The 58,960-nt window shown below is 40.8% G+C and overlaps 2 protein-coding genes and 2 long non-coding RNA genes across 12 annotated transcripts; 2 read left to right on the top strand and 2 right to left on the bottom strand.

Annotated features, from left to right (window-relative positions):
- Positions 1 to 6,536: 6,536 nt before the first annotated feature.
- topaz1 (testis and ovary specific PAZ domain containing 1) lies at positions 6,537 to 23,136 on the bottom strand. 7 transcript variants are annotated; one of them, XM_037795611.1, is made up of 21 exons: positions 22,242 to 22,372; positions 20,692 to 20,832; positions 18,254 to 20,330; positions 18,108 to 18,163; positions 16,833 to 16,942; positions 16,337 to 16,383; positions 16,185 to 16,252; positions 15,972 to 16,027; positions 14,510 to 14,602; positions 13,794 to 13,851; positions 13,436 to 13,587; positions 13,155 to 13,247; positions 12,953 to 13,068; positions 12,756 to 12,819; positions 12,473 to 12,644; positions 12,272 to 12,372; positions 10,754 to 10,919; positions 10,226 to 10,378; positions 8,893 to 9,096; positions 8,554 to 8,740; positions 6,537 to 7,364 (listed from the first exon to the last, which is right to left on the bottom strand). In XM_037795611.1, the coding sequence occupies exons 2-21, from the start codon at positions 20,711 to 20,713 to the stop codon at positions 7,166 to 7,168; spliced, it is 4,194 nt and encodes a 1,397-aa protein (XP_037651539.1). In that variant the 5' UTR covers positions 20,714 to 20,832; positions 22,242 to 22,372; the 3' UTR covers positions 6,537 to 7,165. The 7 variants fall into 7 exon arrangements, with proteins under 7 accessions (XP_037651539.1, XP_037651536.1, XP_037651532.1 ...); XM_037795608.1 differs by lacking the exons at positions 20,692 to 20,832; positions 22,242 to 22,372 and adding an exon at positions 22,671 to 23,136; XM_037795604.1 differs by having other exon boundaries at positions 18,254 to 20,954; positions 22,242 to 22,542.
- A 1,213-nt stretch (positions 23,137 to 24,349) lies between these two features.
- On the top strand, positions 24,350 to 24,644 carry LOC119503950. The gene is made up of 2 exons (XR_005210451.1): positions 24,350 to 24,403; positions 24,538 to 24,644. It is a non-coding gene; the product is annotated as an uncharacterized LOC119503950 (long non-coding RNA).
- Positions 24,645 to 25,220: 576 nt separating this feature from the next.
- Positions 25,221 to 51,596, bottom strand: LOC119503948. 2 transcript variants are annotated; one of them, XR_005210449.1, is made up of 6 exons: positions 51,431 to 51,596; positions 48,886 to 48,949; positions 36,444 to 36,791; positions 33,606 to 33,734; positions 30,223 to 30,294; positions 25,221 to 25,702 (listed from the first exon to the last, which is right to left on the bottom strand). It is a non-coding gene; the product is annotated as an uncharacterized LOC119503948 (long non-coding RNA). The 2 variants fall into 2 exon arrangements; XR_005210450.1 differs by having other exon boundaries at positions 48,904 to 48,949.
- A 1,271-nt stretch (positions 51,597 to 52,867) lies between these two features.
- On the top strand, positions 52,868 to 57,526 carry LOC119502669 (1-acylglycerol-3-phosphate O-acyltransferase ABHD5-like). Of its 2 annotated transcripts, XM_037793738.1 has the most exons (7): positions 52,868 to 53,008; positions 53,748 to 53,830; positions 53,996 to 54,392; positions 54,515 to 54,666; positions 55,321 to 55,432; positions 56,895 to 57,075; positions 57,192 to 57,526. In XM_037793738.1, exons 1-7 carry the CDS (start codon positions 52,965 to 52,967, stop codon positions 57,309 to 57,311), a joined length of 1,089 nt encoding a protein of 362 aa, XP_037649666.1. In that variant the 5' UTR covers positions 52,868 to 52,964; the 3' UTR covers positions 57,312 to 57,526. The 2 variants fall into 2 exon arrangements, with proteins under 2 accessions (XP_037649666.1, XP_037649667.1); XM_037793739.1 differs by lacking the exon at positions 53,748 to 53,830 and having other exon boundaries at positions 52,897 to 53,008.
- The last annotated feature ends 1,434 nt before the right edge of the window (positions 57,527 to 58,960 follow it).

Here is a 58,960-nt window from a genome sequence, read left to right as displayed (position 1 = left end):
TAAGAGCCGGTTCTTTTAAGTGAACCGTAAGAGCCGGTTCTTTTAAGTGAACCGTAAGAGCCGGCTCCCGTCCAAGAGCCGTTTTTTGTTTTTTTTTCTTTTTTCTTGAATTAATTCAAGGCAGAATGATAGGACGATCTTCTCCGCGCCACGGGCACTTCAAATCAAATCAAATCAAATCAATTTATTTTTGTATAGCGTCAAATCACAACAGAAGTTATCTCAAGACGCTTTATATATAGAGCAGGTCTATGACCGTACACCATAGTTTAGAGACCCAACAGGATCCACCAAGCGCACTGTGGCCAGGAAAAACTCCCCGATTACTGGGAAGAAACCTGGAGCAGAACCGGGCGCAGGGCGGGGCGGCCATCTGCCGAGACCGGCTGGGGGGATAGATAGATAGAGAGAGAGTGAGAGGGAGAGAGAGAGAGAGAGATAGAGAGAGAGAGAGAGAGAAGCAGCCACAATAGTAGCCTAGCAGCTGTAATAGCTAATACAAGTAGGACTGATAACACAAAACCAATAGTGGTGGATGGAAAGAGTGATAATACAACTATCGGAATTGATGTCATTGGGTCGTCCTCAGACGGGCTTTCAAGTGGAGCTTCCAGCTGTCTCAGTCCACCATACATCTTGCTAGCTCGCCAGCACTGTCCAGCATCTCTCCTCAGTACGTCCACTTCATGCACTGACTGTGACTGAATGTTGGGTCAATGACATCCGTGCGACCAATCAGGTGATGACAGACAAGGATCATAATGGGCGGCTGTGGCTCAGAGGGTAGAGCAGGTTGTCCACCAATCGGAAGGTCGGTGGTTTCGATGCTCCGGGTCACATGTCGATGTGTCCTTGAGCAAGACACTTAACCCCAAATTGCTCCGATTGCTTAGATTAGACTCTAATGGGCAAAGTTGGCACCTTAGCAGCCTCTGCCATCAGTGTGTGAATGTGTGTGTGAATGGGTGAATACTGACATGTAGTGTAAAGCGCTTTGAGTGGTCGGAAGACTAGAAAAGCGCTATATAAATGCAAGTCCATTTACCATTTACCATTAATGACGTCCGTGCGACCAGTCAGGTGATGACAGACAAGGATCATACCATCAAGCAGGGAGGGGCGGGGGTGCGCAGCGCGCTGACGTTCTACAGGTACAGAGCAGGAGGTGTTTACTCTCGGGGTGCGATGCGTGAATAGCAGACAAGATGAGTGACAGTCAGAAACAAAACAGCATGTAAAATTATGGTATTCTGGAAATTATAAGGTTTAGTATAATTATATTGAATAGTTTAAGTGATATGTGCGCACACCTGCTAATCATAGGTCAAAACAGGTGCTAAATTTGGCTGAATTATAAAAGGCAGAAGTGGTAAAATGAAGAGCCGAAAGAGCCGGCTCCTCTTGGTGAGCTGAGCCAAGTTATCTGGCTCACTAAAAAGAGCCGGAATTCCCATCACTACTCCGCCCTAGGGAGAGAGAGAGAGAGAGAGAGAGAGAGAGAGAGAGAGAGAGAGAGAGAGGTGTGCGTCAAATGCTCGCTCCCAATAGCGAGCAGGGAGCGTGGTAATGTGCGTGTGCGTGGTCTCAGCAGCGCTCACTGGCGTCAGTAGGGTGAGCATGAGAGCTATTAGTGTGCTCTCGCCCGCAGCTAAAACGGATGTAACTAACATTAGAATAGAGGGATAACCTCTGTAACCAGCAGGCCGCAGGGTATTTACTCCATTTGGAAGTTGTGGTCTTAAGTGAAGGATGTAAAGAAACATTATCATACAAACATTTCCTTGTTATCGGTTCTCAAGTAAATGCATCTAAAAAATATTATTTTATTATATATTAATTTAATTACATTTTAAATTTAATTAATATATATATATATATATTATTTTGGCAATCCTATGGAACATCTACAACTTTATATCAGAATCATATTATAAAATTATTATATACATAGAAATATACAATGCATTAACATTGATGGACATGTAAACACACATATACGTGTATATGTGTGTGAGTGAGTGTGAGTGTGTGTGTGTATATATATATATTGTATATACACATATATATACACACGCATATATATACACACATATATACACACACATACATACACATATACAGTATATATGTATACATATATACATACATATTTACACATATAAACACATATATACACAGATATTTATACATATATACACACACACAAACACACATATACTGTATGTATATATATATATATACAACACAATAAGATAAGTAAACTAATCAATTAGCACAAACAACATATTGGTGAAGTTATACAAGTAATAGTATTATGTTCAGTATTATTGTTGTCATGATTATTATTACTGTTCTTCATTTATCATTACTATTATTTTATTATAAGACATTTATTTAGTATTTTCCCATTTTATGTATGTATTTATTTTTGAAGAGTGTTCTTATTGTGTCTTTTGACATTATGTTTGTTTATGTGTTGACATGGAAAAGAAGCATGGCGATACTTTGTTTTGTTATGTTGGAAAAATTATGCCTCACAATAGAAACATTTGAAACAACGATGATTAGCACAAACAACAATTTTCAACATTTAAAAACCTGTTTAATAGATTAGTAAATTGTGTATGCATACTGTTTGACTAATGAAGTAATTCATCCTCTTGTTTTATGTATACATCTGATTTCCTGAACTCTGAATGAGAACATAGCTCATTTTGGGGCCTAATAAAAAAAATAAACTGGCTCCAGTTACCTGTAGGAAATACATATAGCCTAATGGAAATATATACCTGACCTGCTCAGACAACATGCAGTATGGGGAAGCACAGAGGAAGCTAGTTAGAGTACTGGGATATGGAAGACTATTGATCTGCTGTCTTTTTTTCTCTTTCAGACAAACCGGTGGGAGCAGAAACACAAACAGAGGACTGTAAAACTGGGATGACTCATGAATTCAGAAGTCATGTAAAATGAGCATTTGAGTGAGTGAAGATGTTATCAACATATCATTCTTCCATGTCACTCTAGGACTCATCCTTCTCCACATTCATCTTCCAACCACCTCACATTTTAGAAGCAGCATTTGATTTGGCCATACCATAAGCATGTGTCAAGCATTGTGTTATTTACATCCTGGGGAGGAAAATGGTGACACATATGGTGGAGAAAGTGAAAACTGTGGGGTTAGGAGGTCAAAGAACGTATATTGCCAAGAAGTAAAAGTCACTTGTTTGTTCCATTGCAACATCAGCGCCCAGCAGAAAAGCTACACTTCCGCCATTTTGGACTGAAAGCGACTACCGGATGCCAGTAAAACATCCGCCTAAAAAGTGCCGTACAAATGTAAAACGAAATTATTTCTCTTCTATTGCCATATTCTACCAAAATGGCGTGTTGAACAATAAAATATTATAAATATAATAAGCGTTTTCAATCCCAAATGGCGGCAGCAGCTATTGGTAAGGTTATTATCTAACTGAGACACTTTAAGGGACAGTGTGTAGGATTTAGTGGCATCTAGTGGTGTGGTTGCAGATTGCAACCAACTGAACACCCCTCCGCTTACTCTTCCCTTTCCAAAACCGTGGTAACGCCTTTCGCCTCGCTCAGAGGCCGTCCTTACCATAGTAACACTACTTTAGGAGTAACGGAAGTCAAACGGCGGCCGACGGTACCACGGTTTTGTACTCTGCGGCTCACGCTACCGCAGTTTCACAAGCGTGTCGGAGAACTACGGTGGCCTTCAGGTAACGTACAAATGTGAAATGCTCTCAGATATAAACGGCTCACTCTAAGCTAACAAAAACACAACGATTCTTAGTTTCAGCTGGTTATACACTATTGAAAACATAGTTATGAATATTATATTCCATTTCTGTTAACAGATCCCCCAAAATGTTACCCACTGGACCTCTGACTAATTTAAATTGACATAGGTCACAAATGTTATCTCGGGGTTAAAGGAAAGGAAAAACAGTGACTCAGACAAAAAAGGGGGAGATGGTGAGTTGATTTACATCAAGCACGGGCAGATAAAAGGATGAATCATTTGAAAACATGCCAGAGGTTATGTTGATACATCAAAGTGAGAAAACATTCCTCCCGGAGGAATAATCCATAACACAGCGTGTTTCACACAGTCCCTTCACAAAGACACTGCAGGCCACTGATGACGCTGGCTGCAGAACCAGACGGTTAGGCCTAAAGTTTAAAGAAGAATTCCTTCATTCATATGACAGATGGAGTGTCGACCCTCGGAGGAAACAGGCTGAAGGTCTGGAGGGCAGTCGAGGTTAAGTTGAGGCGGGGGTGAACATGATTAAGACAGCACCGCTGTGAGCAACAACCAAAAATATCACACACAAACAGTCCCGTGTTAGGGTTCCCTGGATGACACACACACATATCCATTATTTACACCACATCATCTGACTGGATGGTGTGGGGGTGACACTTTACTTTAAGTCCCCCTATCCAGCATTTACAAGCTCTATATAAAAATTTCACAATTTAGATTATAGCACACTATAAATGTAGCTGTTGCCAATTGTAACTTCAGTTATCTATGCAGCAGAGGTCTATTTTCTTCTAATTTCACCAGTCACCTCTTTCAATCACCTGCACATCTTTAGGTCATCATGTTTCACATTACTATTCACCTCACCACAGCCCGGTTCTTCCCCCTGGTGGGTCAGTTGCTCAGTAACACCTTTACATTGTAAATAAATGCACAGAAACAGAGGAGCGGCAGCTGATGCACATGCAGTTCTTTGACTTCAATATGTGACCATGTGAAATGAGAAAATGCATGAACTAATAACACATTGATTTGTTTGTTTTTTTATATGAAAACGGCTGTGTTGTGATGGCTTTGAATGTAGCTGCTACAAACATTATCTCACTTCTTCTAAAGGCACCGAAGAGCATGTAGGTCTGAATAATATAGATAGACCATAAACCAGATTAAACTGGTTTATGGTCACGCATGCACATATACATATGCTTTGAGGTGACCTGACATGTGAAGGAGGATGCATATGTGTGCCCATGTAAATAACATTACTATATATTTGCGCTTCCCTCCTCCCCCCTTTATTTTCTATTAACTTATTTGTTTATTTAATTTATTATTACTCTTATTTTTGTATTAGTTTTTTTTTGTGTAATTCTATTCTTTCTTTTTATTATTATTATTATTATTATTTCTTTTCTTAATTTTTATTTCAATTTTGAATGTTGAAGTTGTTTTCTCTAGTGTACTTAATGAGTTTGTCTACTGTATAAGCTCAACCACTTAAAAAATTGGTTTATAAACTATTTTAATTACGAACTGTAAATTGCATATATGAAAAAAAACTAAAAAATAAAGTATAAAAAAAACAGATTAAACTGACATCTGCTTGACCAGTCTAGCTATCTGTTGGCTGTGTCATGGCAGCCTTGCAGCCAAGCGGTTACCTGTGCACTGAATGCTGTGTGCATCTTGTCAGTAACTAAAAAAATCGTTTAGGTTATATCTCAATTTGTTATTATTCTATGATGCAGAAAAAAAGGCTCAATGTAAATACAGCTACCATCATTTGTAAGAGGCCCTTTTCACAGCAGCCTTTTTGACATGTCATAGGGCAAGGGCTGCAACTAACAATTATTTTCATTGTTGATTAATCTGATTATTTTCTGGATTAATCTATTTGTTTTTTGGTCTATAAAATGTCAGAAAATGGTGAAAAATTAGTCGATGAGTGTTTCTTAAAGCCCAAGATGACGTCCTCAAATGTCTTGTTTTGTCCACAACTCAAAGATATTCAGTTTACCGTCATAGAGGAGTAAAGAAACCAGAAAATATTCACATTTAATAACATGGAATCAGAGAATTTAGACCTTTTTTTCTTAAGAAATTAAACCTCAAAGCGATTAATGGATCAAAAAAGCTGGCAATTAACTTAATAGTTGACAACTGATCGATTAATTGTTGCAGCTCTAGTCATGGCAAGGTAAACACAAGTGTAATTGATCAAATTAATTATAGTCCCATTCCATTTAGCGTCACAGCATGCACAATACCAGCGCCCTGGCCCATCTAAATCTAACGGGACACATAATTAATGTTTTTAATTACACCCGTGTTTACCCTGCAATGACATGTCAAATTGGCTGCTGTGAAAAGGTCCTATAAAGACTGGAGAGGCTAATTATGTGTCAGCTGGATGTCAAAGCAAAATGTTTTCGTCTTTAATTTTAGAGCACCAGCATTAGTCCAACTAACTGTGACAGCAAGGAGGACATTATACACAGTAATGATGTCTGAACTACCCTTCCCAGTCAGTGAGGACTATTAGGAAACTGGGCTCCATCAGAAAGCTGCTGTGAGTGAAGAGAGCCGCAATATTAAGATGGAATTCATACCCTCCATACAAACAAAAACAATAATTTGTGATTTAAACTACCTACCTACCAACCTTTCAACTCCTATTCCAGAAAATATCTGTTTTAGGATTTATTTTTTTTGTGTGTGAAAAGACACTACAGAGTCAAACTTTTTGGAGCAGAACATTTTTTTTTATAAAAACGTCACACAAAGAAAAAGTAAATCACAGCTCTTGAACAAGCAACAATTGAGGTTTTGACAATCAGTAAGATAATACAGCAACATAATACTGTCAAAGACTTAACACCATTATAAATATATACCTATATACACTCAGATGTTATTTACATTGTTGTTAGAAACTAAATCTATCACTTGTAAACAACAACCCTACAAAATTATGCTGGTCTCTGTTCCCCAACGGACTTATTTTTTTACCAAATAGTAAATCACACAAACACTGAGTGGCATGAATCAAATTATGACAAACTAGCTAAAAGAACTCCTCAGGAAACAACAATTAACAAAAAAAACAACATATTTTAAAACAAATTTGAACAAAAACAAGTTCTTATTATTTGTAATAAACAAACATTGAAAAGTTCTGGCGTCAGTCTTTGATTGTGATTTTCTGCTTCTTAGTTAAAGGTTAAATTGAAATATGACAGACGCATGACATGCGTTTGTTTTCCCGATTTCATTGTTTTTTCCCAGAGTCAACTGATGTCGCTGGAACGTGCGCAGTTTCAAGGGAAATCAAAGTGAAGTACTTCCGGGGACTTGCAGGGGAATGATGGTTCAATGCGTCCACACCTCATTGGCCCACAAATGGTTGTGGCGGAGCCAGCATCGAGCAGAGGGAACGTCGAGAGTGAATACTTGATCCTGTGAAGAGTTCACTGCTGTGTAGTGTATGATGAGTTTGGGCTGAGGGATACAAGCGGCAGAGAGGATGCGGCTACCGGCGGAGAGGTACTCGCTCTCACAGCTTTGAGTCCTGGAAGAGGAGGAAAAAGAACGTCATGTAGGGATGACAGCATACCAGACATTTAGATGTCGATACCAATACCAGTGATTGATACCCAATTTGATGGTTTTTGTGAATTTATTATTAGTACCTTGATCTGCCTAAAATTCCTGCCAAGAACTAAATTTTACAAGATTACATTTGAAGACATCACGACAACATTATAATTGACCTTCATCCAATACTCATTTTTTTCTAAGTAGAGCTTGAATGCATCATAATGTAACTCAATGGAACCTCCGTACGCCAGCTGTTAGCTTCGTTATCTAGCCAAGCAGGACTGTGCTTTCCACCGGCTGCTAACAGCTAACGTCAACTAGCTCTCCTCCTGCCGATTTCAACACAGATTTGTTGTTCACAGTGTAGCGTTATCAGGCCTTATCAGGACCCTAACAGTCACCGTTAGTGGCCGTTCACATGCCGCGTCTAAAACGCATGGAAAACACCAGCCGTGCTGCTTCATCCTTTTATCCAAGGTGCTGTCGTGCTTGCCGTTACTAAGCAACCAAAACCTGCGCGCTGCAATGATGATGATGAAGTTGTGGTAATTTAGCAGTAAAAGCCTCACTGACTAAACTAAACAAAGTTAAAACAAAGTTAAATGGATTTCAAGCACCGTAAATCCCTCACAATAACACTACTGCTCGATTTCTCCGTGTCAAGTTTGCTCACCTTTCAACCGGATGTTGTGACGGAAAGGGTGAAGCCAGTAAAATAGTCCGTGGGACAGATCATAAAGCTCTGGGTAGTCCTGCACTAAAAGGATTAACTTCTCCTCCAAATATTTACGATAGACTGATATTTATGTAAGAAAGAAAAGATATCTGCTGGCTGTGATTGGTTGTTCCTGGTCACGTGACGTGCGGTGCGTGCTGCAGCGTTCCAAAAGTTGAACTGGTTTGATCTCGGAGTGCAGCCTGCTGTGCATCTTATAATGACAACAATGGATTTGAGCACGCAAATAACGCATCATGTGAACGGCCTCTAAGTCTGCCCTGATCCCCGATATCTGCAGTATTGTCGAAAAACGAGTACCATCACGTTTCAGAATTTTGGCATCGACTTGGTACCGAAGTCGGTTGTCGTGACATCCCTATCATCATGTACATACAGATCACATAATGCAACCAGTTTTCTCACACACAAACACAAACGTTACCTTTTGAGAGTGATGCGGAGGCAGGACTTGGTGGTCTCTGAAAGGTGGAAAATGTCCGTTGCGTTGACCGAGATGAACATCTCCAAGGTGAGAGCCAGCTCCACCTCCCCCAGTTGACAGGGGACGATCAGCTCCATGAAACCAGGAGGAGCCGACACACCTGGGTAGTACCCCGTACTCAGAGAGTCTGATGAATATACACATTGGTGTAACCACTGACTCAAACGTTTCACTGTCAAAGTTCATTTGTCTACTCTCTCTGCTTTTTCTGTTCAGTTCTGTTTATGATCCGTATTTCTATGAGTGGAGCAGTCAATAAAACCAGAGGGTTATACTTACGTCTGAAGACTTCCCGTGCCCGGAGCCAGAGGTTTTGCTTGCCCAGTTTGTTCAAAAGCATCTGCAGCAAAGCCTGGTCAACTGACAGCTTTTTTGAGAGCATGAAGTAGACTGTGTCTGAAGCTACAGGAATTATCTGTCTTTCCACGCATACTCGCAGGTGACAGTTAAACAGAGGACCATACCTGGAGACATCCACCAAGTCTGAGGAAAACAAAACATACAATTACAATCGCACACTCGGAGGTTTCCGCCACACGTTTTTTCTGAACAAAATTGTTTCCCGATGAGTGCTGTTTTTTATGCCCTGTGTTGACGACGCACAAGCGCCTTTGTATTTGCTCAACATTTCCTCTCCTCATCCATCTGTGTGTGCGAGTGTAGACGTACCTCAGAGTCACGTTTGCGGGCCCTCTCCCCCTAAACGGCAACGTTTTGAGGCTACTGTCTCCACGTACGCAATGCAGCCTGCAAAAGCTTCCTCACAGCCCCTTCGGCCCGAGCACCGCATTGGTTGCGCTCCGACATAATTAACAGCGACAAGGGCTCTGGCTCAGCATAGCGCTTTAACATGTGTCTTTAGGTTTAATTAAAAGGCATACATTTTTAAGGATCCTATTATTCTACAGTATTTATTATTGAATAAGTTGCATTTTCCAAAAAGTTTGGTGTGTTTTATGCATGTTTGTAATCCTGAGTGGATAAAAAAAAAAGTCTAAATCCCAAAATTGAAAACGGAATACCTACCCAAAGAACGAAAGACCACATAGTCGAATAATCGGGTCCAGCCCGACTTTTAAGTCAGCACAACATATTAAAATGCTGTAGATTTTACATACATACCACTGGGTTTTACCTCAAAATAACTACATCTATTTTTGCCTGTTTTTTCCTAAAGTAGGAAAATCAGGAGAAATTTGAGCTTAGAGACAAACTTGCTGCTCAGATGCCACTTGTATTTCAATTTTTGGTAACAATGTTTGATGCTCCTTACTTTTGCTAATCAAATTTGCTTACAGGCAAGCAACTCTATGGCAATTACTACCAAGGATTATAGTAAAAAGATAGTTAAATTCCCTGAAATATGAGTCATTCAGGGGTTTATGAAGTGTTTGGAAAGTGTAGTGAGCTCATAGGTTTGACTTTTGTCATTCACCACTGAGTCAAACAAGTGACAGGTCTGGACCCCGACCAAATTAAGTTAGAGCTTTTCTGGGTCTTGACGTTTTTTCTCTGCCTCAACATTCAGGTATATCATGACATATTTGATTTAAAGTGATAAAACTTTGATTGTTCACATTGCAGGCAATGAAAAAGCTGTTTTCTCTCTCACCGTTTGGCTCTTTGAGTCCAGGGAGGTTACAGAGGACCTCCAGCGTGTCTCTGTGAGAGGTTTTCTCCGCCAGACGCATCAACACACGAGTCCTACTCTCCAGATCAGCAGGCTCACACGGCCACGAGCACGAACTCAGGAACCACTTGTTTTCTGAATTGACAGATGCATAAACAAAGGTTCAACACATAATAATTTGCAGAGGAGCCATTTTTTTTAACAGATTTCTAAAGCATCATGTACAAGACGCCCTATCCTAGAGAAAAATAAAAACTGTTTACAGTAAGGGTATAGTATAGGGCTGTTATATCAAGGTCCAACTCCATTTCAGAATCAAAAGCCTGTTCAAAGAGGTCAGTATTTTTACAAAATTCTACATATCACCATCATGGAGTTGTGAAACTGTGCCTCCTTCAAAAAACTGGCTGCATGAGACACTGAGTAGAAACACAGGTTACATTTTGAATCATTCTGTGGTAAGGTAAACCGATCATGGCTACCTATTAACTCCAGGGTCAGAAGCGTTACCTCGCAGTGTGTTAAGAGCTCCCTCCAAGCTGCAACTCAGGAGGAAGAGCTCAGTCGCCACGGTTACCAGGTGGCAGCGTGATGATCCATCTTCATTGCCAAACAAACCCTTCAGTGTCGAGTAGTTGACTTTTGAACTGGACAGCACCTCCACCACCCTCCGACCCTACATGCGCGCGCACACAGTACAAGGCACTTGCTAACATTACTGCATTTTTAATTATACATCTTTTAAAATTGTGATTACAAAGATAATCTTTGTGTATCTGCAGTATTTCTGATTACCATCACACCAAAAAGGTTCTGCGTGTCTAATCATAACATTAAAAAAAAGAACATCGAGCTGATTTGATTAATTCAAATTTTAGTTTTTGCATAATATGGAAATCAAGTTGTTAAAATGCAACATAACAGGCTATTTTCATTTAAACACAGATTATACACTGCCGTCCAAAAGTTTGGAAACGCTGATTGATGGATCTATATTTCTGAATAGTGTTTTGACTTTGTTTAGTTTAGTCAGTGAGGCTTTTACAGCTAAATTACAACTTCAACTTCATCATCACAGTGTGCAGGTTTTAGTTGTAGAAAGTCCTCTATACAAATCGATGTTATTTTGTATGAAGGGTTTGCAAAAAAGTAATGTTTTGTACATGAAGAACAAAAGGTTGCACAATGGTTCAACCAGACAGACAAATGAAAGGGCAGAAAGAAACAAAGATCCCTCTGAGCAGCACTTCAATAGGAATAGAAGAAATCACCAGTCGTTGTTAAAAGAAACTGAAAGCTAAATGTGTGCAGCTTAAATAGGAACAGGTTCCTGTTTCAGCGTCAAGCGTCAAGCTGGAATTAACAGGCGTGTAGCACAAATGGAACTGGATCAGGGAATATCAGCTGAACATACTATGGACTGACAAATCACAGTTTAAACCTCTTCAGTCTAACCACTGAGTAGATGATAGAGGGCTCAAAGAAAAAACTAAATATTTAGAAGGCAATTGCACCATTGTGGTTCAATAATGATCGAGGGTCACTAGCGCTTTCCTAGACTGGACTGAACCAATTCAAAATGAGAGAAGAGGGTCGCTCGCACTGTAAAGGACAGAGGGTGTCGTATCCTGTACAGATTGTAAAGCCCCCTGAGGCAACGTTATGATCTGTGATTTTGGGCTATACAAATAAAATTGACTTGACTTGAAAGTCTAAGGGTATTTGGGAGAAAAATGATTCTCCCGTCGTGCAACACTGTGGGGACTAAATGGAAGTTTTAGGCTCTGATCAGAATGACTGAGTTTCAGCAGCCTGGGGTGGCTTTTTGTAATTGTTTGAAATGAGAGTTAAGTGTTTTGCGCGCTGCTTTTGCGTCGCTGAGTGCCTCGCATTTCTCCGTTCTGTGCGCCTCACGTTTTTAGGAGGAGCGCTCTGAACGCCACGAGTTGGCTGGCGGTCCATGACAGAAATCAGATGTAAAGGAGAGGAGAGGTAGGCGTGTGAAACATACCAAGATGGTTTATTTACCTTGCCCCACTGATGCGTTTTGTGGTATCTCAACATGAGAGAGACTCCAATTCTGCCTAAAAAACTCCTGATCAGGCTTTCCTCACCGTCATTCTGACACACTAAAAATCAGAATAAAACAATGGGAAATTAGTAATTACACAGAGGCATGTTTTAGAAACAAATGCATTTTTTTTTAAAATCTAAAGTAGCAGGTTGTACCCGTCTCAGCGAAGGCAGCAAAGGGCAGTGACAGCTTGTCTTTGCTCTCAGACAGGAGCGCTATGGCGATGCGACCGCTGATTCGCTCCACTTGGTTGGGATGTTGGCTAGATTGGCAGATGGACCTGAAAACCTCCCCCATCCGCCTCCAGTCTTCTTGCTTGGTACAAAGCTGACAGACAGAAAACATAAAAGGCAGGCCTGAATACAATGACAGTGAACACAAAACCATTTCATCCCCGGACAAGTTGACAAAAGTAATCTTCAGAAGAGAACAACTAACCTCTATTTCCACGATGCAATGGGCCAAATTCAGGTACTCTGGAAAGGGTGCACTGGTGGATAACCTTTTATTAAGAAATATAAAGTTAGTAAGCCACAAATAAATAAATAAATAAATAAATAAATAAATCACAAAACATTTCAGAAATAAGAGTCATAAATACGTTTGGATGATAACTGAGTTGAAGTTCCACTTACTTGTGGTTACCAGACACTGAAACAAGTGAGTTTGGATTGACGGTCTCCTGGAACTCAGGAGTGTTTTTTACACAGTCGAGGCAATCCAAACTCAGCACAAGGCCCGCTCTGGCCATCTGTCAACATAGATGCACAATGAATTATTTCACATACACATATAAAAAAATACAGATCCTGTAGGAGTGTGTAGGAGTCGAGATACCTTGAATGTGAGCTGCATGAGTTCAGGTACAACACCCATGAGACCCTTTTCTCTCACAATGTTAAAGAGCGCCAGCAGGAATTCGTGGCCAGGCTGGCAAGAGAGGAAGATAGGAATAAGTTTGACATCTATTTTTATGCCCATAGTGGTGATGGGTAATTTGAAATCGAGTGCTTCTCTCCCCATACAAAATAGAGCATGCCCTGCCCTCTACTGGACTACACTGTGTACTGCAGCATGACATTATTGTTAAAAAGATGGATGAAAACCAGCACACTGACCACGATCTTGTGGGCCAAGCTGACGCTGAGGACTGAGAAGACATCGGACACCATGCCGGCTTTGTGCAGAGCCCAGAGGAGACACAGAAGCACCGGCATGGAGAAGTACGCTCCTGGTGGGTTGTTTTGGTAGTAGCCTGTAAACACAGCTCCTGGAGACAAATGGGAGGTTCACTCATGTAAAGACAGCCATGGAGAGTCAGACAGATGATGCAGCAAAATAAAAATAAAAGGTAAAGGAGGACAGTGAGTTTAGGAGAGGTAAGAACATTCAAACAGAGGCACTTGCTTAGGAGTAACAAGCTATGATAAACTGTGCCCAGTCGGGGTGAAATTACTGGATAAATTGTAAACTCACCTGCTTTTTGAAGGCACATTGGATTTTTGGTGAACCGTGTCACAGTTTCAACGCACAACTGAAAGAAGAAACATGCAAAGTGACTCCACAATTGTGAAATTAAGTGTGGAATTACAGGTATAGCACAGCAGAGGGGGATGTTGCCTCCGTGATCAACACCCATCTGAGAGCTTTAACATGAAGAATTACTCCACTTATGGCTTTACACATCAGATCTACAACTGACTTATAAATCATTCACTGTCTACTTAAAGGAATACTTCACGCACAAAATGTATTGATTTGTATATCAATAAATCACCCTGTGTTACCTTGAGTTCTTGAAGAACAGTTGTATTTTCTCACATGCTTCCACGGTGAACGAAGTCTTCAAGAATTGAAGTAAATGGAGGCTGCGTTTAACAACAGCAAAACTACATGTATATCAAAACATACATTTACAAACTCTCACACAACCCGTGCAGTATAACGACGGATGAGTCTGTAGTGTTTTAAATATTAAGGTTTTAGCGAAGATGCAAGATGCGGCCCCCATTTACTTCATTTCATCAAGACTGTTCTCCGTTTCTGGATTTCTCATTTGCCGCGGAGGCATGTGAGAAAAAAGTTTTCTTCAAGAATAAAAGGTAACACGGGGTGAGTAATTCCTATACAAATGGTCATTTTGTGAGAGAAGTATTCCTTCGATCTACTTTACTTGATGAAGGGAAAGGTACCTTCTCGTCCCCCTCCACAGGAACATGCTGGAAGCGACACATCTTGAACCCGCAGGACAGCGACTCACTGAAGTACTGCCTGCAGTATTGAGGCTTTAGAGGAAGAGAGAAGCTGCTACGTTACTCAAATCAAATTAAAAACATCATCATGTATGTGGCAGGAGACAACAAGCCTTGATTAAATATCATTAACAAGCTGAGCGTCATTGTAATTCATCTTCAAGCACTAATTTTCTATGCACATTGTTTAAATTAAACTAGATGACTGTTAAACAAGGTGATCAATTTAATTTATACCCAATGCTGTGTAATTTATTCAAAAGCAGACCTGAATTCTTACTTGTCCTGTACTTATGGTGCTTTTTTACATTGGAAAAATTCTCAAAGTCTCACATTACAAAATGATTTCTAATTTTATATCAGAAAGAACACAGATGATACCAGACATATGAACTATACTCAGCCGTACTGCATCTTTTATGTACTTTAAAATTAGATGTGGTGCTCAAACCTTTTCTATGCTATTCTTTCTTCTATGCTATTCTTTCTAGAATTAACACACCACAGCAAATGAAGCACAAGATTATTTTTTTTAATTTGCCTTTTACCGCTAGCGTTAAGTTACAGAGATCCCAGAGCAAGCTTGCTTTCCTTTCACATTAGTTTCTATTAACGCAATTTTCAGTCTTAGATATGGACTCACACTTGAAAATTAGCACACAGGGTTAATGGGTCATACCTATGATGCCATTTTAGGGTCATTGTAGATAAATGAAAATAACTATTGTTGCTTGGGGAGGGGGGTGATATTCAAGAGAAAAAAAACAGAATTTACGAGAAAGAAACTCAGAAATTCTCTGAGATTAAAGTCACCAATTTAGGAGAAAGAAAACTGAAAATCGTCTTTTTTTTGTCAAGGAACGAACTACATCGCTTCAATTTGTAAGGTTGGATCAACCTCATCACACCGCAGATGCCACCATTAAACACTGCGGTAACGCAATTAATTATATTAGTATATAATTATGTTCATAAAAGAACATGAAAGAATACACGTTTATGTATCTTTCAGGACCTTCGCCTCGCTCAGAGGCCATCCTTACCATAAGAACACTGCTTTACTGTAGGTGCAACGAATTCAGGTGGCAGCTACAATTTTTTGCACAATTTCTGAGTTTTTTTCTCGTAAATGCTGAGATTTTTCTCTGAATATTACCCCCCTGCTTCGGCTGATTTTTTTTTATTTTTTTTTTACATACAATGGCCCCAATACGCTGTCGTATTTACCACACCACCTACATTAAGGAAGAACGTTCTGTCATGTCTAGCACTGATTCATTTTGGCCAGGTTCTTTGGAATAAATAGGAAATACAATCCATGCTTAAGCCAATAAACATGTTTATAAATGAGGCCCCTTTTGGGGGGAAACAGTGACAGTTCTTCATTTAATGAAACACTTACATTAGACTTCTGACGCCTGAAATCTGTCATGTTTGCTGGGTTTGTGACCAATGGTCCTGTGTAGAGAGCAGAGGAGCAAAAGAACATCATACACAGCAGCTCAAGTTTTTTCCTCTTCATAAGGAACTGACTGAACATTTGCGTTGGCAATTAAAAGACAAAATGAGGAGTTATCAATATCAGTATTGGTATGCTGTTTCCATTTTCCCTCACCATTTCTTATGCTCCTAAGTGGAGAGATGTGCTTATGCAGGGAGTTCACTGTCTGGATGTGCTGGCTCCTATTACAGGACATAAACACAGGGATTATAAAAACAATCAAAGATTAAGAAAGGTTTCATCATGTGACGTGTGCAAACAGCTACCTCTCCAGGACTCCGTTTACATGATTGTTGTTGGCATCAGGCTGACCCTGTTCAAAAACACAAGACAGATTTACCATGATGAAGTTTACTTCTTATTGTAGTTATTAGGTCCATTTGTTCAAGATTATGTGTTTAACACTCCTGGCTTCCATTACTTCATCCACGGCGTCTAATATTAATGCAGCAGACTCAGTGTTACCGTAGTAGTATGCATGTTGTTGATGACATTATAACTTCCTGTAAAATCCTAAGAAAGACTTATTTTGAAAGGTACCCGACACTCTTTACTTTTTGTAATGTTAGTGTGCGTTATGTTCTCTTTTCAACCTGGACTTTTACTTGGGGAGGCACAGAGAGCATTTATGCAGGAGAGACTCTGTTAATGCTTTGTTTGCTGTTGCGATATCTGGTGCTTTGCAGTACAGTGCTGAAAGACAGTCCCGGGAAGTGTGGTACTTGTCCACTATATGACACAACATTGGACCCACTGCATTACCATGTTTTTGGTTTGTTTCTCTGTAGCAGGCCATGAGTTGCTTTGCATTTTGGATGGGGTGCTGCTGCTGCTTCTACAGTGAGGTCTCCATGACCTGCTGTCGCTCTCCTCTGTAAAATGCACACAAAAAAAATACACAATCTCAGGATGAAAAAGAACACATTCAAAACAAAAATGTGTTGTTTTGAATAGGCATCAGTTGTGAAAGCGATCCATGAGTCTGCAAGCAGAATTTAGCCTCAGAAATATACACAAATATGTCTTCTTCTGTTGTAGATGTTTATAACTTTTTGCATGTTGTGTTGTGGCTTAAATTGACTCGTCTGGGGCTGCCCCCTCTAAAGCTAAGTTCACACTACACAACTTGCTGTCTTGTAATCAGGAGTCTTTAAGTCATTGTGTTTTTCACATTACATGACTGACTGGAGACAGGGGGTCACACACTACAAGATATTTCACCACGAGGAGTCCAAGACAAGGTCTCCAAACTACGTTTTGTCACGAAAACACGTAAGAAATACACGGTAAATGACATGATACCATATACGAGACACATTGCTGATGTTGTTTGCACATGTTTACAAAATAGCCTGTTTCCACCAGTTTCCACACTCTTTTTTACTATTTATTCCTCTGGGTGCAACAACAACTTTCCCCCCGGTTGCAATGCAACACATACAGTAAAGTTCCTATTGTTACAGGCCCTCCCCTAGGTTTCCCCAGTTGTCTTGCACTCTCATTGGCTGTAGCTCGTGTCTGGAGTCCCCGACGGGTCCAGATATTTGCATGCTAGATATCTGGAATGTGTCTGCGAGGCATCGGCAATGTTGGCAAGCCTCTCGGCTCAAGTCTTTGAACAGTTCACACATGACGCTCGAGCACCAATGTGCGAACGGCGAGCCAACGCTGATTTGATCTGATCAGGATTTTTTGTGAAGGAGCTCCAAAAACTGTCGGTGAGCGGAAAATCAGGGCTAAAGTCGTGTAGTGTGAACTAGGCATTAGGCGAGTAGTCGACTAATCTGTTATTTTGGTCTTAGTCAACTAAGATATTTAAGTCAATGTCATCTTTTGACTTGACTTTTTTTCCAAGAAACTTAGGAGCACATCTCTTGTAAACACTTTGTAGAGAGACAAATCTGTTGATTAATTCAACTAATCGATTAGTCAACAAAATCATATGAGCGTTACTCGACTAAGAATTTCGTTGGTCGACGACAGCACTACTCTCATCATTGCTCTGTTTGTATTCTCTGACTGGTGCACTGGCCATACCTTTGATATCAGCATCAGGACTGTCCCAGGGAAAACCAATATTAACTGAGGTCAATCTGAAACACAAATCACAGTCATTTCATTTGTAATGGACAACACAACCCATCAGTGATTGTAAGGAGATTATATCAAATATGAGACCTTACCTTTGTTTAAACTCCAGTGATGCTCCATCTGTCCTTGGCGACAGCGTTTTCACCTCTCTAATAGGTCTGATTTTAGGGGCCTCGGTTACCCTGGTGTGACCCAGTTTCAGCAAACTTCCCTGGGGCAGGTTTTCAAACAGCTCTGGGTCTTCCTGGATCACATCAACAAGCAGGATATCCTTCTCATAAGCTGTGAACTCATCCAAAATGCTGCGCTGAGCATCACCAGCTGCCTCTGCATCAGTTTCATCCCTTTCACTAGTAGAACATGGCTGTCCCTCATCACTGAAGGCTCCAGCATCATCTTCGTCACTGCTGGGAGAAGAGCAGGGTTCTGTCAGAGCATCTGAGGTTAGGGTCGCCTTTATTTTAGGGTCGGAGGGAACTTCAGATGTTTTGTTACCCTGTTCCACATCATCTGAATAATCAGTTTCATCCTGGCTTTCCTTTTCAGTGCCATCATCTTCATTAGTAGTTTTAACGACTTTCAATTCTTCACCACCATGTTCAAGATAATCCTTGGCGTTTTCATTATCGTCATTAACAATTTGTGGCATGTGACATCCAGGTGACATCTTGCGTTTTCTGGTGTATATTTCCTCCTTCTCCTCTTCATCTGGGCTTTGGGGCGGGAGGCTTATCTGTGAGCGCCCTTGCGGCGAAGCGACAGGAGAGAGCATTGGTGGAAGAATAAACTCATTCAAGTCCATTTCTACACACTTTTCTGTGAGGATGTCGCGCAGTTTTACAACTACATGGTTAAAGGGGCTTGTATTATAATATGGCTCTGGTTTCGGTGGGGTTCTGCCTGCGAAAAGTCCTTCATCGCTCTCTTGCTCGCCTTGAGGGAGGAGGAGGGAGGATACGCATGAATCAAAGGAGTCAGAGTTGTGTGGAGGAGCAGAGGATGAAGTCCAAGGAGTCATTCGGGTTTCTTCACAGCAGAACAATGTTTTTTCTACAGCTTTGACCACACATTTGGGCGAAGAGGACGTTAGCGATGCGCTTGCAGAATCAGCCACCTCAGCACCTTCGACTTTCTTCAGTAGGAACGACAAAGGTGGGAGAGAGGATGGCATGGCTGAGAGGCTGCTCAAACCACCACGTGTGAATGGAGATGCCATGGGAGACAAAGCATTGGAAGTTTCCCAGTCGCTCCGGCCAAGTGCTGAGGGGGAAGGGGTAGATGTGGAGTTGTCAGATTCAGGTCTGTTAACTGGCGAAGACGAGGCGGAGACTGTGTCAGTGCCAGGCTCTCCTCCATGTTGACTTGGGTTGGAAAGGGTCGCCGTATCCAAGGAAAGACTGGCTAACGACTCTTCTGCCTCCATAAAGTTAGGTGCAAACTCCATAGACACATTACCGTGTGTTTTCCCATTTATGTCTACTAAAACGCTTTCTTCTTTCTCTTCTCGCTTCGCTTTATTTTGATGAGAAACCTGGTGGGTTGTGCCTGAAGTGTGTGTATCTGGGAGCATGTCATTGGTTGAGCCTGGCTGATTGTGATCTAATGGCGGGTTATCTCTAGCTGATGGATCAATGGGCTCTGCTGGACAGCCTGTGGTGCCAGCATGTGTGGTAAGCTTCCAGGCACTGTTAGAAAAGGGCCAGGACATGTATGTGCGGGCACAAGAAAACTTTATTTTCCTGAAGTAGGCCCTCACTCTCTGGCAGGTGAATGACTCTAGTTCATCCGTGTCCACCTCGTTCCTCTCACAGTTCAGATCTGATGACATTTGTGCTGCGTCAGTTTTTGTGGGATTGTCTATCTCCTTGTGAACACAGTTTTCTTTCACATCTAAGTCAAAAGAGCTGCTGCCCGCAACTGCATGCTCTAAACAGAACTGACTGTCATCAGACGTCCGTTTCTCTTTGTTACAAGAGTCAGTTTTTGCTGGGTCTTTGCAACTGATGCTTTCAAAATCTGGCGTGGATGGCAAAATCCCATCTTTAACGCCATCCCCAAGCTTTATCCTTTTGTCTCTGTGAATCTCCACACTAGATACTGGCCCAGGATCCTCCTCAACATCCCTGTCCAACATGCCAGTCCTGCACTCCCCCGTTTTTGTACGTTCACCTAGTAAGACAGAAGCAGAACAGGTTGCAGAGCCTTCACTTGTCCAACTGTTGAGGAAACGACATGTGGCATGACTGGAAAACGTCTGTACATCTGTGCGTTCTTTCAGGTGTCTTTGGCGTTCAGTCAGACTCTGAGACGGCTCAGACTTAACTCTGGGACAAATCTCTCTATTTTCAGCCAGAGCACTCTCCTCACTTTCTCGTTGGCCATGGTCAAAACAACCCGGCCTATACTGAAATCCAGCTCTCATCTCCTGTTTGAAGCAATGCACAACCTTGCTTTTGAGAACATCCGGTAACACATAGCCACAATCGTGACGAAGAGCATCACATCTTTGAGCTATGTCACAAAGCGTCACTTGCGGTAACTGGTTTATCCATATGATAATCTTCTTAGAGGTCTCAGTGACTGCGTTTTCTTTCTTGATCCTAACCTCAACCGTAGGCTGCTCTGGCCCTGGGCTACTGCTTTTTTGCCCCTGCTCACGCAGTCTCTTCTGCTGGAGGGAAATGTATTTACACTCACCACAGAGACCACAGCCGGAGGCTCTTACAGCTCTTCTCAAAGACCCGTCTGAACCAGCAAGTCCAGTGGGGCTTGGGTGCGTATTTCTATCAATGTCTGCAAGTGGAAACAAAAGCTTGTCAAATAGTGCATAAGTGAATGCATTAGTCACCATCAGGAATTATTAAGCACTAAGGGAACCCACTCTATCACCATGGTAAGGTGTTTTTTTTTTGGTTAAGGCAAGACACCCCAGTCAAAAACATCATTTTTCATGCACTGGTCAATTTTGAGATTTTGACTATTTTGCTTCCACAGCATGTCTTCTTTCAGACTAGTGGAAAAAGAAAACATTCAAAATAGAGAGGTGAAGTCCCTCCCATTCCGGTTGACCCCATAGGACCTTATTTCAAAGAAAAAAAACAGTCAACAGCAAGAGACAATTTTTTTTTTTTTTATCCCATTTGAATACGATGTTTGTCAATTTAAAAGATAATTTTGCAAGTCAAGGGGGAAATGTATGCAAATTAGCACATATTTAATAAGATAATGCCTCTTTTTCCTTATTTTTAACAAGCTCCCAGAAACCTGCAGGACCAACTCCAACTCTGAGTTCTTTTAAATCAAAGCTTCAAACTTTCCTGTTTGCTGCTGCCTTTTATTAAACCAGATAATGATCTTATACTGCACTACAGCTTTTTACTCTTGTGTGTTATATTCTCTATTTTAGCTTCTATCCTAGCTTTTATTTTTAGCTTTTTTTATTTTCTAATCTTTAATGTTTATATAACTGTTTGAATTATGTCTTAATGTTCTTTTGCATTTTGTCCCAATGTTCTTGAATGTTTATGTAAAGCACTTTGAATTGCCCTGTTGCAGAAATGTGCTCTACAAATAAAGCTGCCTTGCCTTGCCTTTAAACATAGCATTTTAGAAAATTTGAAATACAAAAAAAGAATTGCCAAACTGTATAGTAATTAACTGGGGTTAGTTTCATGGTGGTAAATCTCACCCTGGGGTGTCTCCCCTTAAACTGAATGGATTCCCACCACTGTTAGTAGCCTCATTTGGGAAGATAAGATGAGACAAAACGTGTTTATCTTATTGAATTCAGCATAAAATAAGTATATTGTCCATAACTAACCATTGTATGTAAATTATCCCCATATATCCACTGACAGGAAACACTCCCAATGAGTTAGCCGTTAGCTTAGCATCTGACACGCTGGTTGCTACACACTTAGCTAGTAAACGTTAGCGTTAGCTCTCACAGCTTTAACCTACCGAAACATCCTCATTTAGAAAACGTTAGCTGGAGTTAAATGCTAGTAACTTTTACACGCTTAACTAGAGGTTAAATAGCGAACCAAACAACACCAAGCTCCAAGCTCAGGTGCACCTTACTTGACTGTCCGGTGGCGGTGCACCGTGTTCCCGTGTGAACCTGTCCGGTGTCTGCAGCAGCAGCAGCAGCAGCGGTCTGTGGATCACCATGTGGATCACACCGAGTGGACCTGGCCTTCACTCTGCCGGTCTTATTAACAACGCGGGTCACACGCGTTTTAATACATCTAACAGATGATTTGCCCACACTAGACTTTAGGCTCTTTGTAGCCTTGCTGCTCAGCTCCATCTGACACGCCATTTTGGAGACAGTGCTCCTCAGTTTCACCCCCCGGCGGCGGCGGATCTCTCTCCTGTGTTTAACCACCTGTCTGTCTGAAGCAGTGCAGAAGCACCAAGTGAACTTCAACCTGAGGTCGCAGAGCCTCATGATGCCACCGTGCAGACTCCCCTTGCTCCTGGTGTTTGGTTTGCTCTGTTGATACTTGCCTCTAGTGTGCGGCCCTTCTTCTTCTTCATGTTTAACCTCCTGATGATGACTACTTCTCCTCTTCTTCTCTGCCTTCATCTCCTCCTCCGGCTCTCCTTCTTCTCCTGCGATGTTAGCGGTCGTGTCTGTCACATTTCCCGGGCCCTTTAGAGAGGTTTGGACGGGTTCATGACTGCTAGAGACAGAGGCCGACACTAGTTCAGAAACGACCTGGTTTTCCTCTTGAACATCACTCAGAGACTTGGTGACTCGTCTCCGCCGCGGCTCCAGTTTCAGCTCTTTTAACGCGACTCGGTTGAGTTTAACTCTGCTAGAAGATCCTAACATACTGACAATTAAAATAGTACTTTCTTAAACTTGGTTACTATTAAAAAAGAGCTTTTGAACTTGCTACAATAACGTAACGACGTCAAACATAGTCGCGACCCTGACGTTCATCTTTCCCTGCTGCTGCTGCTGCTCACCTTTATGAACTACAAGTTGTCATGGCAGCCGAGGTGTGCTGGGCCACTCTGCGCATGCGCAAAGTGCTAATTGGAGTCTAATATAAAACTCTGTGTGTAAATATTTATTTCTTTGCCAACCAACACATGTTTGGCCATAAATAACAATACTTCCACTAGATACTACTAGATAAAAAAATAAACAAGACATAAAGAATAACTATAAAAGCAGTAGAAGTGGAGTATACAACCAGTAAGTGACAAAATAGATTTACAGGGGCAGGTATGGAACATCTAAACTATAGGGATTCCACTGAAAACTATATAGATAGATAGATAGTAACTTTATTGATCCTGAGGGAAATTCAAGTTTCCAGCATCACAGTTCCATAGTGCAAAACATGTTAGTAAAAAGGCAGTAAAAAAGTTAGTAGTACAAAGTACAAACAAATATACCAGATATAAAAATACAAGGAGATGAAGAAAACTGTTAAAACTGAATATAGTGCAGGGTAACTCCAGCAGCTTATATCATGTATTGAAGCGTGTTTGTGTGATTACTTTAATTCCGGTCATATATAATATTTATCACAGGTCTTAGAATCTACACCTGAAACTTTTAATGAGATGTACAATATATATATATATATATGTATATATATATATATACAAAATTAATGTTCATCTTTCCCTGATGCTCAGATATATGAACTACAAGTTGTCATGGCAGCGAAGGTGTCCTGGCCTCTTTGTGACCTTTTCTCTTATATTAGAATATTTATTTCTTTGCCAATCAACACATAATGGCCATGAATTGCAATACTTTCACTTTGTGATAATGGTGTTTGTGGTATATATGTTCATATGACATATAGTAGATTCTTATTGTAATACACTGTAGGCTATTCTCTAGTTTAATCCATTGTTTACCACTGAACATGAACAAAATGAGTGACTAGATAAATTAATAACTTGATAAATAAATAAACAAGACTTAAAGAAGCTGTAGAAGTGGAAAACAACAATTAAGTGACAAAGAAAAGTAAAGTGAAAATAAAAAATAGAATTACAGGGTCAGGTATGGAACATATAAAGTATAGATGTTTAACTGAAAAACTATACATTTACACACATCAGACATCACAATGTTTTTAAGAAATAAATTAGGATTTTTATTTTCATAAATACATTTATTTATTCTAATAGAAATAAACAATTGGTCCCTGATATTGTTGGCTTAAAAGTGTTAAATCAGTTTCACTACAATTTACACTGTTATTAACAAATATGTGCAGCCGGGCAGATGAAAAAGTGTGAGAAAGACAGTTACAGGGGTGGAAAGTGTATTTCTCTCTTTGTTCATTTGTTACCTCAATGCAGAAAATGAGTACGGGCGCCCACCAGCATTTCTTTTTTTTAAGAGGGCGATCAGTGTCCCCCAGAAGATGGCGCCCTAGGCGACCGCCTATATGGCGTATGCCTTAAGCTGGTCCTGCCTGTCATGTTTAATATTTATCACAGGTCTTAAAATCTACACCTGAAACTGATGTGACTATTCTACATTTAAGATCTGAAACTGACCATTGCACATGCTGGGAAGAGTCAGTCTATTATATTAGTATTTTGTGTAGAAACATGGATGCACAGTTGGCAAAGGTGTGGTGCTGGGATTCAGTTCTACTGCACAAAGTGAATAATATGTTTTTATCCTGACGTGACTAGAGGTGATCAGTTATGGCTATGTGCACAGCTGTTCACGCAGAAGGCTAAACAAAATGTATATACATGATGCATTCAGGTAATTAGCTGGTGGAGCATTGCCTTTACATAGATGTCGTGAAACAAGAGAACATTTTACATTCTGCTTTGCGTTCAGAGACAAAACATAGGCTAAATAATGAAGTACCTGTACAGCTGTAGCTTATAAGATCAGGGTCTACAGGGGGAGCATCCAATATAACTTGTGCAATATATACTGCATGCTAAGGTAATTCAATATGAAGTAACATTTTTGCGTAGACTTCCTCAAGAGACACAGCATCAGCCTTTAACAGTTACAGTATTTTCACAGTCATTAAAAGAACAAAGCCACAGACATGTTTTTTTAAATGTAGATTTAATTTTTTTGGGGTAAAAGTACTTGTTTTAATTGTAAATTATGCCATTATCCTTGTTGTATGTGTTATGTGGGGTGTGATAAATCTTTATTTGGGATATTTGCTGTTTGTTGTACTATTTTTCTGATTCATAAAATTGATATGATGCAAAGGAAATATAAAGTACAAGTAATTAATCACCATTACATCAGAGTATTAAGCAACAGTTTAATATATATATATGCTGACTGAATGCTTGGAGACGGAGGTGAAAGCCTGAGAAGATGTGAGGGGTGAGGGTGCGACCCTGGTGTTGGGAAGTAGCCGGTCCCTGGATTGCGGCGGCCTGATTCACAACACCAGCTGTCCCGCCCCACCGAGCCAGCAGATGGCGCTCTGATGGCTGAAGAGGTTCTCTGATGGAAAGCAGAGAAGTGGTTCCATCTCATTGCGTCCTCCCTTGGGGGTAGATTCAGTTCTCCCTCTTCCCATCTGCGGAAAGAGAACATGCAAATTAGATCCCGAGGAACCCATTCGAGGCGAAGGAGAGGAAACTTTCTCTGGGCTCCTCTCGTTGATCATAAATCCAGACATGAGGGATTCTGGGAGTCTGTACCCCACCTCTCTACACCTGACAGGCATTAGACCACCCACAACCCCCTGCTTCAGCTCTGGTGCTTCTGCACTCCAACAACATCCTCTATGCAAATTTTATAATCACACCCCAGCAATGAGGGATGTGTGTGTGTACGTACAGTGAAGAGGGATATAAGCTTTTACTTAGCATATGAAATGAGCTGGGATTAGACGGAGATAAAGAGCAGAGTGAAGAGCAGAGGGAGTGTTACCAGAGAGGTCACTCATAATTTTGCTTCTATGAAGCACTTTAAATCTTCCTGACTACTCTCGCCGGTGTTGGAATAGCACGCAGGGCTCAACCGAGCGATAAAAGAACACCGGCAGTTTCACCAATAACCGTGCACTTCAAATTAAAATGTTGTAGAATATCAGCATGATAAAAAGGACATTAAAATCTTTATAAAAGAGGAAGAATCACCCATCAACCCCATGAGCCCAGACATGAGAGGTTGATTCCTACAAATCATCAGTCACTTAGCTGCTCGTTTCTAGACCACAAAAGGGTTTTGTTCTGGGATAGACGGCTATTATCATTATCTGTTATTCTTTTGATTATTTTCTAAATTAATTAATTAAATAGTTAGTCTCTACAATGTCAGAAAATTGAGAAAATATCACAAAAGACAAAGTGAAAACTAGAACTAAGTAATGCTTGTTTGTTTTTTGCTTGAAAATTACTTAAAGGATGAATCGATTATCAAAATAGTGAATAGCTGATTCATTTTCTGTCAATTTATTTAAAAATGTATGGACTAATCGTTTCAGATCTACATTAAAGTGTGTTGTTTTTATTAAATGTGATGGCCTCTAACTACTAGACCGCCTTGGTTTATGTCCAAAAACCTGTCAGACGCAAACTAAATGTCTAATTATGCAGAAAATCCAGAAACAATATCTTTTATAGGGCTGCAACTAACAATTATTTTCACTGTTGATTAATCTGTCGATTATTTTCTCGATTAATCGATTAGCTGTTTGGTCTAGAAAATGTCAGAAAATGGTGAAAAATGTCTATCAGCCCAAGATGACGTCCTCAAATGTCTTGTTTTGTCAAAGATATTCAGTTTACTGTCACAGAGGAGTAAAGAAACCAGAAAATATTAATATTATTAATAACATGTTTTTTAAATAATACATCCACAGAGCTTTTAGAAAAGTGCCGAATAAATGTCTTTTCCTATAAAAAAACTATCATGATTATGAATGAATCATTTTAAAAATGTTGGCGAAACCAAAATGAATGTTTTGTTTATCTCTGTGCAAGATATTTTACGTTTGGTTCTCCACTTCTAACAAGGCCTGTGAGCTAATAGTGAAACGACGTTGGTATCACGTGGTATCTCCTGGTCGTCAGTTAGTGTGGAAAAAATGGATAAATGGCTGAGATTGACAGTAAGTGCCTGGCAACGACGTGTTGTGAAGTAAATGCAATGGAGCTGGGGAGGGAGAATGTGACATCCAGGTGCTGAATGTTATCAATGTTATCAATAGCATCTTTAAGAAGCTGGAATCAGAGAAGTTTGACGATTTCGATTAATCGATTATCAAAATAGTTGGCGATTAATTTAATAGTTGACAACTAATCGATAATCGTTGCAGCTCTAACCTTTTCTGTCTTTATTTGTTGAGTGGGGAAAGCTAACTTCTTTAACCTGAACAATGTGTTCAATAAAGCGTTCTTTTAGTGGCCATTTGTTGAAAAGAATAGAAGAATAGAAAGGAAGCACTGCCTATTATTAACAGTTAAATGTTAACAGAGACAGTTAAAATACAGCAATGCTCTCAGTAGGTGTTGGGAAATAAATGTCAGTTTCCTCGAGGTGTACATCTGACGGAGAAATATAGGAGTATAAAAGACGTATGTGAGAAATCCTGCTTTCCTTTGTTTGCTCTGCCTCTCTCTGTTTGGCATGCAAGGCACTGTAGGTGCACAGCAGTTGTTCTTCCTCTCACACTTGCCTCCCCATGTGCTGCTGTCCACTGAGAAATACCTCTCTGGAGAAAATCTATGCTTTTTTTATTATGAATAATTAGAGACATTACAAGTGGCCCCTTCTGCAGATAATTCGAGCATATGCACATCATCGTAATCATCATCCACTATTGTGCAAGCAAGACTGCTTTGTGCAATTCACATTTATTTCTATTTAGGGAAATATTTCACCGATGTGCATCCATTTTGGCAGCGGGCGCATGTCCATTTTATGCGAATGGATTTAAAATGTGTGCAGCCGAAATGAGAAAGATGGTGCGTTCACATGTTTAGCTGTGTTGTTAAATGGAAATGCTGCATTTAAATCTGATTTATTTAACCGGCACAAGCATGAATGCTAAGGAGTGGCGGACAAAACATGAATTTCATGGAGTTAAGGCAAATTAAATAAATGTTCAGACTCCTAACTTCCATTTGTATAATGAAAGCAACCTTTCATTTAGACTGTTACTAAGGGATTTGTTGCATTCCTCTCCTTTTTGTCTTCACACCAGACATCAGATTGCAGGGGTGGGACTATAGGGATCTATATTTTCCTGCATTCACATCTACTTCTTTGTCTCTCTCTGGACCGGTGTGAAGCTGACGGGAACGCGAGCAGCAGCTGAATTCCTTTAAATAGCCCAGCCTGCCTCATCATATGGTTGCTATGGCAGCCAGCCCCTCGTTTCAAGATAACGTCCACATGCTTGGAGAGACCTCCTCCATCTGAACGCTATAGATCCACGCTGCCGCGAGAGAGATTTGCCGGAGCAATGCAGCCACTTAACGGCACATATGAATAATGTTTCATGTGTCTACGATGTGGGAATTAATCAATATTTGAGCTTTGTGTGTGAGATCAATCCGCTGTCGTCGAAGCTTCCCTCAGTGTGTGATTGGAAAAAAAAAAAAAAGCACTTACTGGAAAAAAAATGTAGTGTTTGAAGGATATGAGCGGAGGAAGAAGAAAATGTTAAGCAGGTAGAGAAGGAATAATCTGAAACGAGATCAAAAGTGAAACAGATGAGTGAACAGCTGGTACAAGAAATGGAGTGATACAGAGAGAAATGAGGGGTGAAAAAGAGGATGAATGATCCGTGACATTTTTGAGGGAATGAAGGAATTGAAAGAAAGCTATAGATAGGAGAGCATAATGCCATCTTTTCAAAAATCTCTTCTTAATAACCAGCTATTTTCACAAGCTCTTTCCCATCTCCTCTTCTCATTCCCAGCCCCCCATCCTTTGTCCTGCTCCTCTCTCTTCAGTTAGCTCTCAATTAGTCGTATGTTTAGCTGAGGGTCAAACAGGACGCTAACAGTGCAGGATTGTAGGCAGCCGGTAGAGATCTACGTAGATGTACCTCTGCTCAAGCTGACTTTGTCCTGGATCTCTCCCCTAAGTGCACTCAGGAAACTATTGTGAGGCTCAAAAGGTGTGAAATCAATTTACAGGGCGAGAGAGGGAGAGACAGGTTTCACAAAGCCAGATTTAAAGAGCTTTTTAATGCTACCAGGAACTGAATAGAAGATCAGTTTAACAACTGAAACATAGAACAAAAGCCCGAGTTATTTCTGACAAGAAAAAAAACCCCCATATGTAAGTTTTCTAAATGTAAAAAGAAATCAATCCTGTTTATATGCTGCATAAAGCCTGCATTAAACTCATTGGAAAACATATTTAACATGAGAGAATATAACATGCATTACTGCCATCTCTATTAATATTGTGTAAAAATCCACAAATCCACGGTATTATTTAATATTATTTTTAATTTATGTCAGATTAATTCATTTCAAATTACGCCATCAGTAACTATGATAGAACAAGAATAATCTGTGTGGGTGCTTTAAAATAAAACTTGCATTGTGGGTTGAAAATATGACATATGAGGCCTTAAATTAATTAATTGAAACATTTCAAGTAGCAACGATTATTTGATTAGTTGGCAACTATTAATTAAAAGCCAATTATTTTCATAATCGGTTAACCGGTTTGAGTAATTCTTTAAGAAAAAAGAAGCTATAATTCTCTGATTGCAGCTTCTTAAATGTGAATATGTTCTGGTTTCTTTACTCCTCTAATGACAGTAAACTGAATATCTTTGAGTTGTGGACAAAATAAGACATTTGACGACGTCATCTGGGCTTTATGAAACACTGATCGACACTTTCCACCATTTTCTGATATTTTATAGACCAAACAACTAATCAAGAAAATAATTGACAGGTTAATCGACAATGAAAATAATCGTTAGTTGCAGCCCTAAGACACTTTGGAGAACATGCTCATTTAGAAGGGCATAAACCAGTTTGACAAAAACGTTCAGCATAAAATGAGCCAATACGATTTTAGGTCTAAAGACAAAATCAACAGTAGCCAAACATATTTTGCACTTACCTCAGGAAATCTGAATCTATCTAAATCTGTATGAGTCCTCACATGCATCCTCTTTGTCTTTTTTCACGTTGCCTAAAAAAAAAAAAGGACAAATCAGTACAAGGTAGTCATGAAAAAAATCCATACGCAGCAGTTTATGTTTTGAAATTATTTCAGTGAGACAATGAGTCTACAAAAGGAGGAGAAGTCCAAGAGAAGTCGATAGAGATGACACCCTCAATTTCCTCTTAAAGCACACGGGCAGGCTGATTGCATTTGAGAGAGTTGGGCGCGCCTCAGCATCTCCTAATGCGTCTGTAAATTGAGTTGGAAAATGACGACGCCTGTTGTCTGCACTTGGGATGGAAGCCAGGGAGGCAAAGAGCTTTGCTGTGCATCTCTGCACACTATTAACCAGCAGACCTCCACTTGTGTGTCAATCACTATCCTCTTTTATTCCGTATCACATCATGCTGAGAAAGACTAATTCATTTAGTTTCACTTTTTTCCTTTTTATGTGTCGCCTCTTCCTCTGCCTTTTAATCAGATGATAAAGCACTTTGAGAAATGACTGATTATCCGTGACAGTAATGCAAATATGGATACACTTCACAATATCAAGTAAGGATTAAAATTACATTTAATATGAATAAGGGGTGTAAATCACAAGTTTCATCACGATTCAATATCATATTGATTCTTTGGACAATGATACAATATTTGCTGATATCAAAAAAGTCTGACACGATACGATTTCGATCGATATGAGACTATCATATTTCATATATATTTAACACGATCAGTTAGACACAAAAGGCAACTAAATTATGATTTAATAATTTTATTACTGGGCTCTTCCAGACATGTAATTGAAAAACAACCTATTATTTTTAATAAAAACAATAAAAACAAACCTCCTATTGTTCACAATAAATTGCCACATTTCTCATGTTTAAGTGCAAATGGTTTTTTTTAATCAGTTAAGAATTTCAAAATAAAGGCATATCTTAAAGATGACCATATGTATCGATGTTTTCTCTTTGCATCAATGATATTGGATAGTTAGTCATTGAAACGATATATCAATAGAGATTATATTTTCTAGACTTTGAAGACTGCACGTCAAAGCTCGGTTATTGTTATCGCATGCTTGGAATCTCAAAGTTTGAATGGGTTAACTAGCGTTTTTTCAATCATCAGTAATGTGGATATAATGACTAAGTGGGTAAAGGCAAATAATAGAACAGCTAGAACAGTGTGGTAAGTTCAGAAAATGACATCACTTTACTGTAACAGAGCCTTTAAAACCAGGAAAAGACAACACTTACACCATATTACGATATCCAAAATCGAAGACGATATCTAATCTCATATCACAATATCGATATGATAATGATATATTGCACAGCCCTAATTGTAACCCTACTTCAAATGATTTAAATCAAGATTGTTTTACCTGGAAAATGTAGTTTTTTCAAGAGTAATGTCTGAAAAGAGGAGAGGGACATGTCTCCCATCCCGATCCGCAGTGGAAAATACGCCCACACAATATATTGTTTCGTAAAATAAAAACAGAAAATGGATTTTTAAACACGTAAAGCCTGAAACACACTATAATAAATGCGCAAGTCTCCTGGATTAGGATGCATTATTTTGTGCATTAGTATTATCTGTAGCAACACACTGTGGAGGCTGAGAGGTGTTAGTGAGTGCACAAATAAAAATGACTGTGTGTTTTGTGTCCATTATTGTTATTAAGAAGCTGTGGTGGTCAGCTCTGAGAGCAGCGGTGATAAGGATGCTGGCGGAGCGTTTGCCAAGCATCCATTTCCTCTTTACTCGGGTCTAAAAGGCCCTTCGCCAAACACCGGTACACACACACACACACACACACACACTCAAACTGCTGTCCTTATGTTGCCTTTTACTCTAAAGCTGGACATCAATATCTTTCCAATTAAATAGGTTAACAAAACAAGATTATTTCTTTACCCTGGCCACTCTGACTCTCTTTCATGGTCTTATTTTGAAATTGTCGTTAGTGTATCTATGAATGCCAGGGGCTCTTTTAAATGGGACCCAATAATACGAAAGGTGCTGCTTACTGTAGCTCACACGATAATTATCAGATAATATAGCTACTATGATACTTTTAATTGTGCTTTTGTGAGTGTATAAAATAACACAAATTGAAAATAGAACGCCATTTAATAAGATCACATTCTGTACTTTCTTAAATTGTATTTTTGGCTTTTTACTGCTGTTTTTTTTAAATATGTTTTACAAGAAAAAAGCCTGCCGTTAGCTGTGCTTTCAGCTCTAGTCTACTCTATTTATAAGCATTGAACAAATGGCTCCATTATATCCATATAGTTGAGTGTGACAAAGAGAAAGAGAGAAGGATTATTCACTCCATTCAATGCTAGAGGTATCTCACATTCTCATACTAGCCCTCACACCTATACACACACACACATCCATAGACACACCCTTTACGGTGTGTTGCGTGTGAACGTACGGCGGTGCATTCCCTCGCCGTCCGCCGTTCCTCTCTGCTGTATCTCTGTGTGACGGTGTGACACACTACCGCTTGGCAAACGCATTAGAAACAGCGGCAGAGATTTTAATGTGTAAGCCCGACCCTCGGCTGTCACGTTCAAGCCTCGCATTCACACACACACACACACACACACACACACGCAGACATACACACTCTTTCTCTCTCACATGAGCACACAAGCCGCACACCCACACAGTTGAGATAAGGCCTCGTAGTCATTTAGTTCAGCTTTGTCTTTTTTTTTACAGCGTCTCCCTGATGAACTGCAGAAAACGCTAGCACTTGCAGTATTTGAATTATTAGCAAAACGGCACAGCTTTAAACTTAATCCAACGATGTTTATAATCTCTGCTGTGTGCGTGTGTGTGTGTGTGTGTGTGTGTGTGTGTGTGTAGTCTAATATGAATGGGAGAAAAAGTGCGTATGTAAATGAGAAAATGCTGCTTATCTCAGTATAAAAGTGTGTGTTTAAGGCTGCTTGTTTAAGAAGGTGCCCACCTCTGAAAGCTGCTGAGATGTTATATTGGACTAGTGACCTGAGTCATTGCTCTCAAAGCATAAAGAAATTGCCATCACTCGATGTGATGTACTCTATTGTCGCAATGAAACATTAGTTTTTGCGCTACAATAAAGCCTCTGCATGTGTCTTGACTTGTCCTATTGACTGTTATAAATCAGGACCAGTAGCAGTGTTTTATGCGTTTCTCTCTCTCTCTTTCCCTAATGTAAGTATATTATTTGATAGGCTGGCCTTTGGTTTTAAGTGCAGATCTATAAATTTACAAGTTCCTGCCTGATGCTTGCAGATGATTTTGGCACAGAGGCGTGCCAAAGGCGCACTAACCCTGATGACTCCCGCAGGTTGCCAGTTCTGGGCAGGGCAGGGCCGGGCCGGCGTGGCTGGGCGGACGGACGGACGGTTAGATGGCTGGATAGCTGGCTGGGCGGCCGGCTGGGTGCTGGGCTGGCGAGGCTGTAAAGAAACGACAAGGTCAGCTCTTTGGTGAAACACATTCAGCACCTTAAATCTGTGAAAACGCAGACGTTCTGAAGATGGTGGACGTGAAGCTGAAAGGGCGACTCCCCAGCGCCGGCGCTACCTAAAGAGACGGGAGAGTTTTATTCTCAAAGCTAAATGTGGGATCTTTTTTTTACAGCTTCCAGGAATCATCAGCTGTTACAGTGAGGCGGTTTGACATAATGGCTCCTACACTCTAGGTATATTGAGGTTGATAATTATGGATTAGCAGAGATCTCCGGTGAGCGGAGACTTCCCCTGACACAAAGCAGTCAGTAAAAAGCAAAAAAAGCAGGATTACTCTCACATAGCACTCACACACAGGCAGAACACACACGCACCTAGACAAACAGGCGTACACACAGACGCATAGATAAGCGCAGCCATACACGCACCTTAGACCTACACACTCGTCGGCCATCACAGACAGCGTGCCGGCTCGGCAGCCATTTTGCAGGAGCTGCTCTGGAATGTTCAATTAGGGTAATTGTTGCTTATGCCGTCATTTCTCGGGCGTCACACACATCATATAGTAGCATTTCAGTCACCGGTGCGACTACACTCACCTCATAGTGTCCGAATTATAGGAAAAGAATCCTGATTGTGTCTCCGAGGCCCCACAGTGTAAACCAGGACGTATATGACGGCCAGTCATTGTGCAGCCATGTGTGAACTCCACATGGTCATGAATGTATGTACGCGGCACAGCTCGTTGTAACGTATGGATGTGCCGAGAGGGGAGGGTGGGTGGGGGGGGGGGGGCACGCCCTACAGCTCGTCAATGCTCACATATGGAGGAGGGGATGTGTATTTGAGCACAGAGAAAAGAGAGAGGAAATGGGAAGGGTGAGAAATGGAATAAAATGGAAGAGGAGTGAGGCAGAGAGGGAGAGGGAGAGGGAAAAAAAATGCACAGCTTGTTCTCGTCGCCACCATTTTTGCACTATGCAGTTTGGTCACTGTTAATTCGGTTTCGGAGAAGCCATAGGCTAAGGATATAGATTACTACGCTCTAGTGATATATGCAATAGAGGATAACGACAGCCCGCACCTGTCACGCACCATACTCCCTCATAAGACCAAGGGATGCTGTCTCCGTCAAATATTGAATTTCCAGGTTATTGCACACCGAATGGCCTGGTGTCACTGTAGGTGAATACGTGACCTGAATGTCTAGAGTTGGATCTCAGCTCTTCCAACCCATGTATACCCACCCTCTCTAACCTAACTGACCCATCTCACCCACACGGTACTAACCAATAAACGCCGCAAAAATGATCTGGAAAAAGATGCAATCGGCACTTCTTACATAACAGATATTTTTGTCCGAAGAAAATTAGTCTTTTTGAATGAAGAATAAAGCCGTTTACCCGTCCGATACAGCATTTGTTAAACCAAAAAAAAGCTTTGACTAGTTCTAAAATCGACAAAACTCCACTAGACTGCACCCCCCGCTATCTGCAATCACATGGGCAGGATTTAACAAAGGCCACATAAGGATAAGAGCACATCTAGTTGACACAAAGAGCGGATTGATAATGTAGTGTCATATGAACGGGGCTGAAGCAGTCTAGAGCCTTGTGAGATGGAGGCTGCTGGTTGCTGCATGACGGTTGGAGGGGTCGGGGTGGGATGACGGCCGGCTGTCAAACGGGACAGGTTGAATAAGGGCGTCAGGGACCGAGAGGACTGAGAGCACGGCAGCGCAATGCGCACATGTGATCTCCTGGAGACGACAGTGCCACTTCACAGGATGATCAGACACACTGTACGCACATGCTTACTTACGGAGGTGCCCTACGTAGACGTGACCGTTCGACATACAAACCCTCCCCCCCTACTTTCCCACCCACACACACACACACACACACACTCAGAGTATGACACGAGACTGCACATATGATCCGCCGCCCTTTGTCTGGGTTTATCGGTCAGTAATGGCTGACTCCTGCTCCAATTCTTTCTCTTCACACACACACCGGCAGTCATGTGAATGGCAGATGACCCCCTCAGTGTCTTCACCTCATTCTTATGGTATGTCTGTCCCACATTACAGTAGTGTCATGACCGCCAACCCCCCCATAACCCCCCATATCCCCCCCCCCCCTCCGCTCAGCCTCCGTGTCCTCAGAACGCACCCCCACCCCCACCACAACCCCCACCCACCGGGTGATCATCTGCTGTGACCGTGTCCTCCTATCACCGTGAGTCAGGAGTGTTCGACAGCGATGGGTGGGTGGGAAGATGGGGGTGGAGGGGGTGGGGGGGGGCACCCTATTTAACTTCTTTTTCCGATCAGACATGATTGCTGACGGAGAGAACTTTCCCACCCATCAGCGGCAGCGGCGGCGCTACAGCGCCAGACAGAGGGGACCCTTTGTCTCCCACCATCACACTGGGAGGGACGCACACATATATACTGTACATTCTGGCATGACTACAAATCATACACTCGCTGACAGCAACTAACACACGCTACACACACGAATACATAGGATGCAGTGACAATACCCACATCCTGGAGCACATTAGCGGCTGCACACCTGTGTATGTAAATTCAATTCAACACATTCCCCCCCTGTGTGCAAAACAATGTGGAGTCATTGTTGCACATGTATGTGTGTGTGAAAGTGTGTCAGAGTATATGCGTGTCCTCAGACTCACCTGGCAGCACCCCTGGAGCTGGTTGTCGTGGTAATGCAGCCTCAACTGGGGGTTGCAGAGCTGTGACACCTGATGTCCCTCCTCTCTCTCTCACTCTCCCTGCTGTAGTATAGGATCAGTAGCTACACCCTAGCACTGACAGAAGAGGGGGAGACAGAGAGGAGGGGTTCTTATCGAGCCTGGCGGAGCGTACCACCGGTCGCACGCAGACGAGGGGACGCCGGGGGGCAGAGCTGGTAGGGACAACGCTGATAGCACTCCGTCGAGCTGCCTCCGAACCACCCTGCTGTCTGCGTCGAGATGGTCTCTCCCTGCTCCCGCTGCTCTGATTGGACGACGCGCTTCCTCCTTCATCAAAATGTAAAATTCCAAGACAGAGAGAGTAGTGCAGCGTTAGTGTGTGTGTGTGTGTGTGTGTGTGTGTGTGTGTGTTGTCTGGTGTGTGTGTGTGTGTGTGTGTGAGAAAGACAGACAATGCAATAGAGAAAAAAAAATGTGTGTATCTTGTGTGTGAATATTTGTCATGCAGACTGGTACGTGAGTGAGTGTGTGTGAGTTTTCATGTAAATGTGTGTGTTTGCGCCTTTGTGTCAGGGAGACGATATACAGGATGCCATTGTCTGTGTGGGCGTGTGGTAGAGGAAGAGGTAGCCGAGGGAGAGAGACACAAGACAAAGAGAGCGAGAGATGGGAAGACATGGTGTGTGTGTGTGAGGAAGAGAAAAAGAGAGCTAGTGTGTACGGCGGCCCGAGAGCTGTCATCATCAGTCTCTCTGCAGTGGCTGGTGTTGGGCTGCGAAGGGGCTTGTCAGTCAGTTTCTGCCACAACATGTCACGCTGAATTGTGACACACACACACACTATCCCAGAGGAGATCATGTCAAAGATGGGGGCCGGTTGCTCTGACAAGCCCATCCAACCCCCCCCTCGCAACCTTTCACCCCGCTCCTCTGCGACGGTGTCACACACAGGATCACTCGTCGGCTTCGCTGTGTGCTGAAAACATTTGACAAAAAGGTAGAAAAAGTGAGAAAGGAGCGCAAACACACAGAAGAGAGTGGCAAGAGGCAGATGGCAGCGAGTCTCCTGAGGACTAACCAGTGAAATACTGCTGACTCACTGCACTCTGGCAGGCCTTAAACACACACGGATCAACCTCAACACCCAGTATATTCACTACTAAAGACCAACAAACTAAAACGTTGATTACTGATAATATCAATGTCGGGACGAAGGGGAAAAAAAGACCACGGGATTTTTCCAATTGATACCCTTGTACTTCGCCGCAGAGGGGAGTTTTATCCTCAGACATAAAACAGACCGTCCCTTTTTCCTGGCTTTTCTCTGTCTCTCTCCTGCTGCCGATTTAATTACCTTCTATATTTATCGGAGCTCAAGATGCTATTTTGGTTTCGAGACTCTTGTCACTGATATCGGGAGGCTACATTATTCAGAGTGAGAGCACCGGGGGCCGTCAGACACAGAACAAGAGCGCCGTTGTTAACCGCGTGGAAAAGGACGGAGGATATGTCACACTTTACAATACGACTGATCGTGTGTCTAACATCCTTATTTAATACACTGTGAAGCTGGTCTAAGGTGTGGTCTGTCTTTCTCGTGTCTCCATTTTCCCGGCTGCTCCATCTCAAAGCTCAGCGCATCGGGAGAAAGAGTATTTCACACACACATGCCCACATATACAAACAACGTAGAGGCGCGTGCGTGCTTGTGCACAGCAACACGCACAGCTGGTATAGATCGGTGTCCTCCATATTTGGTTGTGATTTATGATTGCTCTTCAGTAGAGGCCACAGTCATCTGGGAGATGATGGCCATATCGATCTGATAAACAGTTTCATTTACTGCCAAAGCCCGCCATTCATACTCACACATGTGCACACACACACATACAGTAGATTCACAGCAGGAATAACCCAGCTTTCTGCTTCATCAATTCCCCACCTCCTCCACGTCTGCTTTCCTGTTTTTCTGCTCTTTCTCTTCTCCTCCTCCTCCCCCCCCCCCCAGGCCACCTCACCCTCTCCTCCGCTTTAACCCGTTCCTCTTCTGCCCTCGTTCCTTCTACCAGCATCCTCTGCCAGTCACCTGGTTCTCTAAAAATATTCTCCCCCACGCATCGCAGCCTCTTTGTTTCTCCACTTAGCTCCACATGGCTTTATGCTAAGGTTATATCTCAGTCTGCCAATGTTTCCCAGCATGCATATGACAGCAACATGCAGGAGGCGGCTGAGTTTGACATGTACAATACAGCGATACGAATCCTACAATCCTATGTATGATTACTGCCGTTTTGTCAGGCTAACAAGCCTCCATGTATCCCTCTGATGCTGCACAGTAGGTAAATACAGTCTGTGGAAACACAAAGAGGTAATTATGTACAAAAAGATGGTGCAAGATAACCACTTGATTTAATAACTCAGCCTGCTGATTCTGTGCCTCATTCCTTACAGTAAGGCATCAGTATTCTCCAACCCAAGTGCTTGTCAGATGGTTGAACACCTGACCTTTTTTTCAATGTACATATGGCTTCTGAGTATTGTATTACAAATTGAAAGAAAATGATCTGAACCTATCCTTTACAGGAGCTCTGAAAGTTGAAATGAGAACGATTATTAAAGGGCAGGTCCGTTACTTTTGGATTATTTGAGGTTTTATATCATTCTGTATTCAAATCCGAACATTAAGATATTGGTCAAAATATGTATGTTTTAGCGTCAAAATGCTATTTTCCCAAGTCCTTCTAAAAACTTTTTACCAAGTGACCTGACAGGTTTCTGCATGATTCTTTTTACATGTACAGTAGATATACGCATCCTTAGTCAGTGTATTAATGTTACATACAGTAACCTAGATTGCGGATAGCTAGGCAATGTAATGCTGTGCAGACGTCACATTTGAAAGTCACACAATAACACAATCAAAGCAGCGGTAGACCAGCAACTCCCGTGTTCTGTGAGGTAAAATTACTGTTTTTGTGAATGGAGTCTGGTCTGGTAGCTTTGAAGGAAAGGGCTGTCTGATGGCAAGGTAAAGCTGTGAAAATATCTTAAATATAGCGTACAATTAAACAGATTTTTTTAGGTGGCTAAAATACGTTTTTCTGCTGTTCCCGTCCACAGCTGCTTTACCTCGCCGTCAGACAGCCTTTCTGACGGGGAACTGAAGCCGTTGTATCACTCTCTTTAAAGCCACCAGACTCCATTCAAAAAAGCAGTAATTTTTCCCTGCAGAACACAGGAGAAAACATACAACCCCACTTAATAAAAATCACAACTAACACCTTCAGTTATTTACAAACTGAGCACAGCTAACTTTGACTTTGACCTTATTGATTAGCTCACTTTGGTAACTTACGTCACTGCTTTTTGCTAACGGCTGAGTGGACGTTTCCATTTGAAAAAAACAGAACAGAACGCAGACTAACCCAATTTTGGATACTATCTACTGTATACGATATGTTAATTTCAAGTTACGTATATATTTACACAGATTTTCAGTGTTGGTATAGGCAAACCTACTGTATCATTATCTATTAAAATATTTCCTGCTTTGCTTTTTATAGACTGTATATAAGAAGTGGACGTCACCCATTGGTTTGTTGACTGCCGTTGTGAAGCCAGGAGTTTGGCATTTTGGCCGTCGGCATCTTGTTTGTTTTGCAACCAGAAGTGACACGAGAGGGTGGAGCTAATTACAACCAAACACTGAATAAGACATTTTAAGGCGACCAAATATGTTATAATTAACTTTCATGAAGTGAAAACACACTGTGAAAGGGTTAAAGTTCTAAGACGTAAACGCAGACAACTCCGTAGCCACGCCCTAAAGCATACCCTGCTTTATGGTCTATTTGACTCTAAATGGGACCATAATTTACTAAATGAACATCGTGCTGTATTGAAGAGGACTTGAAACTAGTGATTGAGACCATAAACTCATGTTTACAATGTTTACTGAGGTAATAAATCAAGTGAGAAGTAGGCTCATTTTCTCATAGACTTAATGTTACTACTACATAGCAAAATAGTGAGTTGCCAGAGGGCCAGTCAACAGTCAAGGTCAAGATTGTTCTCCATAATGCCAGCAATTGTGGCTCCGGTTTTGCAACATAGTGCTCCACCACAGTAGCCAAAAAGTCAGTGTAGCCAAAATGGTAATATGTTACCCCCGGGCAGTTTATAGTCATGGTCAGTAGCAAAAAGAGCCTGGCCGTTTCATGTGTTAAATATTTCACACTGTCGGTCAGTGTGTGACGGACCACAGTCACATCAAAACAGCCTTTATTTCATTAAATCCATTATAGTCTTTACTTTAATCTTTTAATACTGATGTCAGGAATTAATCCGGCATTAGAAAGACTAATGTTTCCAGAGTTTCACGACTGTTTAATTGGTGTGATGGGTCAAACTGCCTTAATTAGCCCTTCTGTTAACTCTGAAATTAGTGAGAGAGTTTTTTAGTGTCTGATGACGGTCTATATGTTCATTCAAAGGCTTTTCTAGCCTCAGTATATCTGTGCTTTTTTTGGAGTAAAATGTCCAAATGTAAAGATATATTGACTATCAATCGTCAAAATCGGTTGAACCTCCTTCGTATGTGTTTTTCTCTCTGTGTGTGTGTGTGTGCATTTGTGAGTAAACAGATAATGTTAGAGGAGTGGAAAAACACACACCAGTGAGTGCACAACATATTCATACACACACACACACACGCACACACTAGAAGGCTTTCAGTTTCTAAATCAATCCCACATCCGTAGCTAATGCAGTGCTGGGCCCTCTTCAGGAAGCATTAGGCCTATTAGTCAAAGTGCGTACGCATTCCTGTATGTGTGTGTGTGTGTGTGTGAGAGTGTGTGTAGAAGCCGCACACTCAGCAGTAGCCGATCTCAGTGGATCCTGTGGGGTCAGCAGGTGCAACAGGGAATGAGGGACCATCTTATTGTGTGTGTGTGTGTGTGTGTTCCCTCCCCTCCGATATCCTCTGGGCTCTTTATCGCTCTAAAATTATCCTCCATTTACTGGAAGACACTGGACCGACTGAGAGTGAAAGAGAAATATGGACACTCTAGTTTGAATGCCTTCCTGGATCACTTATGGATGCAGAACTAAGAGACAAACAGACTTCTTGCTTCGTCAAATGATCTAATTTAATAAGTGCGGATGAATTAAGAAGTCTGATAGATACAGTACGACTGAGGACACCTCAGATAACCAGAGGAGACATTTTAGCCTTCTAGGACAACACAAAACATCTGGGATGCTCATTGGCACTAAAGCTGGAATTATAGTTGTTTGTTAGGAGGTCAGCTGCAAAGCATGTAGCTACGTCTTAGACTACGACTACAGAGATAGCACATAGAGACAACAGGAACTGTAACTGGTCAACATGGGCTGCATGTGTTTTCTCCCACAAGTTTCTAATGACAGTGAAGACAACATTAAAGAATAGGTAGACTCATGAATGTAAACTTATCCTTCAAGGAAGTTCAAGAAAGACTCAGCAGTCTCCAACAAAGCCGCCCCAACTGCAATCGTTCTGCTAAATACGGCCACATTTCACAGCAGTATTTTATAGAAGAAGTATAGAAATTACCAGTATGTAACTTCCGTTACGTACGTAGATGATTAGCCCACTGTCGCTCTATATCACAAACTAAATGACAGAATATAAATACAATTACTGTGGGGAAAATAATTAAAGCATGATACAGCCTGATCATGTAGAAGCATCTGTCTAGAGTTGTGGTGGTGTTATCAGTAGATGAAATTAGGACTGTCGCAATAACCTCAATATTGCAATACCACGCTATTGACAAGCCAACCTTTTAACTAGGTAAAAGTGATAAAATATGGGGAGGTAGAATTAACCAAAATCAGAATAAAGTGTGTTTTAAAAAGAGGACACTGGACTAACTTATTGATGTGATTTAGAATTTAAGTTGGGGTCAAAAGTCACACCTAGATGTTTATCTAGTACCTATTCAGAACTATTTTGAGGGCCAATACATCTGTCACAATAGATGTCAAATGTCTGGTCCTGCCAGGTTTGTAGTCTTTTTGCTTTCATCAGATAGATTACGATTTAAGCTTATAAAATTTCCAACTCTAGGTCATTTTATACTAACAGGAAATTATGTAATACATGTGGCGTCAGACAAACTGTGACTTTAGAATGCCACAGCAGATTATATTTAAAATTTTCTTTTCAAGCAACTGCCACAATCGCTATGTTCACATTTTTTTCTTTTTTCAATTCTTCACAAATTCTTCACAGCGTATATTTACACTATACTACAAATGCCAGCAGCGTGACGAGCTGAGCCTCTATTCTGCACTGAGCGTTGCACGTTCGGTGTTTTCTTTTGAAAATGTTCAACTTTGGATAAAACAGCCACACTTGTCACTGTCACTTTTTACCCAGCCGTACAATCACAATGGAGGAGGGGCGGAACAAGTACTACAAAGACCAACCATCACGTCCTACATGAGAATACACATCCACTCTCCCAATCTGTATAAATGAAGTAATTTGCAAAAAAAAAAAAAAAGGCAATAATATCCCATATCACGCGGTTGAGCCCATCATTATCACCGCAGGGGAAAATCCTTCACTGCGACAGCCCCTATGTGAAATCCATCGCTGGACTATAAATCAAAACCTATGTCTACAGCAGGAGTCCCATTAGCCCCTTGTGTCAACTATAAATCCAGTTTAGGTCATACAACATAAACCATATTGGCTTGCAGATACAGAGGACTCTCACTGGCTAATTCACACAAAACATATTTCCTCTCTCACCTCTAGTGGGATCTAGCTATGCAAATAGTTATCAGACATCACTGTAGATCATTTAAAGGGATAAGGAGGGACTATTTCCTCAGTAGAAGGTAGTTCCGTTGAAAACTGTTCACAGTGTGATTATTGGATTAACTGGGACATATGTCTGCATGATTGAGGCTAAATGATGATAATCCTGATTATTTTTGATCAATATTGACATCACAATTATTCATTGACTTTAGAGATAAAATATTTTTATTGACATTTAAATAAACAGAGCATAGCTTTCACTTCCATGTTGTGCTACATTCCTGCTAATGTACATCAAAATAAGACTTAAAAATAAGATTCTTATTCACCTGAATTCAGTTTATTTTAATTTTGCCAAAATATTAGTAATATCCAGTATATTACTCTTCTACTCTTGACTGCAGCCGCAGGAAATTTTCTCACAGGCTGCCGCTGAATGGTGCGCATGTGACGACTCCCTAAAAGTGAAGCCAAAACATGTTGATCGCCCCCCCGCCCCCCGGCGGCTGGCTGTTAGTTTGATGATTTGATATGTAGTGGAGATTTCTATGAGCGGGGTATTTTAAACATCAATATCGCAGTCGATCGTGTTCATTTAATTGTGGGAAGCCAAAATCGCGATCACGATCAATACAAAGAACGTATGTTGCCAAGAAGTGAAAGTCAATTGGTCGTTCCATTGCAACGTCAGCACACAGCAAAGCTACGCTTCTACCAGACGCCAGTAAAACGTCTGCTTAAAAATTGCCATACAAAAGTAAAACAAAACTTTTTATATTCTATTGTCATATTCTACCAAAATGGCCTGTGTTGAACAATAAAATATTATAAATATAATAAGCATTTTCAGTCCAAAATGGCAGCATCGGCTGTTGTCAAAAAAACACCAGAGTTTTGTCTCTTTGCTTCTCTACTCTTTGATTAATATTCAATTAATTATGCAGCCCCACTGGGACATTGTTTCCGGAAAAACATGTTGCAGTTGAATATATATACAGTATAAAAGAAATCTCAGAGACTGGTATCTCAAAATCTTAGCAGATAAAACCCAAACTATTTCTAATCAACAGCAATGTCTGTCCATTTGTAAAATTTGCAGTTCAGCCTGCGTCACTCTGCTTCAAGGAGCCACTAACACAAAAGTAATTTTATTAGTCTGTCTTTTAGTAGAAAGTTTCAGGGCCTCGTCATAGTCTGAATACTCTTCTGAGACAAATTCTCAGAGAAATCCAACTGTTTTTACTTACTAAACTTTTTCACACAAAAAGAAATATTTTCAAAAACCCATCTTTATCAAAAACTACATTCAACATCACTACACCCTTATTTGACATCCTTTCATCTTACGTATGGCCCTCAATTTCCCCTTTTATCTCCTTCCCTCACATGGCCTCGTGCCTCCTCCTCTTCCTCACACTGTATTTGTCCCTGAGGATTTTCACATCCCGAGGTGGATCAAGTCTCTGCAAATCAATATTCTCCATTCATGTGGGTGCAGCTCACGCATGATCATGTGAACGCTCATACATACACGCACTGAAGCTGCTGCACCTACATATATAACTACGCTGAAAATGAGTCGTTATTGCCAAATAAACCGAAGTTGCTGCGAATTCATCTCCGTGTGCTCGTGATGGAGGCAGGAGGGAATATCAGGAACACCCATATAAATAATAGCCTTTACTAATGCCAGCAGTAAGTACTCAGATCAGTCAGACAGGGCCAGTTAATAGACCCACAGAGATGCTGAGGATAGAAATGAGGGTAGAGGATGGAGAGAGTCAGTGGAAAAGTGAGAGGGAGGAGAGGAAACTAGCGGAGAAAGCGAGACAGCGAGACTGGCCATTATAAATCATATCCGCTGTTGGCGCCGGCCACGTATCCTAGCAACCAGACAGACCCTCCGCCTCTCCTCCATCCCTTTTCCATCTTCCGCTAACAGCTTGGTCACTTTTATTACCCATACTGCACTGGGCCATGCCCCAAAAAGTCATGACGGAGTGCAGTTTGTGCTCACAGCTACCTGACTAATCTACAGTGGGTCTGTATTAACCTTGTGCTAATCTGACCTAATATCAGCTGACCCCAGAACAGTGCTGGGCGAGCGGAAAATGGACACACTGCAGACCAGGTCACACACACTGATAGAAAATATAAGAGTGACGTGTTCGACCTTTTTGTAATCTTACTCATTGACAAATCGACAAATTACAACCAAAAGCACACGTAGCTATGAGCCAGCACGTCACACACACTCACATGCCAGAGGAGACCATCCATGTTGCCCTGAGTTTTCATTTCCTCTGTCTAATTAGACCTCCTGTTCATGTTGAAGTTGGGTGTAGCTTTGACGGGAACTGATATGCGAGGTCACCAAGCTTCATGTACTAATAACAATGATGAAGGTTTAAACTGCCCCACCTTATCAAGAGCAACAAATCGAGAGTCTGTACATGCACACGCGGCCTTAATTAGGTCTAATTAGGTGAAACACCTGTGTGGGCTACATACTACATACTAAATGTATTCAGTTCATGCTACTAATTCTCATAGTATATTGATTTATACTTAACCCATAGGCCCTTTTCACTGAAGACATTTTGATTTTGCCACAGTAGGAGAAGCAGAGGTGTAAATGAATGAATGAAATGAATGATCCTGGTATTGTGCATGCTGGCTCACTGTCGTGGCTTTTTGGGACACTTGAATAGAATGCGCTTCTTATTATTACGACAAGTCAAAATGTCTGCTGTGAGAAACGGTTTTATTACCAACAGGAAATGATGGAATATTTACACAAACAGACGTCAATCAATCTGCGACACTGGAATGTCAAAGCCAATCAAACTTAAAAGGACCAGTGTGTAGGATTTCATGCTGCAATCCATTTCAAGTCGGAAGTCGATAATTCCGAGTCGGTATTTACGACTTCCAATCTAAATGTGTCCCAGTGCATCTGCTCGGGGAAAACATGGACACTGCAGCAAACTGATGTTTGCATGTACGTAAGTGTCGGAGTTTCACAAGAGGACCTACATCAATCACCGCAGCGCCATTAGCAAAGACAAACGCATCTTTAAATCAATTACTAGAGAATCCTATGGGGAAATATTTCCGAATATTTTCTTTAAGGATCTGCGGGAAGCCTGTTAAAAGAGACAGACTAGTACCATATCCTCGCAAAGACTTCAATCAAGCACGAATCAACTGAATTGAAATGGAAAGAGCAGCTACAACGTTGTTACAGCGTGTTTCACAACACAAACACTGCATAAAGTAAAAAATCATGAAAAGGTGTGTATAAGTCGGCGAATTTGGGTAAGTTAAATCTTGCCCGAGTTCCTGACTTGGAATTCTGACTTGAATGACCGTTCCAGTGTACTTTTTCGTGTCAGAGGTTGTTTTTTTTCCGAGTTCCGTGTACAATGGATTGCAGCATCTGAGGCATCTGGCGTTGAGGTTGCAGATTGCAACCAACTGAGTACCCGTCCGATCACCCCTTCCTGTCCAAGCGTGTGGAAGAACTACGGTGGCCATCAGGTAACGTAAAAAAAAAAGTCTCTCTAGAGCCAGTGTTTGATTTGTCCGTTCTGGGCTACTGTAGAAACATGGTGAACTCCATGAAGAGGAGCTGCTCCCTATGTAGATATGAAGGGCTCATTCTAAGTTAACGAAAACACAACCATTCTTGGTATCAGGTGATTATACACTAAAGAAAACATAGTTATGAATACTATATTCCATTTCTGGAAATAGAGCCCCCTAAATCCTACACACTGAACCTTTTCTTCTTTATAAGATTTTTTTGAGCTGCCTAAACACTATCCACACTTTATTTACATTTTTTGCAGCTGTTAGCAGCTCCTTCATTCCCTTTGTGCATTGCGGTACAATTAGCGTACGTCAAAATCACACACAAATACTGAACCTTTTTAGTATGCATACTGGCTTTTATGAGTATACTAAATTTCCTTTCCAGTGTGAACTCCACACTCCACTCAAAGCCTTAAAACTAGCCTGTAGAAGGGAACTGGGACACAGTTTTAATTAATTCCACTAATCACTTTTCACTTTTCAACCACCTATGCTTTGTTCATGTTAATAACTCGGGGACTGTATTTGGTTACTTTACAAACTTCAGCAGGGTTTTAAATGTATTCAGGTTAATGACGTAAACATGACTTAAAGACAAATCTTTTAAGATTCTTGAGGATTATCATCACTGGATAAAAGCCTAATTATGCACTGCATGGGTGTGTGTGTGTTGTGTCATATTTCTAAAAAAGACTCCTGCATGTTAGACCTCCACAGATTGCCTGCCACCACTACAGTAAAGGGCTTCCTGAGTTGACACTATACACTAGTGGTTCCCTTTTTCCTTTAGAGACCCCTTTTCTATCACTGAGGAAACTGACGACTTCTGACTAAGTGACATATTTAAGGGATATTTCATATTATATTCAATGCATAACAATAACAGAACAGAACAATTGATAAATTGTACAATTAACACAAATAGTGAACGCAATAACTGCAGGAGGTTTGTGTAAAACAAGCGATTTGCATGAATTCTGAGCAGATTATTTCCTGTCAATAATGCATCAGAGGAGTTTTCCTTTCATTTTTAGATACTTTTAATACAATACTTTGACTGTATTATATATATATTTTTGTATTTTTAACAATCATACATTCTTAATAGGCTTCTTTATTGACAAATTCTCCCTGACGCTTGGCCATTGTTCTATTAGCTCTTTGGTTGTTTTGACTGCGTACTTTTCTAATGCAGGACGAGGCTGTTTAGCAGAGAGGGAAGACTCTGTGAATATAACTTGTGTTCAGGTCTTCACTGTGACCTCATCTTGTTTATATCTTAAAAATAATTTATTTTAGTTTTCTTCACATAAATGAATGAAATGCTCAGATACAGGCCAGCTGTATTTTCTTAAAAAAGGTTGCGTTACACCCCTTAAAATCAGGAAAACCTTGCGACCCCCTGTGCAGCTTTGGCGAACCCTACTTGGGGTCGGGACCCCCAGGTTGGGAACCAGTGAGTTAGATTACACAATCAAGACATTTAGATTGTTATGGCTTTGCCTGTTTTGTGAAATTCCCTCCTGATTGTCCCAGGACTGAAGAGACTGAACAGACTCTTTGTTAAGTCAATTTACTGCCACTGATTTTGAGGATACACGGTGTAACCTCTAGCTAGCATGACTAGCATTTAGTAGTGAGACTCACTGAGCAGGCCGGCTCCACGCTGCAGCTTTATGCCAACTCCTCACTAAAAGCTTCACCCAGTTACCGGTCTCCAGACAGCTACAGCCCTAATACTACCGCTGCTCCTCTACGGGCTTCACTACAGCCTCATTGTCTACCGGCTTATGAAATTTTGAGTGCTCAGCAGAGTGAACGGACAGTAGAGGAAGAGTGTGTGCATCTATGAGAGAGAGCGAAGGAAATGAAGCACTCAGGAACCACTCAGTCAGCCCATAGACCGAGAGCCACCAGAAGTGGGTGGTATGAGAGGAAAATTGTGTTTGAGGAATGAAGGACAAAGTAACCAGAGTGTGTGTGTGTCTGTGTGGGTGTGTGTGTGTGTACTAACAGAACACAAGTACGCCACCTTGTGGACCAGGACGGGTTGGGCTCTCCTCAAACTGTCCTTGACCCTATGAGAGAGAAAATCACACATCATTTATGAGAAAAAGTGTCTTGTTTCGCAACTCATCACTGTGTTTTTGCCATCACGTTGGAGGAATGAATACCTGAGTAAAGCTCGCCAAATGTTCCTTTTTTTCTTTAAAAACATCATGTACATAATGTTTAATGTATGTAGACTAATCTAAATCCTGAGGTCCTTAGGTGGCTCCTGGATCCAGAGACAAAAAAAACTCTTAAAACTGTAGTCAGCGAACACTGACTAGCCTACAGAATCATTTCTTGAAGGGTGCTCCTGACCATTTCAAGGGTAATACCTCTGTAAATCTACAAGATAAACCTCCTTTTAAGATTTAATGAGATTCACAGTGAGAGTGAAAGTTTAAAAAAAAGGGGGAAAAGTGAGATAGAAAAAGCTGCTGCTATTCCTACAGCAGCAGGATCATACTGTACCACTCAAATCCTCAAGGATAATGAATTAAATTAACTTTTCCTTTAATCTCTTACCTTATCTTAAATTATAGTACGAAATGTGTGCCGATAAGAAAACGGTTTAATCTCTATGCCAGCAATTATGTTTTCCTGTCTATTATTAGCTAGTTTGAGGGAAGCCAAAGTCATCTCTCTCAGTTTGTCATTGCACAAGACCCACAAGACGCAAACAGAATTATTTTTCAGCCCTTCCAGGCAGTGTTAGGAAAATGTATGTTGGTGTATTAAATTCTAATTTACTTTCTTTTTTTTTTACAGCAGCATAACCAAGAGCTTTCACCAGTTTAGTGAATATTGGAAAAAGTATAACACAGTATTTCACAACACAACATGCTTCAAGATACAAAAGCCAGCCAAATTGTTATATTTACACATAGAAATGATGTTTAGCTGGTGTGTAAAAATGGCATTTACTCGAGTAATGTTCAAGAAAACATTTTCAAATAAATGCCAAAGATATTTTGGGAAAATGTGACCTTAACAGCATAAACAGCCAGTGACTGTATATTCGTTTCAATTTGTCACCTCTGATTGGCTGAGTGACGTTAATTGGAACAACAGGGTATGCTAATCTACATGCAAACATTAGCCCAAAAAAAAACCCCACTTTCCTTACAATAAAAGAAGTTTAATCAAGTGTGCTATTAGTATACTTCTTTAAAACTTAAAATAAGAGCGTATGCTTTCAGATTACTTTTATGAACCTTTCAGAGATAAACTAAACAAAATCATACCTAAGTATATTTGGCTTATACCGACAAGTATACAGAAAAGTCTAAGTTTACTTGGCAAGTATACAGAGAAGTCCAAGTATATTTGGCTTATACCGACAAGTATACAGAAAAGTATAAGTGTACTTGGCAAGTATACAGAAATGTCCAAGTATATTTGGCTTATACCGACAAGTATACAGAAAAGTCTAAGTGTACTTGGCAAGTATACAGAAAAGTCCAAGTATACTTGGCTTATACCGACAAGTATACAGAAAAGTCTAAGTGTACTCGGCAAGTATTAAGAAAAGTCCAAGTATACTTGGCTTATACCGACAAGTATACAGAAAAGTCTTTTAAGTGTACTCGGCAAGTATACAGAAAAGTCCAAGTATACTTGGCTTATACCGACAAGTATACAGAAAAGTCTAAGTGTACTCGGCAAGTATACAGAAAAGTCCAAGTATACTTGGCTTATACCGACAAGTATACAGAAAAGTCTAAGTGTACTCGGCAAGTATACAGAAAAGTCCAAGTATATTTGGCTTATACCGACAAGTATACAGAAAAGTCTAAATGTACTCGGCAAGTATACAGAAAAGTCTAAGTGTACTCGGCAAGTATACAGAAAAGTCCAAGTATACTTGGCTTATACCGACAAATGTATACAGAAAAGTCTAAGTGTACTTGGCAAGTATACAGAAAAGTCCAAGTATACTTGGCTTATACCGACAAGTATACAGAAAAGTCTAAGTGTACTCGGCAAGTATACAGAAAAGTCCAAGTATATTTGGTTTATATTGAAAAGTATAAGTATATTTGGCTAACTACAATAAGTTCACTTAAGAAAACTTGCTTGCAGTAAAAACTATTAAACTAGTAGCTTACTGATAGTATACTTTAAAGTGTATACTTTCATAAACTAAAAAAAATAAGTAAATTAAATGCAGGAAAAAATAATAATAATAATAAAATGGTAGCCATTAATGAATTGACAAAAATGTGACATAAATTGATTTTCCTGTTTTAATTTATTTCTTTAGCTTTATGTTATTTCCTTTTCTGTTTAATTTTTGCTTTTATTTATTATTTAATTATTATTTTTTTAATTAATTAATTTTTGCATTTCTTTTTTATTTCTTTTTTGAGTGGCAGCCCCCTCATTTGCATAATGAGGACGAAAAGCATAAATAAATATATGAAGAAAAGAACACAGAAACAGATAGGTTTGGGGAAATAAATAAGAGGTAGCTAGCTATGTTGCATAATGTTTATACAATAGTACATTACCTCTGTTGTATGAAGCCCTGTGGAGGTCACAGCTGTGGGATTTCATTGATTATAGTTTGGGACAGTGCCTAAAGTCAGCAAACAAACAGCTAGAGAGTCAAGACTTCATCGTCAAGACGACGACCGTTCAGACAAGATGGAGGACATGACAGCTCCCTAAAGAAGTAGATTCTAACTCCTCAAACATCTAGAACGCCTCCTGCTGGCTGCTTCACACCACTCTGCTGCCTTCAGGTGTAATTGGACACACCATGGTGGAACCCCCTGAAGCCCTCCAACCAGGGTCTAAAATTAAGTTTTTTCCAAATGTGCCACTGTGGCAGGTCACTGAACATTTCTACCAGCCACACAATTGTTTTGTCTGCCACTTCTGAAGTCTATGTAGAATGCTTTAGAATTGTAAACACTGAGTCAGTGGTACCAGACTGTAGAATTATGGAATATATCGTGTAATCTTAATGCATGACTATATGGTAACACTTCATTTTACAGGTCTGCAAATTTCACGGTAATTAGGTGATAATCAGCAAGTAACCTATTTGAAATTTCTTAAGAAATTACTGCCGAATTACCCCAATATTTACCTCAAAATTTATCGAAAATGACTTTATTATAAACATAATTTAATAATTATATGCTAAAATAGCATGTAATGGTTAAAATAGGGCCCTTAGGCTTGAGAAGAGGCTGTGTGCTGCTCTTCATCGGAGATGGAAAACCAAAACTAATAGTAGACACTTCTGATCAGGCATAAATCTCACCATTGTGACTTATTGTCTACACAGATGTAACCTGGTAGCTGATGTCATTAATGTCATGATTCAGGGAGTTTATTAAGACATTTTTAAAGAAGTTATTTGCTAATTATTATCTATTTACCAGCAGCCATGGAAATAAAGTAGATCAATTAACTTTGTATTCTTTTCCTGGAAATGTGTTAAATTAATTACCAGCTATTGAGAAATAGTGGAATATAATTATTAAATAATGTTTATAACAAAGTGATTTTCAATAAATTCTGAGGTAAATATTGGGGTAATTTGGCAGTAATTACAAAGAAATTTCAAATAGGTTACTTGCTAATTATCACCTAATTACCATGAAATTTGTGGACCTGTAAAATGAAGTGTTATCATATATTTAATTTAGGCGTTAGAATTGCTTTTTAAAAAGATTATTTTTTAATATAAGGAAAACCTGTCCGCCATGGTGGCAGGTGACCTGAAAGCCAACATTTACCCTGTTATTTGGCAGGTGCTAATTTAATTCCCTGCCTCCAACACTACAAATTGACAAATAATTCACCAGGTGCTAAACTGTCAGGAGAATTTTTTTTTTTTTTTATTAATATTTCTGTTAACAACTTTGCATTCTAAATTAATCACAGACACATACTTAGTAAAAGGGTATTTGGTTACTAGTGGTAATGGTCACATTTTAAATTGAATTATTTACGGGATGTACATGAACGCATCATACTACACTGACAGTTACCTTCTCACATGGTCGCAACTACAACACCATCACAAACACCATGCGAAGGATGGCTGAGGAGATACAACCGACCGAGGACCAGAGGTGAGTTTTCCTCCTTAAATGACGCTTTTATTTCGTTGTTGTCGTCATACCATGGTTGGTTATGTAAGTTTGCCTGTTGCTTCACCCTATGCATGCAGTCCTGTTGTGTGATGACCCAACTACATGTTGTTTCTGGAGTAGCTTTCTGTTACAAACATACCCAAACATCCAAACCTCTGTTAAAACTGTGTTATTTCATGTTTACTCGGTTACTGTCAAATATCCAAATGACATCTAATAAGCTAAGTTAAAATCTATCAGTATCTTCTGGGGTACAAAGTGTTCTTTCAGGCAAAACAACTTTATTTAACTCATTCATGAAATCTCTGCCTCTCTGACTGTTCCAAATATTGAATTTGTGTTAAGTTAACTGTTAACTTGATGCATTTAATCTGTGCCGAATTGAGCAGTGGGTACTAAACATTGCTGTGAGTTCTTAAGTCATCTTTTACCAAGTCTACATTCATGTTGGGAAACAAGTCAACATTAAATTTGCATATTTCTCAATGACATTTGGCACAAAGGTCACAAAATACAAACTAAGTAATCTGGGCTCCAATCTGTTAACTGTTTGCATGATGTCAAGTTTTGTCAAGTACTGTATAGATTGCATACCATCAGCACTGATAGCAGCAACGACATGTGGTCAAAGTTCAATATACAGTTTGCCTTTTTTTTGTGTTTGCTTGTACTTCACGTGTTCCTGCCTGCCTGTGCATGTCTACTGTCTGAATCACAGCTCCTGGATATTAAGTTGGCTTCCCTCTTGGTGCCCCACGTCTCCCTCTCAGCTGAAAGATGCAGAGGCGAAAATGCTCAACAGTAAGTGTGCTGTTGAGCCGCCGATGAGTGGCTTTCAGTCACAAGTTTTGGTGCTGCATTGTAGAAATGCTGAGAGGTTTGGTGCAATTTCTTTAATATTTTTGTCCCATTTCCCTTACTTTTCCTTTTCTCTACCCGTCCCATTATTCTACCCCTGTACTGCAGGTGTGAAGCGTCCTTTCTCCAGGCAGCACGTCCGGATATCCAACAGCAACTACCTGTGGACCATAGCCTTTTCCACACAGCCGTGCTCTGTCCCCGAGCCCCCTGCCCAGCCCAGGTCTCCTCTGGTTCTGCTGCACGGCTTCGGAGGCGGGGTTGCCCTTTGGGCCCAAAACCTGGACTCTCTCTCCAGCGGTGGACCGGTCTACACTCTGGACCTGCTGGGCTTCGGCAGGAGCAGCCGCCCCGAGTTCAGCACCGACCCGGCGGTGGCCGAGGAGCAGTTTGTGTCAGCCCTGGAGGAGTGGAGGGAGAAGGTGGGACTGGAGGAAATGGTGCTGCTGGGACACAACCTCGGAGGATACCTGTCCGCTGCCTACACACTCAAATACCCACACAGGTGATGCCAACTGGGAACTTAATCCTGCTATTTAAAATCTCAAAAGTCTGTGAAATCTTTTTACGTACTTTGTTACACTCTATCATGAGTAAATGTGTGTGTGTGTGTGTGTGTGTGTGCAGGGTAAAACACCTGCTACTAGTGGAGCCGTGGGGGTTCCCAGCACGTCCAGAGAACCCCAACCACAGCTCCATCCCAGTGTGGATCAGAGCCATGGGGGCAGTTATGAGCCCCTTCAACCCTCTGGCTGGACTCAGACTGGCTGGGCCTCTAGGTCAGCACACCCACACATATACATATATACCGTAGTAGGGCTGTCAATCCATTCAAATATTTAATCGCGATTGATCGCATGATTGTCTGTAGTTAATCACAATCAAATGCAAATTATACACATTTTTTATGTGTTCGAAATGTACCTTAAAGAGGGATTTGTCAAGTATTTAATACTCTTATCAACATGGGAGTGGACAAATATGCTGCTCTATGCAAATGTATGTATATATTTATTATTGGAAATCAATTAACAACACAAAACAATGATAGATATTGTCTAGAAACCCTCACAGGTACTGCATTTAGCATAAAAAATATGCTCAAATCATAACATGGCAAACTGCAGCCCAACAGGCAACAACAGCTGTCAGTGTGTCAGTGTGCTGACTTGACTATGACTTGCCCCAAACTGCATGTGATTATCATGAAGTGGGCATATCTGTAAAGGCCAGTTTTTCCTCGCCAAAATGTAGTGTAAGTTTGGAGGATTATTTAGCCTCCTTCGCGACAAGCTACATGGTTGGTACCAATGGATTCCTCAGGTTTTGTCTGCCTCGGTCTGCGTTGTCATCGCTTCAACCATTGTCTCTTTCTATCATCTGATTTTGAAAGAATTTCTGCAAACTCAATCTGTGTTTGTATCTTCTCTCAGGTCCAATGCTGGTACAGACAACCAGGTCAGATTTCAAGCAGAAATACTCCTCTGTGTTTGACGACAACACAGTATCTGACTACATCTACCATCTGAATGCCCAGACTCCAAGGTGGGATTAGATTTTTTCAACTTGGACCCTATTTTGCCATGTTTTTGTGTCTAACTGACTAACCGGGACAACAGTTTCTCAACAAGTTACTCCAGTATTGAGGGACAGCGCTGTAAACAACAGCTGATCACAGGCTACAATATGGTGCCATTGGGGCAAGCTGGTCCTGTCATTTACATCCACTAAAAGTGCTTGTTTTTGCCATGACAGGCTTTGATTGTTATTATAAGTGTTTGTCATTATAGAAAGACTCTGAAGGAGAAGTCTCGTTCTGAAATCTGGCAAGGAGTTTGTTGTATTGGGAGTACAGAAAGCGTAGCTTAGTGTTATCGAAAAAACTTTCAATGTCATGGCTGAATATTTAGATGATTTCGACAATGTGGATGATGTCTTTGAATCCAATGGTCGCCCGTATTTATTTGAGCCAGAGTATACGGATATTCAGATTTCACAACGAGACTTCTCCTTGAGCGGAACAAGGACCCAACAACAAACAGACCGGATCAAACGAAAGGTAAGAAAAGCGTTTTTTTTCTCTGTAGGGTCCTTCCCACTTCCTCCCGGGGTCACAATTCTACCGCATTTCTCCCAGTTTATGGCAATCATTCACACCTTATTTTTCCTTTATGTTGTCTCAACCTGTCTCTGGCACTGTACAACGTGTATAAGCCATAAGCCAAACTGTTTCCACCCGAAGGCATTAGAGCTACACCAAATATCTTTTCCTGGCAGAAGAGAATGACACTGCGGTGCACAGCATTACAGCAAAGCCGTCGTGGTGCGGCTCAAGCCATTGGAAATAATGGGTTTCAGAACGCAGTGGTGCTGTTTTGACGCATTGTGTCTGGACGGGCATTCAGTGAGAGACGGAGAGAGAAATGTAGAATATACTAAGAGAAAGAAATACTTAAGCAGGGGCAAAAAAATGAATGAATAAATGAAAACTGATGAATATTAGTCAGCAAGTTCACGCCAGAGGGGCGAATTATTCAGTTTTCTTTCCTGAGAATTAAAAGTAGGCCTATTTAACAAAAAAATGCTGTTGCAGAGTACTTATTATTTAATTTTTTTAATTCTTTAAAAGTCACCAGAATGCAGGAAATAAAGTCTCTGAAACTCAAACCCACTGTCCTCCCCGCTTTGGTTTTCGAATCCTCTCTATTTTTGAGGTCTCAAGATTGGCAGTATGCCTTTCCATAATGTTGTCAGACACTTATAATAACAATCTGAGCCTGTCAGTGGCGAAAACAAGCCCTTTTAGTGGATGTAACGTTACATTGATGCTGCTCACTATCCTCACAACTCGTTTTATGTTACAGTGTTCTCCCTCAATACTGGAGTTAGACACACAAAAACATGGGAAAATAGGGTCCAGGTTGAAAAATACCTATTAAGTTACCCTTTAAGCCGATATGTCCTGACACTTTATTTCTCTCCAACATTATATTTCTATCTGTTTCAGTGGAGAAACGGCCTTTAAGACCATGACCATTCCCTATGGCTGGGCTAAGAGGCCCATGCTGGAGAGGATCGGCCAAGTCCAGGCTGGTATTCCCGTTTCCTTCATCTACGGATCACGCTCCAGCATTGACAGTGACTCTGGATATGCATTCAAGAAAACCAGACCAGATGTGCAAATCAAGGTTCTTTTTAAATTGTTTCATGTCAAGTCTCTTCAATAATGTGGTTTGAAAGAAATATCCACGACAACTTTGTCTCTAAACAGCTGACTCTTTCTGTTCAACTGTGTGTCTGTCAGGTGATCAGAGGAGCAGGCCATTACGTGTTCGCCGACCAGCCCGCTGACTTCAACCAGACAGTCCTTCAGATCCTCGCTAGGACGGAGAAGAAAAGCCAAGACGAGGGATCGAAGCAGTGAGAGCTCCTTCGTTCAGACGCCAAACAGGAGGGCACAGGGTTTAACCAACCCCTAACCCATTAGTCTCTTTATCGTGCACTTTACTCTTAAGAGAGAACACTGAGAACACTTCACTCATCATTTGGGAGTCAAAGGTCAGATGATGCCACGGGTTTCCTCATCCAACCTCTATAAAGTTTTGTAAATAAATGTGAGATGCAGTCTTTTCTGAGAAACTGTCTGGCAATTCTTCTGTGAAAAATCACTCCTCAAGGGAATATCTTGTTTTGGGTTGAGGTCTAGGCAAAGTACACAGCATGTTCTCTTTCTGACCCCTCACCCACTCAGAGAGAGATATGAGGGAGAAGTGTATGGGGCAAAGGGCTGCTGTGTTTTTTTCACGAAACTTCCTCATTTCTCCGGAGACGTTGCGGATGAGAGCAGCCAGCAGGTGGCAGCACAGTAGCAGCATACACACACTACCTCCCCTCTCCTTTTGCAGAACAGTGAAGCCCAAACAAAGCTGCAGCCCTCACATGCATATTGAGTTGAGTGACCTGCACTCAGGAGACCTGGACAGTGATGCTTTAAGAGCAGCACGACTCTCGGCTCTCTGCTAAGTCACAACTGCAGTGACAGAATAGGGTCAGAGATGTGTGCTGGACTAAAAATAGGACTTCTGTTTTCAAGGGGGTCGACATAAAGTTCCCCTCCAGACACGTTTTAAATACTCTGCTATGATAAATATTTTCTTTAAAGGAAAAGTGTGTAACATTTTGTGGGATCTATTAGCAGAAATAGAATGTTTTCATGAGTGAATAATCACCTGAAACTAAGAATCGTTGTGTTTTCGTTAGCTTAGAATGAGCCCCTCATAGGGAGCGTGTCCTCTTCACGGACACAGCCATGTTGCTCCATCAGGTTTCTGCAGTAACACAGTTGTCTGTTAGATTGTAACTGGCAGTGGCTGACAGTGGTTGAGAAACATACACTAATATCTAGTGGGATTTTTTTGGCAGATAGTGGAAGGATGCTCCAGTTAAGTCAGTATAGTCAACGTCAGACATTTTAGGGGACATAAACATATGAAAAACACATTTTTGAGTGTTGGTCCTTTACAGGAGACATGCATTTTTGTGAATATGTGAGTCTGCAAAAGTAGCTGGAGCAAGAAAGCTGTTCTTTTAAATTGACATTTGTCCATTAATGTTATATTTTGTGGAATTGTTAGCTGCGGTTACTCCATACACTAACTTCATATTTACATTTGACCATTTTTGTGCTGTAGCATGCTTCTCCCAAGGGAGAATAGGTTACTACAATGGTAAACAGTAGTCAACATGTGGCTCTATTAAAGTACTTACAAGGTCAGTCAAGTAGCTTTATTGCAATGGATAAAGTAGTTTCTCCCTTAAATGTCAGGTTTGCCTCAACTTTAAAAGAGTGCCTATTTAGTATTGCACTCCTACAACGTTCAGACTCATGATGGACATTTAAAAAGAAAATTATTTAAATGAATTCAGCAGAATTCGAGATATCATCTTTTTTATTCCATGCATTCTTATTTCCTTGTCAAAACCTGACGCCTACATTACCCACAATGCAACTCGACTGCCAACAGTTCTGTCAGAGATTCAGGCGTTTGTATGCTGCAGGCAGAGATGAGGAGT

The sequence above is a fragment of the Sebastes umbrosus genome, chromosome 15, assembly GCF_015220745.1.
Source record: "Sebastes umbrosus isolate fSebUmb1 chromosome 15, fSebUmb1.pri, whole genome shotgun sequence".
In the NCBI taxonomy this organism is placed as follows: Eukaryota; Metazoa; Chordata; class Actinopteri; order Perciformes; family Sebastidae; genus Sebastes; species Sebastes umbrosus.
Note: the sequence above shows the minus strand (reverse complement) of the source record. Positions and strands in the feature narration are given on the sequence as shown.

What these genes read in the sequence shown, in the direction of transcription:
- topaz1 (XM_037795604.1), bottom strand. Translation starts at nt 22,482, where the DNA reads ATGGCGTGTCAGATGGAGCTGAGCAGCAAGGCTACAAAGAGCCTAAAG. An exon ending in AATGTGCCTTCAAAAAGCAG is followed by an intron (nt 13,588 to 13,793) that starts GTGAGTTTACAA and finishes ATTTGTCTCCAG; the next exon opens with GAGCTGTGTTTACAGGCTAC. An exon ending in TGCTGCCTTCGCTGAGACGG is followed by an intron (nt 12,373 to 12,472) that starts GTACAACCTGCT and finishes TCTGATTTTTAG; the next exon opens with TGTGTCAGAATGACGGTGAG.
- LOC119502669 (XM_037793738.1), top strand. Translation starts at nt 52,965, where the DNA reads ATGCGAAGGATGGCTGAGGAGATACAACCGACCGAGGACCAGAG. An exon ending in AGAGGCGAAAATGCTCAACA is followed by an intron (nt 53,831 to 53,995) that starts GTAAGTGTGCTG and finishes CCTGTACTGCAG; the next exon opens with GTGTGAAGCGTCCTTTCTCC. An exon ending in GACCAGATGTGCAAATCAAG is followed by an intron (nt 57,076 to 57,191) that starts GTTCTTTTTAAA and finishes TGTGTCTGTCAG; the next exon opens with GTGATCAGAGGAGCAGGCCA.